Consider the following 72,089-nt stretch of genomic DNA (forward strand, 5'->3'; position numbering starts at 1 on the left):
AAAAGTTATGATCTTAGTGCTACTCTTCATGCACCAAACTTGTTTATTCTTTATATTCTAGTCAGTATTACTCCTAAAAATATAAAATAAAAAATTTTAATATTATTACTCATTTTACTCTTGTCCATGGAGAAAAGTTGGAGAGGATACAAAAAACAATGATTGGAATGCTCTCATTTAATGAACTTAGCTATAAGAAAGAGGAAGTTCAATGTTCTGTAGAAAGGACTTTCTTGATGCTTTATTTTGGAGAAAACCAGTACAAACATAATCTGATCGTGAATATACTGCATTTTAATACAAATGGGAAATCTAGTAACATTATAAAGCAACTTGGAAGGAAACTGTTTTGTCTAAAGAAATAACTAAAAAGGCAAGGAAATGTAGGAGACAGCCTCAAGAGAGACCTTCTCACCCCATGAGTCAAAGAACACACCAACTTTCTGGTTTTATTTCAGGAAAAGATGGCTACATATTTATTTCAAGGTGAGTAGTCATGCTAAATATTTTATAGTTGAGTTGCTCTGCATGAAATACTTTTGAACTTTCTTAAATTCAGAGAATAATGTTGCAGTATACACATGCAAACATACTTATACAAATATTCACAAAAAATACTAAATGGAGGAATAGGTAGGGGATAGAGGTAGACAAAATTAATCTTGTTGAAAACCAGTGTATTTGAGATATATTTTAATATTATTTATTTTTATTCTATTTAATACATTGAATACAAAGTTTGCTAAAATATATTTCCTTGCTTTTTTTTTTTCTTTTTTGGTTTTGCTGGAGATTGCACCCAGGCTTTGCACAAGACAAGCAGGCTGGTATTGTATCACTGACTACGCTCCCATGCATCACTCTTTTTCACTTATTTGCTGTTTATACTACATCCTATAGGCAATTCTCATTTACCTGCAAAATAACGTAAAATTTCTTTTTTTTTAAAATTTTTCTTTAGTTGTAGATGGACACAATGATTTTATTTATATTTATATTTATATTTATATTTATTTATTTATATTTTTATGTAGTGCTGAGGATTGAACCCAGTGCCTTACATGTGCTAGGCAAGCACTGTACCACTGAGCCAATGTAATATGACCTTTATAGTTCATATTAGTTGTACCTTATGCAAGATTCCTCTAGACACATCTTACTGCTTCTGTTCTTATGCTTGCCATAGATTTAACTCTCCACCTCATCCTTTCTACCCATGGACTTTCAGTTCATCAAGATTGAACAAAAGTCTCTTCCTGCAAGAAACATTCTAAAGTACTTCCAATTATAAATGAATAATTTTATTTTTCCATAATAATAATTTATTTTTTTCTGCCTTATGTGATCGTGGGGTGAAATATGTTTGTGTGCCATGGTCAAAGGACACTGCTATAACTATCCCAGCTAAAGCTACTGTTTTAATTATCTTTTTCATTTCTGTGACCAAAAGACCCAACAAGAATAATATAAAGGAGGAAAAGTTTATTTTACTTACCGCTTTAGAGGTTCAGTCCATGGTCAGTCAACTCCACAAATCTGGGCCCCAGATGAGGCAGAACAACATGGTGGAAAGCCATGGTGTAAGAATGCAACTCGGGACATGGCAACTGGTAAGCAGAGAGCCCTGCCTACTAAGGACAAAATGCAAACTCTAAAGTCATGTTCCCCTGTGACCTACTTCTTCCAGCCATAACCTATGTGCCTACTGTTACCCGCTATTAATGCATATTAATGGATTGATCCACTGATGAGGTTCAGACTCTCATGACCTAATCATTTTACCATGAATATTCAATATTCTTGTATTATCTCACAAGTGTTTAGGGAACACCATATATCTAAACAATAACAACTACCACATTTTTTTCTGGGGTTACTGATCTTTTACTCTGTTTTAGTCAGCTATTTTGCTTCTGTGACTAAAGGATCCAACCAGAACAATTATAGAAGAGGGGAAGTTTTTTGAGGGCTCACAGTTTCAGAGGTCTTAGTCCATAGAAGGCTATCTCCATTCCGCAGGGCTAGAGGTAATGCAGAACATCATGGCAGAGAGTGTGGAAGAAACAAGCAGCTCACATGGTGGTCAGATAGCAGAGAAAGACTCCACTTGCCAAATATAAATATATACCCCAAACCCATGCCCTAATTCCCACCTCCTCCAGTCATAACCTACCACTTCAGTTCCCGCTCAATTAATGCCTATCATAGGATTAATTCACTGATTGGGGCAAGACACTTATAACACAATCATTTCTCCTCTGAAACTTTTTACATTTTCTCACACATGAACTTTTGGGGGACACCTCACTCACATCCAACCCATAATATATTCCGAACTGGCTATTTTTTTATTTGTAGATGGACACAATACCTTTATTTTATTATCTTTATGTGGTGCTGAGGATCGAACCTAGTGCCTCACACCTGCTAGGCAAGCATTCTACCACTGAGCCAAAACCCAGTCCCCAAAACTGGCTTTTCTGAAGGGAATCTTCACTCAGCCAAAAATCCATTTCTTTCCCAGTGGTTCTTTAATGTTATTATGCAGCATAGAACATAATTCAAACTACCCATAGCTTTGTTGCCAGATTTTAATGATGGGGTGAACTTCATTTTAACTAGAGATTTATATATGTGCTATTAAAAGAGCTTGACAGGTTGCTGAAGAAGGTAGGTCACAAAATAACAAAAGAAAGTGAACAAAAAACTGGGTTGTAATTTATTGGTTTCAAGACATAATATATTGTAGAATTTATACCAGAGAAAAATCTAGTGTGTATGAAAATATGTAAACAGTCTGCCTTTGTGAGCAGGAGGGCAAAGTATATTCAACAGTGACAAGAGTTGAAGGCCAGCCAATAAATCAAATTGAGTCAACTGATGCTTTAATAGACACTGTAAATCATTGTTATACCACTGCATTGTCAACATCATAATTGTCACTGAATTGCTTGCTTTAGTTTTCAGACATATTGCTTTCATACATGCATCTAATATTTCTAATATACATTTATAATCCCTTATCTGCAATTCTGAAATCAAAATATTCTGACAACCAAACATTTGATCTTAATTCATTTAGTGACAAATCTGGTTTGAACTGATCAGTCCCATTTCAGGAGAAAATTTGTACATTTTGATGAAGATAATTTTACATATTTGATTGTTGGAAGGTTACTACAGACCCTTTTTGGGCTTTTATGCAACATCCAGTGTATTTACTCTGTTAATGTTTCTAGAAATCTGACATATTATGAATTCTAAATCCTATCTGCTCCCAAGAGTTTTAAATAAGAGACTGTAGTTCTGTTTTTAAAATATCTCCCAAGGTAAATGTTCAGAATGGCTGATATTCAATGAATTTTTCCAAAATCAATGAAGTTTTCCAAAAGGCAGATCTGACTCTAGTTCTGTGCTTTTTTTATACTCTTCTTCATTTTTTTCTCAAGATTCAAGTTTCTCAACTAAGCTCACATGACCTGTGATGCTTTTACCTTTACACCCACCTGCAATCCTCTGCTCCTGCCTCTGGCATACTGGTGTTCACAGGATTTGCCCCTGCTCATCTTTAACCTACTGATTTATCACATGTCTGTTTCTCAGTCCACAATATTTTTTTTTCTTCCTGAATATTACCTAGCCTCTACTAGGTTTTATGTATCACTTAATTTTACTTATCACTCACACTTTTCTACTAGGTTTTATGTATCACTTAATTTTACTTATCACTCACACTTGGCTTGTCCCTTTCTTGGTCTTCCAGGGTGTTTTCTCCAACTGTAGCATTTATTTTATGCTATTCTGTTTTCCCATTGCCTTTATTCTACCTACACCCAATTTGTTACATCTTTAAGAGCTGAGACTCTCTAAGTCTTATTATGTTCTCAATTTTTAGCAGAGTCGACAAAGTAAATATTTGCTTAATAAATGCATTCATGAATGAACAAAGCATAGTAATCTTTAGTTGAATGTAGTTCCAGTGGGAGGTAAAACTTGTTGATATTTGATGTTCTATATTGGGATATATGTACAGCTTTTAGAATATGGAATAATCAATAAGCAGATTTTTTTTCAAATAAACTTTATTTTTAAAGCAGTTTTAGATTCAAAGAAAAATTAATTAGACTATAGAGATTTCCTATCTACTTCCTAACCCATACATGCATAAGCCTCCCAAATTATTAACAATCCTCACCAAGTTGTACATGTTTTTAGTTTCTTAAATAACAAGCAAGCAAACACAAAAACCTGTCTTCCAAAGTGCCTATACCATTTTGCACTCCCATTAGCATTGAGTCAAAATTCTTGCTCCACATCCTTACTAGCACTTGGTATTTTCAGGGTTGTGAATTTTGGCCATTTTAATAGGTGTAGAATTTAGGATGTTTTAGCTATTCTTCTCAAATTTCAAAAATCCCAGTCTTGTTTTTAATGAATGTATTACAAATACTCCTACCTTAAAATCACTGATGACCTACTGAAATAAAAACATCATATGTTGTCAATGGACAAAAACATTTATGTGTTCTATTAATGTGTAACGGAGGTGATGTTGACATTTAAATAGGAAAATCAGTATCTGACAATTTTTCTATATTCATAATAAAAATGTTTCACATTTTTACTCAATCATTTTTATATTTATTTTATTGGTTCTTTTTAGTTTTACATGACAGTAGAATCCCTTTTCGCATAATTATAAAACCATAGAATACATTTTGTTCTAATTCACACCCCAGGCATATTTTGATCAAAGGGGAATGCTTTAAAAATTATTACTCATTGGTCATTGTCAGTTTACTAGTAACTTCCATGTTTTTTAGAGGAATATGGTATAAAGAAAGAAAAGGAGTCTCCACTAGAGAACACTTGGGCAGAGTTAGACAGTGTCTAATCATCACTTGGAAGAATTTAACAGGAAGGCAGCATTGACTGGAAACCCCTTAAACTTGAATCCCCTAAACGTAAAGGGTATGATGTGTGAAAAAGACACATTTTAGAAATGCAAATAATTTTTGAGTAATATTTAATTTGACATAATTTTAAACTTAGAATTTGCAAGGATAGTAAACAAAAAGAATGCCATTATATTTTCAAGAACTTGCTTTTATAAAACTGTAATTCAGTCAACAAAATCAGAAATTTTGATTTAATGCAGTAGGATTTGTCTAGTCCATAGTTTACTTTTAGTGTTAAGAATTACCCTGATAATGTTCTGTACCTATTTTTTCAAGTCCAGGGTTAATCTGAGGACAATGCACAGGTCTTTGTTGTCATATCTATTTTAGTCTCTTTTACTTGGCTTTTTCTTCTCTTTAGATCCTGACATTTGTAAAAAGGAAAAGCCATTTATTTTAGAGAAAAGCCCCCAGTTGAAGTTTGTCTGATGTTTCCTTGGGATTAGATGTATGTTATGCAATTTGTCAGGAATATCAAAGAAGCAATGTTATTATACCCATCTCAGTGAATTATATCTGGTAGCACAAGACCCTGGTTGTGAGAATATTGATAGGCCTTAATTATTAGTGTTATCTGAATCTGGTAGCCATCATATACCCATCAAGTTCCAGGTACTTCCTATCATATTTAACATAGGTATGATGAATATATTTGAATTCATCATTTGGTCTAATCAGATTTCAAAAGTGATTGTAAATAATTCAGAGTAAAAGAAGAAATGGACACTTATAAGGAGTTTCATACATCAATAAAGAGATGCAAAGATAACAAAGCAAATTGTTTGAACACAATATAACAACTATCAAGTCCAGCTTTTTAAAAGTGTTCCTAATTATTCTATTGGGAGAGTTTTCTACTTTCTCTGGCCATGCACAATAACATAAAACCACAGGAGTCTATCTAATTTGGTTCTGAAGTTTGGGTCTTAGTTTGTATACTCTAACTTGTTAGAAATGATGAGAACTGCAAATGCACATGCTCTCTTCCTATCTGTTAAATAAAGATAATAACAGGGTCCTTACTAAGTAGTGCTTACTGGTAGATTAAAGAAAAACATATGTGAGACATTTGGTAATATGTAAATTCCACCAGAGATCAGATGGTATTATTTATTTTGGTAAATATAATAAAAAAGCCACAGAATTTGCAGTCAGTAGTCAAACAAAAGGGAGAGAAAACTGCTACATACCTCACAGGGCAAATTCCAGAATCAAAGCTCAAAATATTGTGAAAGTATGTTTAAACTGATACAGACACTGGCACACAAGCATGCTTATGATAATTTTGTTGATTGTCAATATAAAACTTCACTTAGTTCTATTTTTTGACATCTCTACCTCTTTCATTTTAAAAAGGAAGTCATGTCATTTTTCTTTATATTTTTCGGTCCCCTTTTCAGTGTATTGTTCTGAGTAACTTTGATGTTGGTTGAATGTTCAAAATACTGTGAGCTATGGTTGTCATTGTGAGCATTAAATGTCATACTAAAAATGCCTTTTAAATATATTTAGTACTCAAATGATGACATAGTTCAATATTCTCATTAATATCTTTAGTGCAAAAATGGTTGTTTGCATGGAAGTAGAGAGTCAATGAATGGCTTCTTAGTGGTCAAGGCTATGCAGAAGTCACCTGTTCTCTCTAGACCCAGACTTTCCTTTCCTTTACATTGTATATTATATGTTGACTCAGAACAAATTTTCAAATGCTTCTGTTTTCTAAATTTGTACCTGTGCCTCAAATGAATTAAAGAAAAGGAACATCTTTAAGATGTTTAAAATGTAGGAGATTAATTCAGAAAATCAGAAATGAACAAGTGAAAGCAAGTAAGCAAGTACAAAACTCTAGTCATTTGGCAAACTCATAAGCAATAACAAAAATGAAAGATTTACATTTTGTAACCTATTTGCATTACTCATTCATTTCCGTTCCTTTTTGGTCTCTCAAATAACAGTGGCCCATGGAAAGATCTGATATGTTCATAAATGATTGTAAATGGCCTTTGCTAACTGTGACCACATTCAATTTAGTCTCGAGTAAGAGCATTTTAACCTTGGCACACACTGAACACCATTTTCTGTCAGCTTCAAAGAGCACACTTAAACCCAATTCCTTCAGATACTTTGCTCGGCTTTCTTGGCTTCTGAAGAGAGTACAATTTATTGATGTCTCTGCCCATCACCAGACATCCAGTGGCTGGGTTCTCAAAGACAACATTTTAGCTTCCTGAGTGTTTGGTAATCATACTTAATAGTCTTGTATAAATAACTTCTCAATGGCATTAAAGCACAGTCCAACTGATCTATATCCTTTATTATGACTAATTTCTTAAGACAGTCCTCTCTAGGCCAGTAGTGCAAGGCAAGTGTTATTAAACTGCCATTAATAAGACCATAAGATATATGGCAAAGGGGTCAATAAGATAAAAGACAAATAATGTCATGTCCAGGGAACAGTGAAGGGGTAGGGTACAATAAAATGAAGAAAAAAAGTCATTTATTCTGAGTACATCTTATCCAGAGCTATAGGAATAAATGGCTTGAGATGTATATGCCTTACTGAATATAAGTCTATATTTAACATGAAAGACATGCTAACAAATTAAACACACACACACACACACAAACACATATATGTGCACACAAGTAGAAACACAAAAAAACAAATGAAACCAACAAGTATTCAGTTAACCAGTCAGAACTACTATGCTGTGCTAACTAAAGTATGTGTGAAAACATAAGGATGAATTTTCCTTAGAATTCTATGGCATAGGGCTGGGGATGTGGCTCAAGCCATAGCGCGCTCGCCTGGCATGCATGCGGCCCAGGTTCGATCCTCAATACCACGTACAAACAAAGATGTTGTGATAACTAAAAAATAAAAAATATTAAAAAATTCTCTCTCTCTCTCTCTAAAAAAAAAAAAAAGAATTCTATGGCATAGTAAGAGACTGTGTAGTTAGAAGAAAATCATGTGACTTTTCAGTAAGAATTGGAATACAAGTTATAGCTCCCCTACAGATCTGTGAAATCTTTTACTGAACTTTCAGACCTCAATGATCTCACCTGTGAAATGGGTTATTATAAAATTAAATTAAAATATACATGAGCTTTCCAAGTTCAATGTCTAGGACATAGGCCTTCAGGGACACTATTTATGTTTATTTTGTTACAGCATATTCGTTGGAAGGTTCACTGAATGGTACATGCAATTACTGGGAAAAATGAATACTTGCATTTTTTCTTATGTGCATTCCTTTGTTGTTGCTGCTGTAGTTGTTTTGATTTAATGAATAGTTAGCAGAATCACTGCTAACTCTAGGAGACAAAGAAATTGGAAAAACATGCATAATCCACTTCATATTGTAGTAATAGCTCTATCAAATAATTCATTATTGAGCAGTTTCAAATCAAAGACTACAAAGAGATCTAAAACTATACTCTTTCCTTCACTCTTTGGGGAATTATGGATAATACCTCACTTGTAATAATGCTATTTACTTTTCTTTTTTCCACAAATAGTGAATACTAAGTGATAAGACTTTAGGTAGTTGGTAGTGAAGACAAGTAACTAACAAAATCTAAGTAAAAAAGCAAAAAAGCTGACACTTGAAAGTTCACATAGAAAATGCACCCTATCAAAACAAAAAACATCCAATATCAAAATAAAATAAGTAAATAAATCAATAAATCAGTAAAGAAAGCAAAATATAATTTAAAAAGTCATCTCTCTGATGTGGTGTATCCACAATTCCGATCTAATTGTCATTTTCTTTCAGGTTTGTCAGAAATTTTGTAGGTAAAGGAATATATCAGCAGTAAATTGACACATTTCAATGCTCCAGAAAAAAAAAAATAGTTGAACAGGTAATCCTCCATACAAAGCTACATTTCATGTTGCCATCTGCAGTTGACTATTTGATATGGCTATCTGGGAAAAGATCAGGGAGAAATGTGCCCCCTTCTAAATTCCAACAAGATGAAAAGAAATCCAATAGGATTTCTATGTGCTCACATTCCTAACTTCTGTAAAGAAATGAAGAGTCCAAATAACCCATTTTTGCTTGAGCCCTCTTCAAGATGAGCCAACAAATAAACCTATAAATATATTTCTGGCACCAGCTCCTACCATCACTTCTTTTCAACTCAGGGGTGGAGGAATTATAGCCCTAGGATTATTATCTTGGCCTGAGAAATATCCCCAACTTGGGGCAAAAAGCTGCTAACAATGCAGCTAATACCATGATATTCTCTGGGTTGCCTAATCAATAGAGAAAAGAACTTGTGAAATATTGGATCAATTTCTCATCAGGATATCCTGAACTTTAGCTGTAATTGTGATTATGAGAGCTGGGATCATCTATCCCAGAAAAAGGAGCTACCTCCAAATTTGGCAGATACTGAAACAGGGAACCAGTCTGATTATTGAGCATTAATTCAATAATTTAAATTAAAAAATAATAGACTACCTAGAAAGGGAAATGATGTATAAATTGAGAAAGCAATGAAACATATGACTAAGAAAAATACAAAGATTTTCACTAAGGAAAGCAAGTTATTTAGCAACTTGTTAACTGTGACCATGCACATAAGTGCTTTCACAGCAGTTCCCTCATCCAGTATGTGAGGATGGAAATGAGAAGTCCCACTTCATTCTTTCTGTGATGATTAAGCTAGGGGTCCACATTATAGCTTTGAGTAAAGGCTGGAAAACAGGAAAAATAGTTCTAAGTGTTATTGTTATTATTATTATTATTATTATTATTATTATTACACAGACATTAAAATAAACTGGAATAAAACATTAATAAAGAGTGTTTGATGACATAGAAAAATCATTACGTTACAGTATCCATAGAGAAGCAACATGATAGGAAAATGTACATTCAGTAAGACTTCAATTTTAGGGTGGAACAAAAACACAACAAAATATTATCAATGATTATTTTTGAACAATAAAGATACTTGCTTTTTTCTCCATACTGTATCAGATTTTTCCAAGAATTTTCAGCTAAAGTATACTTCTTTCTTAATTAGGGGAAAAAAAAACTAGAACAGTAATAAATTAGTATCTGGGTTTTTGTAGGTAAGAAACTGTGTTCCAAGGTCAGAACATACAATTGAAATACAGCAGTTATTGTTTGGATGTGAAGTGTCCCCCCAAATCTCACGTGGGACAATGCAAGAAATGATTGGGTTACAAGAGCCTTAACCCAAGCAGCGAATACCTGATGGGATTAATTGAATGGCAACTGAAGACAGGTGGTGTGAGGCTCCAGGGGGTGGGGCATTGGGGGCGTGGCTTTGGAGTATATATTTGTATCTGGTGAGAGGAGTTGCTCTCTCTGCTTTCTGATCCCTCTGCCATACTCTTCCTCCGTGATGTTCAGCCTCACTTGGAGCCCCTAGGGAATGAAGTTGGCTGTATATGGATTGAGACCTCTGAAACCGTGAGTCCTCAAACTTTTCTTCCCTGAAATTCTTCTGGTCAGATCTTTGAGTCACAGCTCAAAAAAAAAAAAAACAAAACAACAACAACAAAAAAAAACCCAGCTACCTAAAACAACAGCTAACATGTTCAATTTCCTCTAGATCTCTTGTACAAAGAAAGGAAACTAAGTGCAGAGAAAGGTTGGAAAAAATGCTAATTTTTTGTATTTTTGGTAAAGATATTCCAGAGCACAATGAAGAACGATCAGATGATTATTTGGAATATATTTATCCTTCTTTTAAAAACAAGAAATGCAAGTCTATTATGTGATTAAGAAATGATAGTCAATACCACGAATGAACAATTGTTATGTACCTGGATGTATTAGGTATTGTGAATTTTTGCTCCTTCTTTCAAGGGCCATACAATGGGTAAACAGGACCACTTCTACATAAAAACAGTTTTGTACATGTGTGCTTTTTCCATTCATTTCTTGAGTCATTCCTTCAAAATACATTGTTGATAGTTATTAAGTTCAAGGCATTATTTTAAAAGCTAGAGATAGATAAATGACCAAAGCATCATCTCCATCCTCAAAATGCTCAAGTAAGCAATCTGCCTAAAGACTGTTACAGGTTTCAGTGAAGAGGCCACACTCAGAGGAATGCACTACAGGGAACTATCACAGAGGAGGGCATATTTCAAAAGCTCTCTTGAATTACAATTCACCAAGAGAGAAATGTCATCTTAATTCATGGTATCCAATCCAAGATGTTTAAAGATGCTTTAAAACCATAACTATGGCCTAAGATATGTAAGTTCTATGATGTGCCCCATGGAAGGAATTCTTTCACTTAAGTGTGTTTATAGGCCAGTCACATGTAATATTCTGTCTCCTTATCTATAATCTGAACTTTCAAACCGTAAGATCCACGACAGCCAGTTTATCAATATATCAGTTATGATACAGTCAACTCAAAGTATTAGAAAATCTGAATAAAACTAACTTAAACATTAAAGGGAATTTGAGACTCACAAAAATCAAAAAGCACAGACTTCAGGCAAGGTTTGGTCAAGTTTCTAGTTCTATTTCTCATGAATTTCTAATCCTTTTTGGTATATGTTAGTTTCAAAAGGCATTTTTCATGACAATGAGAAGGCTACCAATAGCATCTACTTGTAATTGCTTTTTGTTTTCATGCATATCCAGAAAGACAGAGGGAGAGAGGGAGAGAGAAAGTGTATGCTCTCCTGAAACCATCTCTCTCTCTCTCTCTCTCTCTCTCTCTCTCTCTCTCTCTCTCTCTCTCTCTCTCTCACACACACACACACACACACACACACACACACACACAGGGTTGTTTTTTCTTTTTCTGATTAAGTCATTTCTGAACAATTCTTGCAGCTAGAGGAATACCACATGCTAACTGGCTGAGGCTCTGATTAACTGAACCAATCACTGTAGCAATAGGGAATTACTCTGATTGGATTAAATCTACCAGAGACTGTCCCTGGACCTGGCAGTGGGAATGCTATGGAAGAGGAAGGCATAAGTGTGAGTCAGAGACATACTATGACATGAATGCTAAGGAGACAGAGTATGTACTGTTTTGCTTTCATATCACATCACAGAAAATTACCAAATAATTTGAATTAGCAGTTATTTTCTTTAATTTGAAATAGATTTCAGGAAACAAAACAAAAAAATATCACCTTCATAAATCTAGGAAATTCTAGTGCTGACTCCATTTTTTAATTTATTTTTTATCGATGCATCATAATTATGCATAATAGTGGAATTCATTTTGGCATATTTTATATGTATACAATATACCAATACAATTTAGTCATTTTCATTCTCCAGTACCTTTCCTTTAATTCCCCTTTTTCCTCCCCTCATCTTTTCCATTTTTGATGAAATTGACACTAAATCAGAGGCAAAGAATATTTCCCAGAGCCTGGTTGGGCTTGAATTTCACAGTGGGTTCTGGACCTGAAGGCAGGTCCACTGACTGCCAGCATGGGCCTCTGTCAGCATCAGGTATTTCTCAGGAATGGACAGAATTTTCAAAATGATATGCTAATTCTACTAAGAAGAAAGGAAAAAAAACAAATTCAGCACTGAAGTTACACAGACACTTTTATTCTAAGAACTGTTCAGTAGAATGACTCTGTATAATACTTTGAAATATTCTGTGGATGAAAATTTCCAAAAGTTCCTTTCAACTTAAGTATATAATAAGAAACCATGGAGCAACATAAGACTCTGGGGTGGTTCTGATGCTTTATGGTGTTTCCTTCTTTTATTATAGTTGTAAGGATATTTTTTACTTATTTCACTACTTACAAGGTAGGCCGCAAACTTTTTCATGACTTAGCAGAGGATGACATAGAATAATACAGCATTATCTGGGCATGACAGATCTGTCCACTGTGATATGGGAACACAGAAATCGCATGAGTCATAAATTTATTCTTAATTCCTGAATGAATCTCAGTTCCCCATACTTCATGAGTTATAAAAATTGATGAGAATGTCTGTGAATATATACAATAGGGCTTCCCTTCTCTCCTCCCTCTTTTCCTTTCTTCCTCCCCACTCCTGCTCAGTACCTCCTTTTCCCAAGCCCCATCATTTCCCCTCCCTTGCTTTGCTTTCTCTTCCTTTCCTTTCCCATCTGTTCCCACAATTAAAACTCGAATCTTTAAATTTAATGCAACTGTACAAAATGCTTGCATTAGAATTAAACTATTGTTGACACAATATTAACTACAGGGGTAAAATATTTCAGAAAATACCTTCTGCCATTGGTGGGCAAAACGTGGTTCACCCATGATCTTTGACCATTGATGTTAATACCCTGATTATGCTATATTAAGTGGCAAAAAGGACTTTCAAGATGGTTTTAAATTTTCTAATCCATTGACTTTAATTTAGGTAGATTATCCTGGGTTATCATTTTCAGAACCCTGTAATCATAGAAGAAGAAGAATGAGAAGAGTCAGTTAGAGGGACGAAGCTTGAAAAAGACTCATCCTTCACTCAGTGATTTACAGATAAGGAGACTCTAATACTAAGGGACACAGGTGACCTTTAAAGGCTGAGTTCCAAAACAGGAGGGTGGACCAATGGTACAGAATAGAGGACACAGAGACCAATCCACAAAGTTACAACTATCTTATATTTGATAAAGGGGCTAAAAGCATGCAATGGAGGAAGGATAGCATCTTCAGCAAATGGTGTTGGGAAAACTGGAAATCCATATGCAACAAAATGAAACTGAATCCCTTTCTCTCGCCATGCACAAAAGTTAACTCAAAATGGATCAAGGAGCTTGATATCAAATCAGAGACTCTGCGTCTGACAGAAGAAAAAGTTGGCTCTGATCTACATATTGTGGGGTCGGGCTCCAAATTCCTTAATAGGACGCCCATAGCAGAAGAATTAATAACTAGAATCAACAAATGGGACTTAACTCAAACTAAAAAGTTTTTCTCAGCAAGAGAAACAATAAGAGAGGTAAATAGGGAGCCTACATCATGGGAACAAATTTTTACTCCTCATACTTCAGATAGAGCCCTGATATCCAGAGTATACAAAGAACTCAAAAAATTAGACAATAAGATAACAACCCAATCAACAAATGGGCCAAGGACCTGAACAGACACTTCTCAGAGGAGGACATACAATCAATCAACAAGTACATGAAAAAATGCTCACCATCTCTAGCAGTCAGAGAAATGCAAATCAAAACCACCCTAAGATACCTTCTCACTCCAGTAAGATTGGCAGCCATTATGAAATCAAACAACAACAAGTGCTGGCAAGGATGTGGGGAAAAGGGTACTCTTGTACATTGCTGGTGGGACTGCAAATTGGTGCGGCCAATTTGGAAAGTAGTATGGAGATTCCTGGGAAAGCTGGGAATGGAACCACCATTTGACCCAGCTATTGCCCTTCTCGGACTATTCCCTGAAGACCTTAAAAGAGCATACTACAGGGATACTGCCACATCGATGTTCATAGCAGCACAATTCACAATAGCTAGACTGTGGAACCAACCCAGATGCCATTCCATAGATGAATGGATAAAAAAATGTGGCATTTATACACCATGGAGTATTATGCAGCACTAAAAAATGATAAAATCATGGAATTTGCAGGGAAATGGATGGCACTAGAGCAGATTATGCTTAGTGAAGTTAGCCAATCCCTAAAAAACAAATACCAAATGTCTTCTTTGATATAATGAAGAGCAACTAAGAACAGAGCAGGGAGGAAGAGCAGGAAGAAAAGATTAACATTAAACAGAGACATGAGGTGGGAGGGAAAGGGAGAGAAAAGGGAAATTGCATGGAAATGGAGGGAGACCCTCATTGTTATACAAAATTACATATAAGAGGTTGTGAGGGGAATGGGAAAATAAACAAGGAGAGAAATGAATTACAGTAGATGGGGTAGAGAGAGAAGATGGGAGGGGAGGGGAGGGGGGATAGTAGAGGATAGGAAAGGTAGCAGAATACAACAGTTACTAATATGGCATTATGTAAAAATGTGGATGTGTAACCGATGTGATTCTGCAATCTGTATTTGGGGTAAAAATGGGAGTTCATAACCCACTTGAATCTAATGTATGAAATATGATATGTCAAGAGCTTTGTAATGTTTTGAACAACCAATAAAAAAAATTTTTAAAAAGCTGAGTTCCTCAGCTGACAGCTACCAAAGAAACCAGGAAGTTAGTTCTATAACCATGAGGAATTAAATTTTGCCAATACCTGAATAAGCAAAACAAAAAAGATTCTTCCTGGAGATTCCAGAAAGGAATGTAGCCCTGGTGATAATTTAATTTTAGCCTGCTTAGACTCATGTTTGACTTCTACCCTATAGAACAGAAGATTTAAAAAAAAAAAGTTTTCCTATTGTTTTGAGCCACAATATTTGTGATGATGTAACATAGGAAAATACTAAATAAACCCCTGAGCTTCACTTGCTCTTTAGGTGATGTAAAAATCACTAATTTTAGAGGTCACACAGTGAGCCAATGCATTATTAGTCTCACTTATTCTTGCTACTGATAACACCTCTGGCATCTGAATTAAAATAGCAGTTGTCTAGGCTACTTTTCAGAGACTAAAAGCTGTTTTTGTTGAAAACAATGACTGTTCACTTGGACCTGCAGACTTCTTTTGGGTAGTTGGAATGAAATGAAAATACATGGCATCTCTGTTCTCATATTGTGTCTATGTCTTTTGCTGTTTTAACCTTTGAATCAGATTCTACTCAGCTATGCATGTAGACATGTTGATCATTAGACAAACATTTTGTCCAGAATTATAATGTAGAGGTAATTTGACAAAGACTTGCTTAATCTCTTTCTTTCCACTCCAGGGATAAATATATCTACCAGGTATCCTGACTGGAAACATCAGACCATAAAAAGAGTGAAAAGAGATGGCATTTGAGTTCCTGAAAGATCTCTCTCTTTTTGCAGATTAGACATAAATATTCCTTCTCTTTGTTAGCGCATTTCCCTCTCATTATTCCTATCTGTCTATAACCCCTCAACTCTCTGGAATGAAAAAGCTGGTTTTCAAGCAAAGTTCCCAGTTTTTCAGTCTTTGACCACTGGTAAAGTTGTCTCTTCTACCTTTAGTTTGTGTCTTGAGTCATTGTCCTTACTGAGCAGCAGCAGAATTGGATTTTTTTTCCAATTACTAAAATTTCTTATGGCAGCAATAGGTAAGTAATATAATATCATAACTATAAAAAATGATTGCACAATGCACACCAGGCTCTTAAAAAAAAGATGGGTGGGAGAGGGAGATAAAAACCTATTCATTAAATGTAATGGATGGGAAAGAAGTTTGGGCACATGCCCTCATGGACTCCTAGACTAAGCTAAAGCTGTCCAAAAAGTACTGGTCTACTAAATATTATGGAAAATGGGTCGCAAAGTGTTAATTGAACAAGCAAAACATAAATTCAAATTCTGTCCAAAAGTACTGATCTACTGAATATTATGGAAAATGGGTTGCAAAGTGTTAATTGAATAAGCAAAACATAAACTGCCCAGCTCTCTAGAAGGTCTCCGTCCTCTAGTCAATTCCTCTCCTTGTCCACTGTCTCATAAGCAGAATCTGAAGTTGCTCCATGATGTTGGGGGCTGCAATCAAGTCAAGATGGTGCCTGGCAGTTTGCCAGGAGGAGTGGTTTGTGAGGCAACTCCACCAAGCCATTAAGATGGTGGGGATTCCTTATTGGCTGACTACTGTATCTGGATGATGCTGATTGAGTCAAGCTGTGTGTAATCAGTTGAGTATATAGACCTCTGCTGTTCCACAATAAAGCAGTTCCCGCTTCAACCTTCAAGTTGCTTGTCACCTCCCAGTTATTTTGCTCAGCCGGACTGTGGCACCATGAGACTGTTCCCAGGGTAAATGCATCAGGAATAGCAGCTGCCTGCTCACTAGTATGTTTTCTCTTAGAACCCATAAGCACTACTTCAATTACTACTGGCTCAAATACTGTAGTTTGCTTAGGAAAACATATTAATTACTACCCAGAATTTAAAGAGTCAAAAAAAATGCTTATGGTATATTGGACAGTGACTAGCATAACATGCTTATTTGGCTTTTCATAAGCAGATAACAATTCATAAACAGGCCGATACTTGCTAACTTTTCCTCATATTCTAAAGCTATATTGCAAATGATACTTTAAGAAATGACCTTTATGTTCATGGAAATTCAACAATTCAGGTAAATTCAACAAATGCTTCTTGAATATGTATTACTAAAAATAGCATTTAATATACTATTATAACAATAACCATCACTTATTGGGACTAGGTACTGTGTTAATAGCTTTATATTTAAAACTTCACAATAATCTCATGAAATAGAGACAGTCACTAGTCCTATTCAATCTTACGGAAAGGCAAGGCTTATGTTATGATGATAAATATACTGATAGGTTTAAAATGAGTGTAGCCCTTCTTCTTTTTTTTTTTTTTAAAAAAAACAAGATCCAACTCTTTATTGCTTGTAAAAACACAACTTACTGCAAAGGCATCCACAAGTTTAAAGTGAGGATGGAAAGTGATATTCTATGCAAATGGAATCTACATGCAAGGAGTAGATAAGACTCATATTCAAAAAAGGCATAATTCAAACCAAAATTAGTCAGAAGAGACAAAGGTCACAACATATTAATAAAGGTAATAATCCACCAAGAACATATAAAAGTTGTAAATATATATGGCCTGAACTTTCGTGTACCTAATTTTATAAAATGAACCCTACTCAACATATGGGGACAGAGAGGCCTCAATACAATTATAGTGAGTGACTTCAATATCCAGTTGTTCTTAATAGACAGGTCAACCAGACAGGGACCATAATCCAAATAAACAACACAGAAGCAACATAGTTAAAGTACACTTTAGATCAAATGAACTTAACAGACGTCTATAGAATATTCCATCCAACATTAGAACACACAATATTTTTAGCAACTCATGCAACTTTCTCCAAGATAGTTCATATTTTAGTACAAAGCAAGTCTTAGAAAATACAAAAATGTTAAAATAATTTTCTGCATCTTATCAGATCAGAATTTCATGAAATTAGAAATTGATAGCAAGAGAAACCTCAGAAACAAAACAAACACATGAAGATTTGCCATGATCAGCATGGCTGTTAATTCAAAAACCCGAGGGGTGATGGGGGATAAAGAAAAGACAAACAGTCACACATAGAGAAAAAGCTGGGGCCAGTGGTTCAGCCAATCCCTGATGGGGGAAGAGCTAGCTCAGCACATTTATTGTATAGGATCTGTCATCAAAAGGTTATTTGCAAGAAACTTTTAGCAAAATAGGCAATCTGAAAGATTCATCAAAACCTGTGAGACCTTAAGGTCATCTTGCTGTGCACAGAATTCACTATCCCTGGGTGTTGGTGTCTGAGTCCAAGGTTCCAATTGATAAAGCTGGTGCTTTTGCACATAGTCTCCTCTGGCCAGCATCACCATAGCAGCTGTGCCATCTCAACCTGTGCTTTTGCACAGGAAGTTCCCAGCTCAACACAGCCAGGAAGGAATCAGGGACCATAATTCAAGACAACTCCTCACATCCCCCTTCCTTTTTTATTTTTTAAGTGTAAATGATGAGCTATTATATGGAGTTGTTGGACTACCTTTCAGAAGATGAGGCATCCTATTGTTATAACACAAAAGAGTATTAGTAGCAAACACATTATTCCAAAAATGTGAGTGTAGCCCTTCTTCTAAGTTCTAGAAACCTATAGTTCCAGAGACAGATCTAGTCAATAATACAGTAGTAATAAGACAATTATAATAATGCAGTCCAAAGTCAGAATTAAGGTAATTTAGGTTTCATGAATGCATAGAGGTGATACCTACGTAAAGGATTAAGCATGGCTTCATGAACTGGTTGGTACCAAGATGATTCTGGAAGGATGACATTATTTGGCCTATTATTGAACAATTAACATACACCAGACTTTCCATATGCCTGATCTCCAATCACTATAGTTGTACTGATATGAAGACTCCTATTTTATAGATAGAGAAATCTATTCAGATAGCTTAAGGGAGTGTTTCTCAAATTTGAGAGTGTTTCATTTTTACATAGAGTGCTTAAAAGATATTTTTGAGATCTACTTCCGAAGATTTTGATTTAGCAGATCTGGGAGGAGACTGAAGATTTTGTGTTTCAGTCACATTCTGTGGTGTCATTGCTGTTGCTAGTCTTGAGGCTGAACTTTGAAAGACACTGGATTAGTGATTTGCTCAGTCTCACATAGTCAGTATGCAGCAGGATTAATACTTGAAAAATAGGTCTGTCTGCCTGAGTCAAAACTACATATATTTGGTAGGGGAGGAGAGAGGGAGAACTGGGGATTGAGCCTAGGGGTACACCATCACTGTTATTCCGAGTTCTTTTTTTCTTTCGATTTTGCAATTAGGGTCTCACTGAATCACTGAAGTTGGCCTCAAACTTGAAATTCTGCCTCAGCCTCTCAAGTCATTACACCTGGCTTAAAAAGTACATGTATTCTTGCTCTTGAACCTTTATGTATCCTATTTATTTAGTAATTGAATGTGCTTAGTAGGTCTGTTCAATTTGTTTGTCATTCTTCTTCTCTCCTCTCTCAGTTTTTGCTACCTGTTTTCTTCTGTAGCTTAAGGAAATCATTTGTTTGCTTTACAATGATACATTTTCATTGTATCAGGAGAGACACTTGGATGAACACACCATATCAAAGAGTCACATTAAGAAAGGACCTCAGATGAGAATTAAGGATTAGTATGGAAATTATAAATTCATCATCAAAAACATTTATATATCAAGAATAAACATTCATTTAAGTACTGCTATATACTCTAGATAGGTACATTACTTTTGGCTTTCAAACCCTCATAACTTTGTACTTATTTCTTTGGTCCTCACAGCAGTTCTGTGTATATTGTCAGCACAAGTTTTACATCACTGTCACAGAGAGCACAGGATCCGAGAGTGAAGGGACTTCTTCAAGATCCTTCAGCTGGCATATTCAGGACTTACTGGTTTTCTGAATTTTCATGTTGCACATATTCTCACTGGTGGAAAAAATCATTAAAATGCATCTTTATGCAGGACGTAAATAAGATTTTAGTTTGTACAAGTCTAAGATTTTAGTTTGTACATAAAATATGATTATCATTAATTATTGAATCATTCTCTAATCTGGAATTAAAAACTAGAGTTTTCATTAGTAGAAGCAGATGCAACCAAATTTTCAGTTATAATCTGATTGCTAATATTAATACAGAAGGTTAAATGTGCTTATACAATAAAGACAAAGAAAGGCAAAAAGGATCTTTAGTATTAATTCCATTTCTCAGTATGCCATACATCCCTAATAATTCCACTTATATGGTTAGAAATTTATTGTGCTACTACCCCAGAGTGATACAGAGTGCCTTTTCATAAAAATATCTAGAACACAAGAATTTTAAAGAATATTCTGGCTAGATATGGTGTCACATCTCTATAATCCCAATAGCTAAGGAGGCTGAGCCAGGAGGATTACAAGTTGAAGCCAGCCTCAGCAACTTAGTGAGGCTCTTGTCTCAAAATAAAAAATAAAATCATGCTTGAGATGCATAGCATTTTTTCATGTACATCATTAGCATGAAGGGGAGTAGAACTGGTAAAGTGATAATTCTTTCTTTACACAGTGATTGAAGAAATTTCTGATATTGTGCTTTCCTAGACTTAACTGGGTGACCCTAGGGCAGTTAGGAAAAGAAGTCCCTCATGCAGCAAGAGATCCTAAAAGTAGAACAAAAATTTCCTAGTCTTTTATACCAAGAGGGACCTCTGTTTTGTGCCTGAGGTCCATTCAAATCTAAATCCACACAGCCCCATATTTTACACTTTTAAAAACCAAACCTTTTGAACATACTTTACTTCTCAAATTTGCCTCTAAGGAACTATCACAAAATGAACCGACTGTTTAACATGGCAAATTATGTTACTTATGTAACAAGATTTCTGAAAACCTGCAGCTCTGGGTATTGAAGAAAATCACAGAGAAAAAGAAGAAATTATGGTAGAATCACAGGTTTTCTAGCCAGAGCTTTGGGGAAGCAAGAATAGTAGTATATCTAGTCCTGACTGCTTTGTAGCAAAGCTAAGTTAACTCAGCGTAGGAAAAGGGGTCAAGCTTTTTCTGTTGCAAACAGACAAAGTTGAAAGCAACAAAGTCCTTGCAAGTGGTGGTCCCAAGCACTAACCAAAGAACAGGGCTCTGTGTAGTCTGTGGAGAGGTCTGAGGTCACACGTTGGCTCTTTTAGCAACCTCTTGCATGGAGGAAAGAGCATGGTCACAGACTTCATCTTCAAATGCAGGGCTGGTGACACACATTGCCAGGGTCCTGCTCCTCACACCTGAACAGATGACAGGATTTACATTCCTCTGTTCACCAAGTTGTTGATCTCTTATGAGTAGCACAGTTAGAGGCATCTGCTTGTTCTGTACTGGGAAAAATACAAAACTGTATTTGAGCTAAGATCATCCTAAAGATGAAAGCGCATTCCAAAGCTGAATTTCAACTTACTTTTGTATCTGGAAATCAGTCACAAACACAAGCTTGAACCATTATTCATTCTACTGATGCTCAATGAGACTTTAATGACAACAATTTCACTTATCAATAGGTGCAGTTATACAACATAGAAACTTAGTATTTTATTTTCTCTCTATTAGCCTTTCCAAAAGATACTGAATATCCAGAACAATTATTTTAGGTTTAAATAATTATCCTCAGTCCAAAAAGTGATAGTACCCTGTGTTTCATCACTTAGAATGATAAGTCCTGAAAGAGACTTTGAGTATGCATGTTTTGTTTTGTTTTCCCCCTTACTGTACACTCTAGAACTTAGAGTTCATAAAATAAACTGCATGTAATATGACTAAGGCAAAGTGTCAAGTTTAGATGATGAATTTATATATTTTTTATTTAAAACTATGATTAATGTGATGAAGTGACAGTTTATTTTTGCTTTACCCTTTCTTTAAACATTTCTTACATGTCACCTGTATTAGGCACTGTTGGGGACATAAGTGTGGTCCCTGACATGAGGAAATTTCCTCAATACTTAGAAATACTAGCAATAAATGTTCTAGTACAGAGACTGCTCAGAAAAATACCTGGCATATTTTAAAATCTCAATAAGGCAATAATGAAGGAATTAATATTAAAAATTAGCTCAAATATAAAAAAAGAATACATGAATAATTCACCAGTGATTGCTCCAGTAATACACTAGAGGTGTTGTAGGTGCAAAATAGAGGAGAGAGCAACGTGAATCCAGTTAGAGAAGGCCCCTATGAGCCTTAGTATTATAACATTCCTGTTTATATCAGCTTGAAAGGATAAATGAAATTAATTGAGATCTGCCTGTGAAAACATTTTTTAAGTCACAGATATGTGCTGAATACCAGGGAATTGTATTTCATGAGGGAAAAATGACCTCAAATGATGGACATGATTTGGCCAGTCAGGGATGCAGGGAATTACATTTCTGTGGCTGAAGAAAAGATCATGCCTAAGGGACACGGGAGGACCAATATACCTGAGTTTGCATGTTGGACATAGGAGTGGAATTAGAAAGGCAATTGGAGTTAGAAGGGGCAGGAACATGACATTTTATCTGATAGGAAATAGAGGCTCAGTGAAGATTTTCAAAGTGGCAAATGGCATGATGAACATGCTGTTTTTTACTGAGCCATTTCAAGAGTGATAAATAGGTAAAATTGCAAATAAATGGAGTTTAAAGTCTAGAAAGGTGCCAGTGATGTATTCTATTTGAGATGACATTCACTTGGTCCATGTAAGAAAGGACATGAACTGTGAAGAAGTAAGCCCTAATGGGGATCAATACATGCAGCATAATGTATCATAATAGGCAGAAGAGGAAAAAAGTTCATTGCAATCAGTGTTTATTAACATTTAAAAATGCTTTTTTGCCTTTTGTATAAGCATGCAATTTTTAAGACACTCTCACTTTTCTTCAGATAGGCACTCCATGTGGCTTTTACTCTCCTGCCATTAACATTGATCTAAATGAACATATCTCAACATAAAAATTTATTTTCAATTACTTAAAGGGGAATGTTTGACAATGATTGATTCATACATCTCTGGTCAACTGGGAATCAGGAATGATTTAAGAAAAAAATGGCAAACAAACTCTTTCCTGAGTTGCTTCTGGAAATGTTTTATACAGCTATTCTAAAGAAGTTTTCAATAAAATGTTAGATATGGAAATAACCTGCATATAGCCAGCTTCTTGGCATGCAAATTCCCCTAGGTGATAAGTGAAATATCTGTAATTAACAATAGGAAATGATTTTTTTCTAACAACCTATAAATTTTCCTTCTACTTTTTATTCAGGAGTATTAATCAGATGCAAATTCAGTTATCAACATTTTCTGTATGACGGAAAAAATCCTTGAAAATGTGACCTCTATCAGATCTTTGTCATATTGTTACTTCTTAGAACCTACAAGAATAATATAAAGTGATACATATGAAAGATTTGTGAGAGTGTCTGACTAAACCTAATCATAGAAAAGCACATGATTTTAAATGCTCTCAGGCATCTTTGAGAATTATATGCTATAGTCTTTTCAGGAATGGAATTTGCAATTTCTTTAAAGAAAAATAATCCAAAACCAGAGAATGGATATATGATTAAAAACAAATATACTAGAATAATATGCTAGAGAAATTGTTGGATAATATACTAGGTTTATAGTACAAATAAATAGTCACAAATGTGAATACGGATGACTTTTCTCTAATGCTGATTATAAAATGGGAAAGGTATAAATACATACAAATTATAAGGATTAGGGGAGCAGTGGGCTGCAAACTTAGACATCTGCTGGAATATTAGTTTTGCTAAAAGTAGAGAACAGATGATATTCATCAATTGTCTTCTGACATTTTTTTTCTCTTTCAAATGTTTTAGGCAGCATGAGAACAACATCCTGATTTAATTCTTTCAAAGGGAAGGCATTTATTGATGATTAAAGCTGTCAAAATATTTTTTAAAAATAATAACAATATTTTAGAATTTAATGAGCTATAGAAAAAGTACTGTGTAGGTGTTATCAGCTGCTGACTATTGGAAAGTCCTATTTGTTACACAGTGAATTCTCTACTTGGCTGGTAGATGTTTATTCCCTGAGTTTCCATTTTGTGTTGCTGTAACAGAACACCTGGTTCTGGGTAATGTATAAAGAAAAGAAGATTATTTGGTTCATGATTCTGATGTCTGGAATGTTCAACAGCATGGTACTGGTATTTGTTGAGGGCCTCCTGGATGCTTCACAACATGACAGAGGGCTTCATGGCAGGATTGTATGAGAGTGGAAAACTGGCCTGCCTATGTGGAGCGGAGATTCAGGGGAGGTGACAGGCTCACTTATAATAATCTGTTTCTTAGACTACTGATTTTGTACCCTGGGAGCAAAAATGTACTCCCATGAGAAAAGTATTAATCTTTCTTAAAGACTAATAATTTATCTTAAACTTTCCATCACCTCAATGCCATTAAATGGGGAATTACATCTTGGTTTGAGTTTGGTAGGGGAAAACCACATTCAAACCATAACAGTATCTTATCTCGAAGATGGGAATGATAAGAGTTATTACTGTAAAATTTCTTCATTACTCCTTTAGAGTGGAGTCCCTACACTTTGGAGTTCCTTTCTTAAAATTTTCTAGCGTTTCTTTAGTGTCTGGGAACAGCCCACAGTGCTACCCAAGGAGGGTTCTCTGAGCCCAGTCCCAGTACCATGTGGGTTGAGTTCATAGGGGCTACCATCCTCAAATTTTTCCAAGTTATCCTCTGGTACCTGGGATATATGAGAAATAGTAATGATGGAGTGTACTGCACCACTTTGACCCTACCCCTTTTTCTCTTCTCCTCCACCATCCTCCACCAGCAAAGTAAAGTTGATCAGATGCCTCTTGAAGTTCTAAGACTCTTGCCTGTGATTGTGGGGACAGTTGCATGGAGTACTGCATACATGGCATATGTGGCAGGCCACTCCCCTTGTGCTAGTTGTGTTAGCAGCAGACACTTACTGGTAGGCACAGCCCTGGGCATGAGGCCATGTGTTGTAGTCCCAGCACTTGTTCCATGGGCCGCTACTCCATTGGTTGCTGCAAGGACAGTTAGCAAGAAATTGTATTGGTGGCTGCCTACAATCTGCCTAGATACTAACTGATGGTAACTGCACAATAAACGATGAGCAACTCTCCAACCACACTCTGCTCTGTTCCGTGGACTTCCTCATTGGACAAGAGAGAGCCTGTGATATCTTTGAGCCCTATATTTTGATCCTAGTTCCCACAAGGCATTCTAGTAAACACATTACATCTAGAGGCCAATAAAATATTTTATTCATGGACCCATTTTAAATTGGGTTCTCAATTTTGAACATGCACACTGATTTGGATTATTCAAATTATTTATATAAGCAGAGTTTAAAAAAAAAAAAAACCACAGCCCCAAGGTTCACAATTAGCCTTGTTATTGTTGTTCAGAGATAGAAGGTTAAAACCATATAATTTAAAAATCATTTGCAGTAATGGTCTCATGGATATTTTTGTTATAGTAATCAAGTGTAAAGATCAGGAATATAGTAACAAATATTAAGCAAATAAGTATAATTTTCTGAAAAAAAATTTGAAAAGTGACATTTTAATGCTATATTATATAATAACTATGATTTCACAAGAAAGTCACTTATCTTTATGTTAAATGTATTTTGCTACATCAGAAACTCAATGTTTTGTTCTGCCTCCACCCCCTAGAGTTCACCATAAACTGGTAAAATCTGTCATGGTCTGAAATATCTGTTCTGATTATAGCTGAGAAGAAAATTTTCTCAACTGAACTTAGAGTAGTTCATATTTGCCAAGGATAAAATGAGTAGGAATGAATATACTAGTTTCAATGTAATTATTTTAATAATAAAAAGAGCAAGGTGTCTTCATGGAAGGTTCTGACATTCATAAATCCAAACTAAGTTATGATAATTACTAAATTTCAGATTGTTCAGTATTCTTATTATGGTAGTTGTCAGTGGTTACTTAAGAACAAATTTTATTTTTCTGTTTTTTTTCATGAGAGTTCCACTTACCCCAAAGAAAGATTGCTGAAAAGGAAAGATTACTTAGTACCTAATATATGAACTAGGCAGATCAAAGTGAGTTGCCACTGATGAATCAGTTTTGCAATGCTATTTTGCCAGACAGCTTTTCATTGCTATTATGTTTCAGACATAAAGTATCACCCAAAAGCTTTTGTGTGAGGCAATGCAACAAAGTTTAGAGATGAAGTGATTGGGTTATGAGAGCCTTAACCTAGATGGTGCATTAATCCCCTCATAGGGATTAACTGGATGGTAACTGGAAGTGCATAGTGTGTGGCTGGACGTGCCTTTGGGATTTATATTTACTTATGGTGAAGAGAGCTGTCTCTCTCTCTCTGCTTCCTGGTGCCATGTTCCCAGATGCTTTCCTTCACCAGACATGACATTATGTCTTACCTCAAGCCCTGAGAAAGGAGCAGCCTTCTATGGACTGAGACCTCTGAAACCGTAAGCCCCCAATACACTTTCCTCCTCTAATTGTTCTTGTCAGGTCCTTTGGTCATAGCAGCAAAGAGCATAACAAAACAAAACAAAACAAAACAAAAAAACCAAACAACAATAAAACCTGACTAAAATAATTGCTGTGACCAAAACATCTGACAAAAATAACTTAAAGGAGAAAGGTTTATTTTGACTCATGGTTTCAGAAGTTTCAGTTCATGGTTGGCTGACCACAGGCAGAAATATGGTGGACAGGTTTGGTGGAGAACAGCTTCACAGTTCATAGAAGCCAGGAAGCAGAGAGAGAGAGAGAGAGACAGGAAGGGGCTAGGGAACAGATACAGTCCCCAAGGGCACTCCCCAGGCACCTATTTTCTTCATCTGTGCCCACCCGCCCTACAGTTTCCACCTCCCAGTAGTCCATTCAGCTATGGGTGGATTAGTCCACTGATGGGGTCATACCCTTCATGGTCCATTCACTTCCCAAATGTCTCACCACTAGACATTACTCCACTAAGGACCAAGCCTTCAACACATGAGTTTTTGAGGGACATCCAGATCCAAACTGTAACAGCAAACAATGAAAGGAAAATTTCACACAAGATTGGAAAAACTAGGAAAATCTTTAGATTGATAGAAAGTTGAGAAGGAAAAGTAGAGAGGTCTATATTTTAAATAGTGCCAGTAGAGAACTCTGGAGATAGAAAAAATAAACCAGAAACATGATATCAGATAACCTATAAATCTGCCTGCTACCAATGTCATAATTTATAGGATGAAGAGATTAAAATAAATGATCCCTTGGAACTTTTCCAGCTGCAATATTTTATGCCATATATCTTAATTTTTGTCATTTCATCAGGTTATATTTGATAATATAATACCATTATTGTGGAAAAAAATAAATTTGTGGAGAAAAAAATTGTAATTATATTTGTGTGCCAGCTTAGTAAACAAAATTTGTGACTATTAAGAGTACACTTATTAAGAAGGATGTACAAAACAGCTTTGAGGCATAAAGGTTTCTTTCCACAATGCTTTACTTAATTTCCCATAGACTAAAAATTTAAAAAAAAACACATTGTATCATATATATCTTTATATCTACACACACACACACACACACACACACACACACACAGAGTTTAACAACCTCATTCAATTTGTTAAAATTTGAAATAATGTATTTACTACTGCTTCAAAATGCAAAAATGTAAACTAAGAGGGAAAACACTATTTTTTAAAGGAACAAATATACCTAATAGAATTGATTAAGTCATGGAGAGAAAAATGTTATGGGGGAGTAAACAAACATTGAGTGAAAAATCAATGGGATAGAATACTTGATGCCACTGATACTATATCGAAAGGAGCTGAATTAGAGATAATGTAATTTAAAATTCCACAGAGTTTATTGGATGCTTTCCAAATTGCACAGGTGTGATCTTTTGGACTCAGAGAGATACTATGTTGGCAATGCAGAGAAACAGGTGGAAAAAATAACCCATCTTAGGATAATGTGTGAAGACTAGAAATATTGACGGCACATTGATATGATTAATAGGTTGTAGGATTATTAGAAGGCAAACAAAATTGGCAGCATTAGTATTTGAAATAGGAACAGCTGAAAGAACTGTTGAAGGAGCAGTTGGTGAGAAGAGAGAGAGAATAGATACTGTCTCAGAAACCTGGGTTGGAAAGGGTCCATTGGAAAATAAGGAAATCTACTATTTCAGAGGTTACTAAGAAAAGAATGATTTCTGTTGTTATAGTTGACAAGATATATTTCCGAAACATATTTATTAATCTTTAAATTTTATTTAATAACTGTTAATGTTATCTCCATTTTTAAGGTGGGTGAGGATGTGAACACATAAAACCATTAAGGGGCTTTGTGGATTGCTACAAGTTATTGTGAGATTGAGATGAGAAAGCAGATAATCTCCTTTCATGTTTGGTTCAATGTCATTAGATTTAGGCAAGGAGTAGGAAAATCAAAAAGAAAGTTATTATGTAGTACCTTTATTTATAACATATACACATAGAAGGATATTTAAGAGAATTAGAAAAAGCAATCAATGGAAAGAATATGAAGGGAAAGTAAATTAATGAAAATATTTTAGGGTAGAAGAAATCTATATGTGAAAAACATTGGATGTATAGGAAAAAAATTTAAAGATCTATCCAAATATGTTTTAAATGATAAAAGGAAATCAATGTCAGGAGCAGTCTAGTTGTTCAAAAATTTTAGTAACTTCTGGAAACTTTGAGACCTGTCTCCCCTTGATTCCTCCTACTTACCTTTATAAATTTGAAAAAATGCTCCTTCTTCCAGTTTCCTCCTATTTTCTTTACACTGAATGATTCTTTGCAGAGCCTTATCACAGCCAAATGCCATTCATCCATTCTAAGACCACATTTTGCAAACAATCTCCATGAAGTCTTTTCTTCCTTCTCAGATTTTCACACTTGTACAAATCTTTAACAGATCACCCTAAGAAATTAAATTTAACTTGTGAATAATTCTGTGTTTTTTAAACAGCAAGAGACTTAATTTTTAAGGTTAGATTTTAGTATCTATAACTTAGCATTGTGTCATGATTTGTGTTGAATATGTGTTGTCAAATGAATAAATAAAGTTCTTACTCTATATGCTATGGAATATTTGAGGGTTGGACACTTGTTTTGGAAAACATTTGAAACACACATTTGATATAAACATATTGTATCAAATTTTTCTTTTTAAAAGGGGCAAGGTGTCAAGGTCCAGGGGATGTCAGTTCCACGTCTATCCATATCCAGTCTCTTTCTCTCATGTTCTAACTTAAAACAACAACAGAAGTTAGTAGAACTCGGATATGTACTTAAAAGGTTCATCTGGGTGTGTTGGAGAAAGAAAAGGCTTCATTTCCCAAGATACTAGCTAATAGCTGATACAAAATATTTTCATCTATAGAAACAATTGCTAATCAATGTTAATATGAAGTAAAAACATCATTTATAACTCCTGACAGAGAGGTAGAGAATGTAAATGAATGAAAGGAATTTTAATGAATCCAGAAAATAAGAATTAAACAAAAGCTAAATAAATACAAGTCTATATAGTAATTATATATAAAATTATATATTTTATATATAATTATATTAAATTATATATTTTATATATATAATTATATGTAAAATAAAAGAAAAATATACTTGATAAATCAGGATAACTTCTAATAGATGAAATTCCACAACAGAAAAACAGATAAAAGTAAGAGGGTAGAAAACGAAAATCCAGCTATACTGTATAAACAGGAAGGCCATTAGAACAAACTGAGATGTTCAAAATAAGGGTTGGAAAAGTTATGTCTGACATACAAAATAAGATAGTAGAAGTGGCAACATTTAAACTAATATGGAGGGCTGGTCATGTAGCTCAGAGTTGGAGTGCTTACTAGCATGCAAGAGCTCCTAAATTTAGTCTTCCATAACACACACACCCGGAAGGAAGGAAGGAAGGAAGGAAGGAAGGAAGGAGGAAGGAAGGAAGGAAGGAAGGAAGGAAGGAAGACAGAGGCATAACTCAATAACAGATCTACAGAGGATACAGTTATATTTATAGTATAATTCATGATCTTAAGTTCTCATAATCAGAAGAAAGAATACTATTTTCTAAGACTGCAATCAACTTAAAATGTACAGAGTAAGTAAATTCAGAGTAAAACAAAGGGAGAGGGTGAGAATGCATGTCTTTTTTTAAAATTGATTTTATTTTTTAAATACATGAGACTGGAATGCATTCCAATTCTTATTACACATACAGAGCACAATTTTTCATATCTCTGTTTGTATATAAAGTATGTTCACACCATTCATGTCTTTATACATGTACTTTGGATAATGATGTCCATCATCTTCCACCATCAAGCCCCAGGCCAACATCATTCTAAATGGAGAAAAACTGAAGGCATTCCCTCTAAAAACTGGAACAAGACAGGGATGCCCTGTCTCACCACTTCTATTTAACATAGTCCTTGAAACACTGGCCAGAGCAATTAGATGAAAGAAATTAAAGGGATACTTATAGGAAAAGAAGAACTTAAATTAGCACTATTTGCTGATATACCTAGAAGACCCAAGAAGCTCCATCAGAAAACTTCTAGAGCTAGTAAATGAATTCATCAAAGTAGCAGGATATAAAATCAACACCCATAAATCAAAGGCATTTCTGTATTTCAGTGACAAAGCCTCAGAAAGGGAAATGAGGAAAACTACCCAATTTACAATAGCCTCAAAAAAAATACTTGGGAATCAAGTTAATGAAAGAGGTGAAAGATCTATACAATAAAAACTACAGAACCCTAAAGAAAAAAATCAAAGAAGACCTTATAAGATGGAAAGATCTACCTTTCTCTTGGATAGGCAGAATTAATATCATCAAAATGACCATACTACCAGAAGCACTATACAGATTTAATGCAATTCCAATCAAAGTCCCAATGGCATTCCTCATAGAAATAGAAATAGCAATCATGACATTCATCTGGAAAAATAAGAGACCCAAGATAGCTAAAGCAATCCTTAGCAGGAAGAGTGAAGCAGGTGGCATCACTATACTACAGAGCAATAAAACATGGTATTGGCATCAAAACAGACTGATAGACCAATGGTACAGAATAGAGGTCATAGAGACTAACCCACAAAACTACAATTATCTTATATTAAACAAAGGTGCCAAAAACATGCATTGGAGGAAAGATAGCCTCTTCAACAAACGCTGCTGGGAAAACTGAAGAATGCATGTCTTGAGTACCAAAAATATGGTCAATGAGAAAAGGGTTATGCATAAAAAACAACAGCAGCATCATTATATAGAAATCTGTAACTTTCAAAAAGAGACTACTATGCATTGTTCTTATGACCTAAAAAACTTCTAAAAACACCTCCTGTAATGAGTCAAAAGATTACCAAAGTAGAAATATTTGTATCGCAAAATTATTAGTCTTGAATTTTACAGTTCAATAAATGAATGAAATATTTTAAATAGCAAGAGAATAATAAAAATCATAAATAATATATTCTAAATAACATCTGGATCAAAGGCAAAGTATAAAATTAAACTGGAATTTATTTAAAATTAAAGAAGAAAAATTACTGAGAGAAATGTGAAGTTGTGTTTATAGTATAATTCATGCTCTTAAATACTCATAATCAGAAGAAAGAATACTATTTTATAAGAGTGCAATTAACTTAAAATATACCAAGTAAGTAAATACAGAATAAAACAAAAAAGAGAGAAGGCAAGAATGCATAAAGCTGAAATTCTGAAATAGAAAAAAATTAGGAAGAAAAATCAAAATCAAACCAGGATTTATAAAACTGAGAAATGTTTGTGAATTTGATTAAAGAAAAGCCAATGTAAAGAAAATTGTAATGCTTAAAAATGATAAAAGACATACAACCATTAATCTAGAAAAATTAAAGTTTGATATATAATTTTCCATTATTAATATTAATATCTGTTGAACAGATATATAAGCTGTAATATGTAAGCAATATAAGAACTAGTGAAATTGACATTGAAACTGCAATAATTTGAGAGGAGTTGGAAAAGTAACTAAAACTTAGTACTAAAGATAACTCCCATTCTCACATGGTTTGATCAAAAAAGGCATTTAATATTTAAAGGGAAAATAATAGCTTTATATAAATTATGTTCTTTTATATGCTATTTTAAAACTATTCATTTGTTTTATGAAGTTGTCATCCCTCCATGTAAAAGCTTGAAAATGTAGTAAGAAAAATTAACTTATGGGTTAAATAATATTATAAAAGCTAGAATTCTCAATTGTGTAATAAGCTGAATATAGTAACATTAAAAATAATAAACAAATAAGATATTCAAAAACATCAAAAACAGAATTCATAACCCAACAAAAAATCTTAAATAGCATTTAAAAAATTATCAAAAATTCCAACTAAATTTCTGTAAAGTAAATATAGTTGGAAAGTAATATGTTAAAACCCATTTCAACCAGGAAACTGAAGAGTGAAAATAATCAGGCTATTTTAAGGAAATCTGGTGTACCTTGTCAGTATTATCATTTAACACCATTTGGGAAAGCTAACTAATGAAATAAGACAAGAACATGAAGTGATCCATGGATATACTGAAAGTGAAGAAATTAAAATACTTAAGATTTTTAAGAATAAGCTTAACTACATAGGAGGCATGAGGAATTTGAGAAAAATGAGATAAAATTACTTATATCATGAATTAATTGAGTGTAAAGGTAAAAATTAAATGATATTCTCAAAATAAAAATGGAACAAAATTTTTAGTATAATAGGGAAAATACCTTTAAAAAACGAAAAATGATGGTCATTATCTGAAATAGAATTGAACCATTTTAATGCATATAAGCATTTGTTAATGAACACGATTTTATTTCTCATCTTTGGTGATACTGAGTAATTCCCTATCTCGAACTACCAATTACATTCTGATAATTCCAGATCTATATCACCATTCTGAGCTTTATTCTGAAGCTGTGAACTAATCTCTAATCTCTACTCCTATCTCTACTTTAATGTTTCAGAAAAGATTCGATTTCAACATGCTCATTGTTGAACTCATGGGAGTAGGGTGGGTACTATAAAGTGTTATAGGCTAGGATTGAACTTCTGATATTTATTATGTGATTTTGAGTTTCAGAAAATTTATTTAACCTTTTTTGTTAGGTTTTGTTGTTGTTTATTACAAAATGAAGGTGTCAGTAACTATCTCATAGAAGAATGAATTACATTTTTGTGTATGGAAAGCTCTGGCTAAACCTACCTGAAGAGAAGAGAAAATTCTTGACACTTCTCCATGTGACAATACTTCATATTTCTAAGAATAGATTCTTTCTAGTTCAATCAGAGAACATTTTTTTCTGCAAAACAAATAAAACAAAGGTGTTCCATTCTCATACCTTTACCCTTTAAAAAGTGTGGGGAGGAAAAGCAACAGATCTCATAATTTTTGTAGCATCCACCATGTTGCAAGAATCCTTGTGTGGTTGAAGCTCTGTGTTTTACCTCTGTAAGAAGCAAAGAATGACCTAATATAAAGTGTTCTAACTGACAAAACGTAACTTGAAATTGAATAAATATAGCTATCAATCTTCTCTCGCTTTACCAACTAAAGAGGACAGGCCACATGGAAGCAGCAATTGACATAGGTGGATGTGGCTCTGGCCAATCCTTCTAAGACATGTGTGGATAGTGAAGTTGGAAGGACTGTCGATGTGGGGGATCTTCTATTCTGTCTGGGCCTTTAAAACAATTGTAAAAATGACAGTGTGTAATATTTATCTTTTTTTAAAAAACCAAGGGACTTCATTGAAGAGCATTTCTGATGTCCCTTTTTCAGAATTTTGAAATTTTAGCCCACTTTATAAAGAGTGACTATAAAGAGTGATTATTAATTTGGGGGGACTTGCTAAAGAAAAGGGACTGTGTTTGAATTTTGTCTACAGAGATTGTTTTTTATTTAGCATGTTTTTGGGTACAAAATAAAGGCTCAGTAAATTGTAGCTATCATTGTATTCAGAAAAAATTCAGTCTGCCAAGGTATATGCAGTCTCATTGCATGTTTTTATCTTGGTGACAAATATTTGTACATGTTCTTTCTTAAGTTGGAAGCATGAAAAAATCATCTGATAATCCTCTTTGTATCACCATCTCCACAAAATCCTACAGATTTTAACTCCTGGTTGACACTTATTTTGAATCTCCTACTTGTTCACCACAGCTGCTTTAACCAGAGATTTCATGACTTTCCTTCTGGATATTGGAATATATGTACCATTTATTCCCTGTACTTCTAGTTAATTTTAACACTTAGATAAATTAGATAAAATGACAATTTTCCAGTGCATCTTTGCAGATTGAATTTGTTCACTGGATCTTAAAAGCTTTCAAAATGAATTATCATTTGTCCAGGTAAGTTCCCAAGATACACTGTACTTAGAATTTCTTTTACTTCACCAACTATTCCACCACCATTCATCAAAAAGCACTCCTTGTTCCATTTCTTTTGACTGTAATTCTCTAACCATGTTGTATCATTTTATGCCACCACGAAGTCTTGGAAGCTCCATCCAGAACAAAATAGACACTTACCAAAATAAATAAAACTAGTCCATCAGAGATTATGGTGTCATCCTTGACCTGGCTGTAGAAAGATCAAAGTCAAAGAAAGCACCAGGAAAAAAAGAAACAGAAGCTAGTTTATTTTGTAATTTTAAAGAACCTTCAATACTTGTGTATTCTTGTAAATTTTTTCTTCCTGGTGCTTTGATATACTTTATGTATTTATTTAAAATATATCAAGTATTTAATAGTATTATCTAAATAATTAAACAAAAATCCCAGTATTATTACCTGAAATAAATCCTGAAAGAAATATACTGTGACTCTGCACTGAAATTGCAATCATTAATCTGAAGTGCTAAGTAGTAGGATACTGGGCATAAAATTCAGCATGTAGCAGAGCAGCATGACCCAACAAGGTCAGCAATGAGGATGAATATGTCAGTAGTTTGGTGAGTAGAGTTCAAGAGAAGAGAGATTGCCTCATTCACCACTGCATTGTTGAGAATTCAAGTAAGAGATTTATCAGTAGGAAGTAAATAAACCTACTTTTTGTTGGAAGGGATGAGTTGATGAGGGAAGCAAATCAAAACTTGACCTTGGATTTTGGTTTAGGGAAAGTGAAGATCTTGTTATATAAAAGATAACATTCGAATAGCTGTTGAGAGATTTCCTGGTAGAAGATATGGATTTGTGTATTTGTGTCACTGAATTTGGTGTGCATTTATAAAGTAAAATAAAAATACTTAAGAGATTTTAAAACTTTTGGAGGCAATAATTTTAAAAAGTTCTGATTTTTTTTCTGTGCCAGATGATAAGAGGAGTTATTGAGTGCAGCCAGTCTTCTGTTAATGAAGAATATAATAATTGTGTCTCTAACTTTATCCCCCCTTGGGAGGAAGAAATCACATATAGCCAATATGTATGAGGAAGAAACCCAGAGGTATTTATCTAAAATGTGGAATTTTTGCCGCTGTCAATCCATTCAAAATAGGACCTTGCAGGCCCTGAAGGGTTAACATTCCTCCCAAAGCATCTTACAGCCAGAAAACTTGATACAGGGGGGAATAGAGCTCAATTTCTAATATGATTCAGTCTAAAGATAATTAGAAGGCTTAGTTCAGTCCCTAAAACATTTCCAGAATTCACGTGGATTTGCTAGAGTGCTAATGGACTTTGCCTCATCATAAATTCCAGCTTGAACTTGCTTATTCTGAATTATTTCTGTATTCACAAGTAGTGTAAAATTTTACTGCTTGGTTTTCTTCTCGGGAACATCAAGTGACTGATGATCTCCTCAGTGATTCTCTCCCTAGTTAGCCACTCTGGGGTTGGTCCCCACAGACCACACCAAAGAGCAGCGAAGAACTAATGAGAATAAGGTTTGAAAATAGGATGAGAAAAAACATTAAAGGAAACCCACTCACACATTAATAGATTAATCACTTTTTGTAAAAAGCTGAAGGATAAATAACTGAGCAAAAAACCATATCCTTTCCTTAACTTAGTAAAATATTGGCATTTGTTTTATTTGGCTCCCTCTCTACTTTTACAATGGGAGATTTTAAAAAATTAAGTGCAAAGAAAACCAAGCACCAGAAAGTACCAAAAGTATAAACTAAATTTCTTGACTTTCCTACTTGTTTTCTTTTTGCTTTTTTGTCACTTTGTTGAGCAAAAGTCACTAGTTAGCATGATATTCTATTCCATTTGGCCCTCTCAACTTTACTGATGCATATATGCTGTTACTTCTGGAAGCTACTTTTTTAAAGAATCTCAATTTTCTCATAACTAAAATGAGCATAAGAATTAACCTTGCTTATAGACCAAGATTATTATGACATTTAAAAAAGATATATGAAAGTACCTGTAGTTGCTTTCAATTATTATTTTTGTTATAATACTCAATTGTTCATACTATATATATATTTTAAATTTTAGGGTATAGGTTGAAAACTGAAACAACCATGGTTAAATTTTCTTGCTTCCAGGATTAACCTCATCATTTTCATATGATTGTAATAAAGAGAAAGGGAATGACTAGATTAATCTTCTTCTGTGTGAGAATGTTGGGTTGATATGAGCACTACAATAACTGGGCAGAGTGTGATTGCCCAAATTTTATTTTTTCTTTTCATCATATTCTTTCATGAGCATGTAGTGTAATTTTTCCAGAGTCAATGTAACCTGATATTACACGTGATTGAACAGAGAATCAGATTTGAGAAACTACCCTGCTTTCCATTTACCTAGCATTAGACAACTTTTGGAAATGTATAGCAATACCATTATTTTAAAAATGTTATGAGGCATGGGGAAAAAGTCAAAATAATGTGTTCTTTAAGTTAGCATATGATGGACACAGTTTTTAAAAACTAAGTTAACAAATAAGTGATTTTGAAATTTATGTTTCAATTTGAAAATCTAGTAAATTTTTATAAACATAGTCATTCCTTGATATCCATGGAAGACTGGGTCAAGATCCATCAGAAAGCCAAAATCAAGGAATGCCCAAGTTTTTTTTTTATATAAAATGATACACTATTTGCATACAACCTATGCACATCCTCCCATATACTCTTACTTATCTCTAAATTATTTAAAATATATAATATGAGGTAAAGGCTAAGGGAACAGTTGTTAAATATATATATATATATATATGAAATATTTCAATAAAAATGTTCATACATGTTCAGTGAGGATTTTTCCCCCTAATAGTTTCTATCTGCAGTTGATTTTGTTGAATCCATGAACACAGAAGTCATGGATGTGGAGGGTCAATTATAAATAATCAACAAAAAAATTATTAGGTATTTACACTAATTCTTAGTACATAGAAGTGGATAGATCAACAAATTTTTAGAACCACTGACTTAGATGTTATCAGAGGGTCCAGGTAGATGAGTATATTGTGAAGATACACTAATTAATTACTAATATTAATAAATACAATGTCTGAGCATCTTAATGTTTACAAAGTGCTTCTTAACTGTCCCATTGACTTGAATCCGTGATTGCTTACGGTATTAGATAGCAGTTTTCCTATCACTTCTCTATTCCTCTCATGGTCTCAGTACACCTGTGGGCTATGTCGAAGGCTGTTTTTTAGCAAGTGTTCTCTCTTCTGCCAAGTTCATAACTTCACAGGGATGGAAGATAAAGTCCAATTCTGAAAATGAGAATCAAGAGAAATGTGAATAATGGGTCTTTAATACAAGTGCAATTGCCTTTTATGAGCCACAGGAAGCTCCTTCAAGGAGAAACTTGGAGGGTTCAGGTTCCATTAGGTCAATTGGCTTTCCCACATGCTCCTCCATGAGGACTACAGCCTATTCTTTTCTCTGAAGGTCAATCATAGTATTTTCCTGACTGTTCAAGCCCTTTATTTCCCTGGTGATTCATTTCTTTAGTTTATGTCATCATTTGAGACCCTTTTAAATCGCTTTTCTAGACCTGCACCTACCCTATAACCTACATGTCCCGTTCTCCTGGGTTGTGAATAGTCCTGTCCCATCTGGGTTATACTTAACTTTATTTTTACTGGTTGGAGATGTGGAGTGTTTTATATTTACATAAAGGAAGGGAAGGGTAAGAAGGAGAGAAAAAAATCTTACCGTTTTATCTTGGTATGTACTCAGATCTCAAAGGGCAGAAACGAGCATGTGCCACATGGTGGGGTAAAGACAAGCAGAGAATGCCACTCAAGAGAAGGAAGTTCAGATGGTAGAAACCTAGATGTGAATTTTCTATTGCTTATCCAGCCAAACTTGAACTCTAAATCCACATGAAAAGTTGCTGTTTGAAATGACATGTTTTAGAAAGCTGAAAAACCTTCAGAAATCGTTCTAAGAGTTTTAAGCTGATTTTGCAATTAGAGGACTTCTTGCTTATAAAACTCTTACCTGTAGGATGTTCACAGTGCTGGTAAGAGTAAAAGACTACCAAAGCCTAGAAAGATAAAGAAACAAAGGCAAGAAAATGGAAAAAAAAGAAGGAGGAAGAGGAGGAGGAGAGAGCAGGCATATGTAAGGATCATTGTAAGTAGCTGAAAAATTGGGAAAGGGAAAAATAAACAAATGTTTACATATGGAACAGAGTATAGAAATATATATGGAACAAAATAAGAATTTTTCTAGGAAGCTGGTGGGATAACGGCTTACTCCTTCTTTCAACATTTCTATTGATTTTTAGTTGTTACATTATCTTTTAAAGAGCATTTTAAAACCTGGTCCTTGGAAACCGATGATTAAATAAATGATTAATTCACCAGTCTGTAAAAGAGATTTTAAAAGTGCTAACAATCTTGAGAAAGAAAATAGCTGGCAGTTAAATAAACAATTAGGTTGCAAATTGAAGTGTCAGCACAGGCACTAATTAGTCTGCTGAGGTCACTTTTCATGGAAATAGATGTCCTTTAGTATGAAATAGATGTCCTTTAGTATGTACATGTCCATTCCAAAGGAAAAAAGGTGTCATTTCTATTCTCCAGTTCGAAAACATTTCTCCAGAGAACTGGCTAGTCCAGCCAACTTTGCCCCTTCTTAATTCTGGAAATACCCACAATTACTTTTGCTTTATGGTTAGACAAAATGAAACAAAACAAAATAGAATATACAATTTATCTAAAGAGATTATTTGAAAAGACCATCGTTCTAGAAAAGACAAATGGTTTCAGTTTTCTCTTGTGTGTAAAGAAAATTTGGTTCTGTTAAATTATTATTTTGAGGAAGAACACGTTATAAATGTAAGAAGAATGTGATAACTTTGGTAGGATTCAGTGTTTTCGATTGGGGAAGGGGCCAGAATGGCATAGCCATATGCTTGTTTATTTATGGAAAGGCAGATATGATAGACCCTTGAAATGAATACAGAGGAAATGCCTGGAAATAATATACATATCAAAAGAAAAATGAAAACAAACCCAAGTAAATGAAAATCCCTTTAATTTTGGTCTATCTCTTGCCTTAATTTTCTAACATTCAGAAAACAGTGGCAGGGTTTTTAGTATTCCATGTTTGCACTTATTTTATGATACTGAGCCATATTCTATACAATCACTATTTATACACTAATTATAATTCACTTTTCCAAAAGCAGGTAGATAAATTTGCTGAATAAATGGGTCAAAGATACTATGATAATACAAGTTCTCATTTGTGTTTGTGTTTACATTCTTGCCAGACAAGAAAATATTAGACACATATCTTTCATTCAACACTATTTTGTACCTGTCATGCCAAAGCAAGCGTGTTCCAGATACTGGGGATGTAAAAATGAGCAAGAGATAATAAAGATTTTCTTTAAAATTAATTGATGATTCCATTGCCATGTTCCCTATGAAAGGACCTGAATGTATACAGTTGGTTGATGATTGTACAGATGTACCAGTTGAGAAATATGAGAATGTTCAAATGACACTTCAGTCTGTAGCTGAAATGTTACAGTTGGAATCTGGAATGTCCATAAAAGTTCATGTGTTAAAGGTGTGGTCCCCAGCTGGTGGCACTACTGGGAGATGGTAGACAATTGGAGAGGTGGGGCCTCATTGTAAGAGGTGTGCCACTGGAAGCATCTTTGAAGGATAGATTTTTTTATCTGGACCCCTGTCCACCACCATCTGTACGTCCCAGCCCATCTCTCTTTACTTACTGCTCACCATAAAGTGAGTAATTTTGCTCTACCACACACTGCAAACTGTGATGTTCTCTCTTGACAGAGGCCCATAGTGATGGGGCACACAACTGTAGTCTGCAGGCTGTGAAACCAGAAGCCAAAATAAATCTTTCATTCCTTAAACTGATTTTATCATATACTTTGTTATAGCAACAGAAACCTCACTAACACAGAAAATTGGTCCAAGGTGTGTGGGGGGGTGTCATTCCTGTGACTATTCCTGTTTATGTGGTTCAGAAACTGGTTTATGGATGAACTTGAAAATGTTAAAAGAAAGAGGCTACAAAAGCTTATAATATTGACAATAGAGTTTAATAGGTGATGCTGGTGTGAGCTCTGAAGACCAGAATGCTGACAGGAATGTGTAAAGACTGCTTGTGAGGCTCCCAACGGGAAGGAGAACTCTAATGGGAATTGGAGAGAAGCTATTTTTGTTACATTATTTCAAAGAACTTGTCTACCTTTTGCTATGTCTTAAGAATTGTGCTTTAATGGTTAGACAAAATGAGTTTAAAAGTGATAGAGGAATCTGGCAGAGGAAATTTCAAGGCTGCACAACATTCAGTTGTACTATGGGTATTGCTGGCTGCTTTTAGCCAAATTTATAGTGAAAATTAGGAGCAAAGAGTGAATGTAAAGATTTGAAAAACTTGCAGTTTGGCCAGTAAAGAAGCACATGCAAGTTTGGGATCAAGAAAAGTGTGGTTTCTGAAGAGATCAGCACCATGAGCAAGAAGGCAAGTGCTTTGCAATGACAATAAAAAAGATGCCTTAAGGGAATCCCAGGAATTGGACAGGGCCCATCCATTCCAGGCTCAAGTGGGTTAAAGTGAAAACTCATTTGAAAGACTTTGCTTTGAGAAGAGGACACAGGGCACCATGCTCACATGGGCTAAATTCCTAGGGCTGCCTAGGAATTGGTTTTCCTAGGATTATTTTCATTGTCCTTTTCACTTTCCTTTCAAGGCGCTCAGAGGCTGCTCCAGCCATGGTCCATGTGGGCCTGGTTATTGTTCAAGCCTGCAGGAGACTTTGGCATCATCCAGGAATGCAGAATGAAAAGAGTTGAGGATCACAGAAGATTTAACCCAGGTATCAAAGGAAGGCCTAGAAGGCCGGCCAGTGTGTGGCAGAGTCAGGATGCCTCCAGGCAGCCTCTGTGAGGGTGATATCTGACCCTATTAGAGTGAAACCCAGGCGGCAATGGAGACCCCAAGGAGTTAGAAATGCCAGGAATACGGAACCTCTTCTGAAAGAAGCTGCAGATGGTGAATAGAACCAGCCCCAAAGAGTGGTCATGTGGGCTGTAGCTGGCAAGGCCATAGGGGTAGGGCTGCCCAAGCAGTTTGGGAACCACCTTGTGCCACCGTAGGTAGACACTTGATGCTGAACATGCAACTACAGTATTTTAACTTTTGCCCTGCTGGGTTTAAATTTTATTTTGGTTCCATCCTCCTTTACATTGTCCACATTTCTTTCTTTTAGGGAGTGTTTACCCTGTGCCTGTTTCCCTATTGTGTGTTGGTTGAATATAACTTTACATTTTCATTTACACGGTGCCTCACCTTTGAGTTGCCAGTAGACTCAGAACATACTTCGGATTTCAACTTTTGGGCCATGCTGGGACTCTTAAAACCATGGAGATTCTTGGGTGGACAAAATATATTTTGCATTCTGAGATGTATGTGAGCATTTGAGGGCAAAGACCTGAAATAACCCCCAGAAGCTCATGTGTTGAAGGTTTTATTCCCAATGCATCAATGTTCAGAGAAGATTCTTTGGGGGAAGTGATTAGACCATGAGGGCTTTGATCTGATTGATGCAGGAATTACTGATGGGTCCATAATTGAGTGGTGGAAACCATAGGATGTGAGGACTAGTTAGAGGAAAGAGGTTACTGGGACATATTTTGTTCCTGACCCTTTCCTCAACCCCACCCCCTCTCTGATTCTTGGTTATACCATGAGGTGAGCAACTTTGTTCCCAATTACTGTCCTCTGCAGTGGTGCTGTACCTTCCTTAAAGCCCAAAGAAATGGAACAAGTCAACCTTAGACTAAAATATATGCAACTGTGACATAAAATAAATCTTTTCTACTTTATTTTTCTCAGGTATTTTGTCACAGAAAATAAAGCTGACTACAAGTAAGTCAGTGTATAATGGCATATTTTTTTAATTGAGCAGAATATGAGAATTAGCATTAACCCAAACAAATATTTCTTTTCTATTTCATATAGTTTTATATAGAGCGACTAACATAGTAGCTGCCACCTGATAGGTACTCAAAAATCTATTTGGGACTTGAACACTATGATGAGTATAAGTTTAGAAGAGAACATGGAGGTCACTGTATCTTTAATTTACTAAAAAAAGAAAGAAAAAATGGAAAGCCCAGAGAGTCGTAAACTCCTTTCCCTACAAATACATAACTAATTTTTGGTGAAATTAAATCTGCAGCCCATTTACCTTAACTTCCAGGAGAGTTTTGAGTCATTGCGGTGTCACTTCTTAACTTGTATTCTGAACAAATGAAAAGTTAAGGAAGACAGTGGTGCATTTTTATTTTTATAATTGTCTTCAATACTTAGAAAATATAAGCTATAGATTAGCTAAGACTTATTAAGTCTTTTTATAGATATTTATGCTCTATGAAATAATTATTACCTTTACAAACTTAAATTGTTTAGCTAAATCAAAGTCAACCACTCTTTAGTTGTTTACTTAGTCACCTGATATGTTGCTAAATACTTTTATGAAGGGTTTGAAATCTAAACTGAGGTCATAATGTTTTGCTTAAAGGGAAACTTATGCTAAGAACTAACGCTTTCTATTTATGATCCAATTTCTATTTTAATTATTTATTAATATAAAACATTTTGTTCCCATTTTGAAGCAAGTCTCTTTTCCTGTTAGAAATTCTTAATATAATCATAATAATAATCAAGATCTATTAATTATTTCAAGCTACATAACACACTATATTTTATGAGATATTATTATATTATAGGATACCATTGCTTGATTTTTAAATAATTCTTTTCTTACTTAGTGTCCATTAATAATTTGTACTTGATTGAGTACAAATTTTCAATAAAGATATCAGGCATAATTGCCTTTTATGAACAGTATGGAAATAATGTTGATTGATAAAATAGCAGGAAAAAAATAGAATCTTTACCTTGTGATATCTATGATAACAGTCCCTGAATTATTTTAGGACTGGTGTTTTCTTTCTCTCAGATGCAAGGTCATTGAACACTCTCCAAAACTTGTGGGCAGATTTTTTATTATGACAAGGAATTTTGTTCCCATTGAGATTTCATTCTCTTAGTAAGATAAAGTTGAAATTATGCAATTTTATCACAGTAGTATTTATTACAATAGAGAAAACTTGGAAATAGCTTAAATGTCTTATTAGGAGAGTGGCAAACTCAATATAATAATTAAAAAAAATAATGAAATAGTCAAATATCTCTATATTAACATCTCTACACTCAGGATGGTTTGAAAGAAAATGTGTCTTATTTGTAACATGTTATTATGAAAAATTCATGTTTTATGCATGTAATTTCAAATTATTTAAAAAGTAAATGAAGAGGAGACTCTTTGTTTCTGCTTTGATATGTAAAGAACTTGGAAATTATCATTCCTAACAATAAGAGAAAAACAACTAAAAAGAAAATTAAAACCAACAACTCTTCTTAGATCCATCAGAGAAATAAAGTTATAGGGCAAACAACAAGCCTGAAAAATAAAACAAAACAAAACAAAACCAGGTATATATGGAGGTTCAAAAGTTTCAGCTTACCTGGAAGAGATTCCTCTGGAACCAATAACTGGTAAGAATGTTTAAGCAGAAATTGCTAAATGCCTGAAGCCTGAATATATGTGGACTTTTTTTTCAGATTTATTTTTTTGTTTATTTTTTTATTATTAGTTGTTCAAAACCTTACAAAGCTCTTGACATATCATATTTCATACATTAGATTCAAGTGGGTTATGAACTCCCATTTTTGCCCCAAATACAGATTGCAGAATCACATCGGTTACACATCCATATTTTTACATAATGCCCTATTAGTAACTGTTGTATTCTGCTACCTTTCCTATCCTCTACTATCCCCCCTCCCCTCCCCTCACATCTTCTCTCTCTACTCCATCTACTGTAATTCATTTCTCTCCTTGTTTTTTTTTTCCCATTCCCCTCACAACCTCCTATATGTAATTTTGTATAACAATGAGGGTCTCCTTCCATTTCCATGTGTTGAGAGCCACAGCCAAAGGGGCCCCAGCAAACTTCCAGCTGCCAGCTGATGATTGGCTCACAGCGGCCCCAGCAACATCTAGCTGATTGGCTCCTCTGCGGTGATGTTCATTGGGCTGTTTCCCTGCCCTTCTGACTGCCAGCTGATGATTGGCTCACAGCGGCCCCAGCAACATCTAGCTGATTGGCTTCTCCACAGAGCTGCTCATTGGGGTGTTTCCCTGCCCTTTCAGACCACGGAGCTGCTCATTGGGGGACTTCTTTGGCTCCGCCCACGCGACCCAGCCAATTGGCCTCAAGAGCAGGAGGATTGTGGGAGGTGGAGAGGTTTGTGTGGGTGAGAGGCTTGTGGAAGCCAGTGGTGGCAGTTGGGCTCTGAAGGTTTTTTTTTTTTTTTTTTTCCTGAGGAGCTGTTTTGCTTGGCGTTTGTAGTTCTAAAAATAAAGTTAGTTTCTTTTGACAAGTGGCTCCTGAATTGTGCCCAGCCAGACTGCGGCATCCGTGCAATTTCCCTTTTCTCTCCCTTTCCCTCCCACCTCAAATCTGTGTTTAATGTTAATCTTTTCCTCCTGCTCTTCCTCCCTGCTCTGTTCTTAGTTGCTCTTATTATATCAAAGAAGACATTTGGCATTTGTTTTTTAGGGATTGGCTAACTTCACTTAGCATAATCTGCTCTAATGACATTCATTTCCCTGCAAATTCCATGATTTTGTCATTTTTTAGTGCTGCATAATACTCCATGGTGTATAAATGCCACATTTTTTAATCCATTCATCTATGGAATGGCATCTGGGTTGGTTCCACAGTCTAGCTATTGTGAATTGTGCTGCTATGAACATCGATGTGGCAGTATACCTGTAGTATGCTCTTTTAAGGTCTTCAGGGAATAGTCCAAGAAGGGCAATAGCTGGGTCAAATGGTGGTTCCATTCCCAGCTTTCCCAGGAATCTCCATACTGCTTTCCAAATTGGCCACACCAAATTGTAGTCCCACCAGCAATGTACACGAGTACCCTTTTCCCCACACCCTCGCCAGCACTTGTTGTTGTTTGATTTCATAATGGCTGCCAATCTTATTGGAGTGAGATGGTATCTTAGGGTGGTTTTGATTTGCATTTCTCTGACTGCTAGAGATGGTGAGCATTTGTTCATGTACTTGTTGATTGATTGTATGTCCTCCTCTGAGAAGTGTCTGTTCAGGTCCTTGGCCCATTTGTTGATTGGGTTGTTATCTTATTGTCTAATTTTTTGAGTTCTTTGTATACTCTGGATATTAGGGCTCTATTGAAGTGTGAGGAGTAAAAATTTGTTCCCATGATGTAGGCTCCCTATTTACCTCTCTTATTGTTTCTCTTGCTGAGAAAAAACTTTTTAGTTTAAGTAAGTACCATTCGTTGATTCTAGTTATTAACTCTTGTGCTATGGGTGTCCTATTCTGGAATTTGGAGCCTGACCCCACAATATGCAGATTGGAGCCAACTTTTTCTTCTATCAGACGCAGAGTCTCTGATTTGATATCAAGCTCCTTGATCCATTTTGAGTTAACTTTTGTGCATGGTGAGAGGAGGGGATTCAGTTTCATTTTGTTGCATATGGATTTCCAGTTTTCCCAGCACCATTTGTTGAAGATGCTATCCTTCCTCCATTGCATGCTTTTAGCCACTTTATCAAATATAAGATAGTTGTAACTTTGTGGATTAGTCTCTGTGTCCTCTATTCTGTACCATTGGTCCACCCGCCTGTTTTGGTACCAGTACCATGCTGTTTTTGTTACTATTGCTCTGTAGTATAGTTTGAAATCTGGTATCGCTATGCCGCCTGATTCACACTTTCTGCTTAGAGTTGCTTTTGCTATTCTGGGTTTTATTTTTACATATGAATTTCATGATTGCTTTATCTATTTCTACAAGAAATGCCTTTGGGATTTTGATTGCCATTGCATTAAACCTATAGAGAACTTTTGGTAATGTCGTCATTTTGATGTTAGTTCTGCCTATCCATGAACATGGTATATTTTTCCATCTTCTAAGATCTTCTTCTATTTCTCTCTTTAGGGTTCTGTAGTTCTCATTGTCTAAATGTTTCACCTCTTTTGTTAGGTTGATTCCCAAGTATTTTATTTTTTTTGAGGATATTGTGAATGGGTGTTTTTCCTCATTTCTGTTTCAGAAGTTTTGTTGCTGATATACAGAAATGCCTTTGATTTATGCGTGTTGATTTTATATCCTGCCACTTTGCTGAATTCATTTATTAGTTCTAGTAGTTTCTTTGTAGACCCTTTTGGGTCTTCCTGGTATAGAATCATGTTGTCCGCAAATAGTGGTAATTTAAGTTCTTCTTTTCCTATTTTCATGCCTTTAGTTTCTTTCATCTGTCTAATTGCCCTGGCCAGTGTTTCGAGAACTATATTGAATAGAAGTGGTGATAGAGGGCATCCCTGTCTTGTTCCAGATTTTAGAGGGAATGCCTTCAGTTTTTCTCCATTCAGAATAATGCTAGCCTGAGGCTTAGCATATACAGCTTTTAGGATGTTGAGGTGAGATCCTGTTATCACTAGTTTTTCTAGTGTTTTGAAGATAAAGGGATGCTGTACTTTGTAGAATGCTTTTTCTGCATCTATCGAGATGACCATGTGGTTCTTATCTTTAAGTCTACTGATGTGGTGAATAACATTTATTGATTTCCGTATATTGAACCAGCCTTGCATCCCAGGGATGAATTCTACTTGATCATGGTGCACATTTTTTTTTGATGTGTTTTGTAGCTGATTCGCCAGAATTTTATTGAGGATTTTTGCATCTACGTTCATTAGAGATATTGGTCTGTAGTTTTCTTTCTTTGAGGTGTCTTTGTCTGGTTTCGGAATCAGGGTGATGTTGGCCTCATAGAATAAATCTGGAAGAGCTCCCTCTTTTTCTATTTCCTGAAATAACTTGTAAACTATTGGTATTAATTCTTCTTTAAAGGTTTTGTAAAACTCCACTGTATACCCATCCGGTCCAGGGCTTTTCTTGGTTGGTAATCTTTTGATTGCTTCTTCTATTTCATCCATTGATATTGGTCTGTTCAAATTGTGTGTATCCTCCTGACTCAGTCTGGGCAAATCATATGACTTAAGAAATTTATTGATGTCTTCACTATCTTCTATTTTATTGGAATATAGGTTTCCAAAATAATGCCTAATTATCTTCTGTATTTCTGTAGCATCTGTTGTAATATTACCTTTTTCATCCCGTATGTTAGTAATTTGAGCTCTCTCTCTTCTTCTCTCCATTAGCATGGCTAAGGGTCTGTTGATCTTATTTATTTTTTAGAAAAACCAACTTTTAGTTTTGTCAATTTTTTCAATAGTTTCTTTTGTTTCAATTTCATTGATTTCCACTCTGATTTTAATTATTTCTTGCCTTCTGCTACATTTGCTCTTGTTTTGCTCTTCCTTTTCTAGGGCTTTGAGATGAAGTGTGAGCTCATTTATTTGTTGTTTTTTTCTTTTTTTGAAGAATGACCTCCAGGCGATGAATTTCCCTCTTAAAACTGCTTTCATTGTGTCCCATAGATTCCGATATGTTGTGTCTGTATTTTCATTTATCTCTAAGAATTTCTTTATTTCCTCATTTATGTCTTCTGTAACCCACTGATCATTCAGTAACATATTGTTCATTTTCCATGTGATGTAGGATTTTTCCTTCCTTTTTTTTATCATTGATTTCCAGTTTCATTCCATTATGATCAGATAAAATGCATGGTATTATCTCCACCCCTTTATATTTACTGAGGGTTACCCTATGGCATAATATATGGTCTATTTTTGAGAAGGATCCATGTGCTGCTGAGAAAAAGTATATCCACTTGATGATGGTTGATATATTCTATATATGTCAGTTAAGTCTAGGTTATTGATTGTGATATTGAGTTCTATAGTTTCTTTATTCAACTTTTGTTTGGAGGATCTCTCCAATGGTGAAAAAGGTGTGTTGAAGTCACCCATAATTATTGTGTTGTGGTCTATTTGATTCTTGAGGAGAATTTGTTTTATGAATGTCACAGCACCATTATTTGGTGCATAAATATTGATAATTATTATGTCTTGTTGGTGAATAGTTCCTTTTAACAGTATATAATGTCCTTCCTTATCCCTTTTGATTAACTTAGTCTTTAAGTCGATTTTATTCGATATGAAGATGGCCTCCCCTGCTTGCTTACGAGGACCATGTGTGTGCTATATTTTTTCGAAACCTTTCACCTTCAGCCTGTGTATGTCTTTTCTAATCAGATGTGTCTCCTGGAGGCAGCATATTGTTGGATTTGTTTTTTTAATCCATGTTACCAGCCTATGTCGCTCTATTGGTGAGTTTAAGCCTTTAACGTTTAGAGTTACTATTGATATATGGTTTGTACTTCCAGCCATGTTTGATTATTTATCTTTTTTTTTTAAATTTGGTTTGTTTCTCCGTGATTAGCTTTCCCCCCACCCTCTGTCTTTACTGAGGTACTTCCCACTGTTGGTTTTGGTTATTGTTTTTCATTTCTTCCTCGTGTAGTGTTTTGCTCAAGATGCTTTGCAATGCTGGTTTTCTGGCTGCAAATTCTTTTAACTTTTGTTTATCATGAAAGATTTTTATTTCGTTGTCGTACCTGAAGCCTAATTTTGCTGGATACAAAATTCTTGGTTGGCATCCATTGTATTTCCATGTTTGAAATATGTTTTTCCAGGATCTTCTCGCTTTCAGCGTCTGTGATGAAATATCCGTTGTTAACCTTATTTGTTTACCCCTGAATATAATCTGCCTCCTTTTTCTTGTAGCTTTTAATATTTTCTCTTTGTTCTGTATATTGGATATCTTCATAACAATGTGTCTTGGCATTGGTCTACTGTGATTTTGTATGCATCTACAATTTGTACATCCGTTTCCTTTTTTATTTCTGGAAAGTTTTCTATAATTATTTCATTCAGCAGTTTGCTCATTCCCTTGGTTTGAACCTCTATACCTTCCTCTATCCCAATGACTCTTAAGTTTGTTTTTTTTTTTTTTTATGTTATACCATATCTCTTGCTCCACTCTGTTAGTGATACTCTCATTTGAGTTTTTAATTTGGTTTATAGTTTCCTTCATTTCTAGAATTATTATTTGATTTTATTTTATATCTCTATCTCCTGATAAAGATGCTTATATGCTTCTTTTATCTGTTTATGTAATTCATTTTCAATGTGTTCTTTCACTGTTTGAATTTGCTGTGTCATATCCTCTTTAAGGTTCCATTGCATCTGTCTAAGGTATTCCTTGAGTTCTTTATTTGACCATTTGTCTGATGCCTCTAGGTCCTCCTGCAGCATGAAAAAGGCTGTCCTGCATTGTTTGTACTCCTTTTCTTCCTTGCTTTTTCATGCTGCTCATGTTATTTCTTGTTCTGTTTGACTGCTGAGTTATTGTTTACTCCTGTTGCTGCAGGTTTCAATGAAGTTATCTCCTCCGCCGCATTCTGGTGACGTCAGTTCTCTGCCATGGTGGTATCCCATGCAAATGGTGACAGTTCGTTCTCTTTGCCGGGTGACCAATGCAACGGATGGGTCCTGACTGGCTCTCCCAAGCCCCGTCTCAATCCTGTGGCCACTGCCTATGAAGGCTTGGTTGGTATTAACCTCCGCAGGTTCAGATGGGCCGACCAGTTGTTTCAGTGGGATCCTTTAGTGCTGAGTCACAGCAGTTCCTCTGCAAGACGCAGGCGAACGGGAGCTTGAATAGCCGATCTGGGCTCAGTGTGTGTTCTGAGAGGCCCAGATTGTTCACCCCAGATCCACATCTGCTCAGCATTGCCTAGTGAACCTGAGCAAACAACATTTAGATGGTTTATGACCTCCTATGCCCATGCAGCTGAAGAGGTCAGAGACTTGATCTCTCCTCGCCCGCTGCCATGTTGGATCTCTATATGTGGACTTTAATGTTAAAGAAGCTGGAATCCCAATTAGGGCTTTCACTCTTTCATGGGTTTTACTTCCTGGTATCTTACTAGGCACTTACAATGAAAATCTTAAGAAAAATCTTAATGTCCCCTGAGTGGGGGAGGGAAAATGGTAACTATGTTTTCCAGTATAAAGTAAACATTTTGAAATAAGTCCATAATTTTCTATTATTCATTTCAAAACCTTGCTCTTGCAAGTACCTACATCAGTAAATCCTCATCTTACCTAGTCTGTTTCCTTGGGGGATGGGCAATTAACCATCTTCTGTCTACTTCAAGTCTTGTTCTCTTACTCAAGAGGGAAAAGAAGGCCAAGAAATTCACCTGAAATTTATACATAGATACTAGATTCCCCCCAAAGTACAAAGAAATGTGATCATAAGATTAAAGAACATATCCCCAACCCGATACCTCAATTCCACATTATGAAAGGTCCACCTTAGAATCCCTAGGTTACAACTCATAAAGGTACAAGAGAAAGAATTAATTGTAGGCGTTTTCAGGAAAACCACAAAAGAGAAGACAAACATAAAGAAAAAGCAGGAAACTAAAATCTTAAAATCTGTGACACCTAGAACTATTGCAAGTATTAAAGACAGCCTAACTGCTAGCCATTCAACATAAATTCCCAGAATACTGTTTGTTTTGTTTTCTTCAGTTCCTTTTATCTGGTACATCATGTCCAGCTTTCAGCAAAGATTACAGGAAATGCTAAAGTGAAAAGAATAAAACCCACAAAACAAACAACAAACAAACAAGCATAAATAGAGTCTGGAAAAGCAAATCAAACAGGCATCAAAATCAGTCTCATATGGTAAATATTTCAAAATAATCACAGCAAGAATTTAAACTAATTATGATTAATGTGGTGGGGCTTTAATGGAAAAGCAGACAACATTCAAGATCATAGGAGAGGGTAGCAGACAAATGGAAGCTCTAGGAAAGAATTAAAGAAAATGCTAGAAATCAAAAAACTACAGCAGGAATAATGTTCCTAATGGATCAAAGTAAATGGAATATGAGTTGGAAAAGAAATAATGAGCTTGAAGATACGTCAGCTGAAACTTCCCATAGTGAAAAACAAAGAGAAAAAAGGACTCTAAAAGATGGAACATGATATTCAGTAAATGTGGGACAACAAAAATTTATGTACAAGTAATGGAAACACCAGAGGAGAAGAAAGGGGTGAGACTTTGACAATCCTCTGTCACTGATATGTAAAACAAGTAGAAAATCTGTTCAGATGAACTATACCAAACTGTGAATCAACTTGATCTAATTTAGACTTATGAAATAGCACATCCATTAATAGCTGAATAAGCCTTCTTTTCATTAAATTATTTATTCTAATTTGTTACACATCATGGCAGAATGCAATTCATTTCATATTATACATATAGAGCATGATTTTTCAAGTCACTGATTATACACAAAGTATTTTCACACAATTCGTGTCTTCATACATGTACTTAGGGTAATGATGTCTGACTCATTCTATCTTTATTTCTACCCCCTTCCCCCTCCATTCTCCTCCCTCCCCTTTGTCCTATCTAAACTTCCTCCATTCATCCCATGTTTCCCCCCACCCATTTCATTATGAATAAGCATCCTCATATCAAAGAAAACATTCTACCTTTAATTTTGGGGGGGTTGGCTTGTTTCACTTAGCATAATATTCTCCAACTTCATCCATTTACCTGCAAATGCCATATTGTTAGTCCTTTTTAATGCTGAGTACTGTTCCATTGTGTGTATATATGTGTGTGTATATATATATAATATATATATCAAAGTTTCCTATTCATCTACTGAAGGGAATCTAGGTTGGCTTCATAATTTAGCTATTGTGAGTTGTGCTATAAACATTGATATGGCTGTGTCCCTGTAGTATGCTATTTTTAAGTCCTTTGGGTATAAACTGAGGAGTGGGATAGCTGGGTCAAATGGTGATTCCATTCCAAAGAATGTCCATACTGCTTTCTAGATTGTTAGCACCAGTTTATAGTCCCACCAGAAATGTATGTGAGTACCTTTTTCCCCAGATCCTTGCCAATAATTATTGTTGTTTGTGTTCTTGATAGCTGCCATTTTGACTGGAGTACAATGAAATCTTAGAGTAGTTTTGATTTGCATTTCTCTAATTGCTAAAGATTGAACATTTTTTTCATATGTATGTTGATTGATTGTATATCCTTTTCTGAGAAGTGTCTTTTCAGTTCCTTGGCTCATTTATTGATTGGGTTATTTGTTTTTTTGGTATTAAGTTTTTTTGAGTGTTTTATATATCCTAGAGATTAGTGCCATATCTATGTGCTTGTGGTAAAGATTTGCTCCCATTCTGTAGTCTCTGTATTCACCTCACTGATTATTTATTTTGCTAAGAAGAAGCTTTTAAGTCTGAATCCATCCTACTTATTGATTCTTAGTTTTGATTCTTGTACTATAGGAGTCTTTTTAAGAAAGTTGGGGCCTAATCTGACATGATGAAGATCTGGGCCTACTTCTTTTTCTAATAGAGGCACTGTGTCTGGCTTAATTCCTAGGTCCTGATCCACTTTGAGTATAGTTTTGTGCATGGTAAGAGATAGGGGTTTAATTTCACTTTGTTACATGTGGATTTCCAGCTTTCCCAGCAACATTTGTTGAGGATGGTATCTTTTCTCCAATTTATGTTTTTAGTACCTTTGTCTAATATAAGATAACTGTAGTTATATAGTTGAATCTCTGTGTCCTCTATTCTGTAAGCCCCAGGCCAAATCATTCTAAATGGAGAAAAATTAAAAGCATTCCTTCTAAAAAACTAGAACAAGCCAGGGATGCCCTCTGTCACCACTTTTATTTAACATAGTTCTTAAACTCTAGCCAGAGCAATCAGCAGATGAAAAAAATTACAGGGATTCAGATAGGAAAAGAAGAACTCAAATTATCACTATTTGCAGGCAATATGATTCTATACCTAGAAGACCCAAAAATTTCCACCAAAAATCTCCTAGAACTAATATATGAATTCAGCAAAGTAGCTGGATATAAAATCAATGGCATTTCTGTACATTAGTGACAAATCCACTGAAAGATTAACTAGGAAACTACCCCATTTACAATAGCCTCAAAAAACCAAAACAAAACAAAACAAAACAAAACTTGGAAATAAACTTAATGAAAGTGGTGAAAGACCTCTACAATGAAAATTACAGCATGCTAAAGAAAGAAATTAAAGAATACCTTAGAAGATGGAAAGATCTGCCTTATTCTTGGATAAGCAGAATTAATATTGTCCAAATGACCATATTACCAAAGCACTATACAGATTCAGTGCAATCCCAATCAAAATCCCAATGACATTCCTTCTAGAAATAGAAAAAGAAATCATGAGATTCATCTGGAAAAATAAGAGACCCAGAATAGCCAAAGTAATCCTTAGCAAGAAGAGTGAAGTATTACTATTCCAGACCTTAAACTATACTACAGAGCAATAGTAACAAAAATGCATGGTATTACCACCAAAATAGACCTGAATAAGCCTTCTTTTCAAGCTCATAGGTAACATTCACCCAAAAAGAAACACATTATGAATCCAAAAACATATTTAACAATCTTAAAGTATAGAAATTACTCAAGTTATGATGCTGTCATATCATAATAGAATGGAATTAAAAATAACAGAAAGAATATTAAAAAATATTTGAAAATTACACAAAATCCTTCCAAATAACCCATTAGTGAAAAAGAACTCTCAAATGAAATTAAAGTTTTCTAACTAAATAAAATATAACTCATTAATATTAGAGAGATGCAGTTGAAGGCATGTTTAGAAGAAGATATTTAGCATTAAACATTATTAGAAAATTAGAAAAACCAAAAATGAATAACTTAAGCTTTCACCTTAGGAAATTAGACAAAGAAGAAAAATTAAGTTGCAAACAGCAAATCACACAGAAATCAACAAAACCAAAAGCTAGTTCTGTGGGTAGATCAATAAAATTGATAAACCTTTAGTCAATTTAACCAAGGAACAACAGAGAGGAGAAATAAATTATTGTTATGAGAAATAAAATAGAAATCATCACTAATAGTCTCTTGAAAATTAAAAGAACAATAAAGGAATATTTTAAGTAACTCCCACAAATTTGATGTATTTGATGAAATGGACCAATTCCTTTAAAAATACTAAGCTCCTAAACTCACACAAGAACAAAAAAATAATAACTTGAGAAGACCTCAAGTTATTATTAATAACTTTAATAATAATAATTAAATTATTAAATTTAATTATTTAACTTTATTAAAACTTTAAGTTATTTTAATAAATAAACTTCAAAAAATTTCACCAGGCCCAGGTGTCTTTACTGGTGAAGTTTTCCAAATACTCAATAATTAATTTTTAAAGTCTCCACAACCTATTCCAGAAGAATATGTAAAAGCAGAGAAAATTTTCCTAATTGCTTATATAAAGTCAGCATTATTCTAATACTAAAACCATATTGACACTAAAAAAGGAACACTACAGATCAAAGTAACTGATGGATATATAGGCAAAAGTCCTCAACAAAGAAATTAGAAAATCAAATCTAACAATATTAAAAATAAATTGTGCACCATAACAAGTAAATTTTATTCCAGTTTATGGTAGACAGTTTGACATTCGAAAATCAATCTGTGTAATCTACTACATCAGTAAGTTAAGGAGAAAAATAATATGATTATATAATTTTTTAAAAAAAGGAAGTACACATACTTTATAGGGATAAATTGGTTTTAATATTTGCTTTCTCCTTGATGGGAGGAACATAAACGCCATTTTCTCTTTGTTTTTATGCTTTTACTTAATAAATTTTAGTACAGTGAAAAATTCCTGTTTTGAAAACAAGCACCATACAATATAAACTGTATTTGTTGCCACTGAAATATTTTATTATTCATTCTGTTAAATATAATAGTTTTTATTTGATTAGATACAAAACACATTTTAACTGAATGTGTATAATTAGATACATAAAAATAGCCTTTCTTTTAAGTATCACTAACTGAAGAATATTCTACTTTTGAACAATCTGTATACTTTTTGATTAAGATAATATGCAGAGATGCTCTGAAATATAAAGAAATGAGAATTTTCATCATTTTGTATATTGGCAAAATTATATTCTGCATTTATCAGTCTTATTTTTATGTGATTTATTGCCCTGTATTCAAAATAGAAAGAATAATCTTCCAGAATAATATTTGTATTCCTTTATTTAACAATAGCTGCATATTATTTTCCCAGTTTTTTTGTAAAGTCTGTGAAAAAAAGTTTCCAGTTTATTTCCAATCATTTAATTAATGAATTAATCACGAATCATTTAACTAACCAGTTAATAAAGTTTCACCATAACATGCTTGCTTTTTAATGCAAAATGATGAGAAGTTATAAAATATTACCTGTTTCCTTTCATTCTTTTTTAAATTTGGAGGGAAGCTTGGAGACAAATTTGATTACCCTATTGTCAATTAATTTATCCGAGGTGTCTTTTAAGGGTATCCTTTCTGTTCCTTTCAAAGGGTCTCAGATTTTATCTGCAAAGACCTCTTTTATATTATATTTAATCCAGCAAACTTTCCACTTTTTTAGATATAATATAAATCTTAAATAAATATATATATGAGAAAATAAGAGCTCAAAATTCTCAAAAGTGTGTATTCTCTTAATTATGTATTTATGTACTATATGAGCTTTTACTTTATATTAAAAATGAGAAATATAATTCTCTATTTTTTGAAAAATCTGTCAGTTACTCTACTGTACTAATTAGACCCTAGGGTAGAAGCATAAGCAAAGTATAACTCATTTTTGTGTGAAAACTCAAGTTTATTTATATATATTTTAATCTCTGAGAAATATTCCTGAAAAACTAAAATTTTAAAAGTAGCAAATATAAAAAATGTTCAAAATTATAAATCAAAGAAAAATATTGTTTCAGTCTTCAGAGAAAAACTTAGCTTAGGTAAATATGCATTATAGATTCAAGTATTAAGAATGTTGTAGATGCATAACTTTGTGAAGAATAAAGCAAAAATAAAAGCAGGTGTTATGAAATAACCTGATGTAGTATTGTTTTGGGGGAAATTTAAGAGAAAGAACATGAGCATTTCACTTTTTAGCCTAATATATTGATTTACTACACACACATACACACACACACACACACACACACTCTTTCTATGTATGTATAGAGTATATATAGAGAGTATATATAGATAGAGTATATACGTAGAGAGAGAGTATATATTGTATATATACTATATATATAGTGTATACACACACACACACACAATTTGTTCATACTCTTTCTTTTTTTTATCTTTCCCATCCCATTTAATTAGTATTTGTCTAATATATCTGTTTTTATCTTTTAATTTCTAGTAATTTTATATATTTTTGTTTGTTTTGTATTATTTATAATTGAATATTATCTTAATTTTATTCCAGATTGAGAATCTATAACTTTTTAACTAGTTCCTTTAACACATTTATACTTATTGCAATTCATAATATTTTTCATTTTATGTGTATCATTTTATCTTGTGTTTTTATCCTCTCTCATCTTTCTTCCTAATTTCCTGTCATGAATTAATAAAGTTGTCTTTAGATATTCTTGTTTTTATTTTGCATGTTCACTATTCTTATTTCATAAGATTAGAACTCATACTTTTTCTATTCTTTCAATAATTATATTTTAAAGAAAATTTATATTGTTTTACTTACAGTTGTTACAGTCGATATAAAGCTCAGATTTATTTTATTTTCTTGAATTGATTATGTTTTCCTTTTCTGATAGCATTTTAAGATTATTTCTTTAGTATTGAAATGTCACAACAAAATACTCCAGAATATCTATGTTGTATTTGTTTTATTTATCCATTTCAGAAATTGTTTTTAACTGCCAATATTCAGACTGCTTGTCAGTTTCCTCTTCATTTCTGACACTTCAAAAAGTTTTAATATGCTTAACTATGTGTGTAAAAGGGAACTTTGTTATCTTTTCCTGTTATTTCTAGGTATTTACATGTACTGGGAGAACCTTGTCAAGCTATTTTAAACTACTGAATAGAATGAACAGGGAGGTGAATAAGTTGCTGCCTCACTTTGTTTGTATGTGAACAGATCCACTTTGCACTCATTCAGTCATCACAGGAAGGCACAGGATTTCCATATGACATGGTGAGTTGCTTTATGCAGCTGCCCTTGTTACAAAAAGTATTTATTCTACATAATAGATAATCTCTGGAAGATCTCAGAATTCAATAAATTTGCCTTCAATGTCTGGCTTTATCAGCACCACCCCCTGCTCAATGCCCCAATTTCATTTGCTGTGAACTACCGTCCTTTGTTGCCTTAATCATTCTGCTCCCTAGGTTTTTCTTGACCTCAAAATGTGCCTTTAGATCCTGAATATTTCTTTCTGATATATGTTATAATGTGGATGAACTCAAAATACTATGCTAAATGAAAGACAAAAGCAGTAGACTACGTGTTGTACAATTTTATTTCTTTGAAATGTCCAAAAAGGCAATCCTACAGATGTAGAACGTATTACATTAATAATTGTCTGGGACTGTGGTTGGTAATGGGGATTGATTGAAAAGAGCCATGATGCATCTTTCTGGGGTTTAAGAAATGTTATCATTTTATTATGGTCAGAATTACCCAATATTTCTAACAAATTCCCTAAGCATACCAAACTGTATAACAAAAATTGTTGAATTTCATGGCATGTAAATTATACCTCAGAAAAGATTCTTAAGAAAAACAAAGACTTTTAGAACTTTCCTTTCCTCTGCCCTAAAAATGCACATGTGAAACCTGGAAGTGCAGCATGTGGGTACAACTGTGAGAAGAAAAACTATGTACTAAGTGTGTGAGAGGGAGAAAGGAAGGAATCTGATCCATTGCCAGGACAGTGAGGCACAGAATTACGTTGTGCTGTGAACCCCGTCTGTCTTCATCTGGACTTTTTGATGTGAGAAAACAAGTAATATTTTTTTCACATCATTTAAAAATATGTATATTCATAGTTCTTGAAAAAATAAAAATTGAGTAGTGTTCCATTTCTTGGATGTACCACAGTTAGTTTATTCAACAGCTGAAGAACCTTTGGGTTGTTTCCTGTTTTGGCAATTATTAGTAAAACCATTATAAATATTTGTGTACAGATTTTGTCTGAATATGAATTTTAATTTACATTGGAGTGGGATTCTTGGGTTATTGATAAGTGTGTATTTAATTTTGTATGAAACTGTCAAACTGTTTTTTCCAAAGTGGCTTCATCATTATCCAATTATCCATCTCCCCAGCAGTGTATAAGAATTCTCCTTATTCTGCATCTTTTCCAGAACTTGGTATTTTTTAAGCCAGCCAATTAGATATATGATGGCATTTCAATGGGGACTTAATTTCAAATTTCCAAGTGATGAATAAAGTTGAGTGTCATTTTCCATCTTTATCTACTATCAATAACAAATTAGAACAAACAAACAAAAACAAAACTGTAATATTCAAAATATCTAACAATGCCAGGATGATGTGGGCACCAACAAATGAGGCTGTGTATCCTACCAACTAAAACAGATTGAGCTGTGAAAAACTGTTTGTTCATGACTACTTATATTGGTTAATATTAGCCCAGCAAATGTCATTTTACATGGATGCAGACATAATTATGGCAAAATTTATACATGTGTACTTGAGGGGGAAAATGATGACTGTATTTATATTTGGGGGACTTTTATTAAATTTCTCTTTAATTAATGTGTCAGTTAACATGGTGGCTACAGAGAAGACGGATTTCTCAAGTGTTTACTTACTGCCACAGTAAACTCAAACTTTCTGTTCTTGACATTTAGGTGAAAACTGGTCAGAAAAGTTTTAATTTGTGTCTATGTTACTGGAAGTGAATCTACCTTTTCAATGTGTAGAGTCATTTCTATTATCTGTCCTGTGGATTGTCAATTTGTATTGTCAGGAATTTTTCCTCCAGTGCAGTCATAGTATTTTTCTCATGAATTATAAAAATGTCTGTATAAAAATAGTTCATCACAATGTGATCTGTAAAATAATTGTTTATAGGCTTTGATTTGTCTTTTGACTTTGCTTACTTTCAGTTTTCACATTATAACTTTAAAAAAATGTGGTCATAGTATTCAGTCTTTTATGATCTCTGGATTTATATCACATTTAGAAAGGTTTTCCATATGCTAAGTTTAATTTTTACATTCCTCAATATACTTTTCATGTTATTGTGGTTTCTTTAATGTTATGTTTGATATTTAAATGCTTGATTCCTGCAAATTTATCCTGATATAAATATGGTGTATTTAATAAGCTGTTTTATCCATAGAGCTATTTATCTTTCCAAGTTCCATGGACTGAAACACCCCTCCCACTGCATTGAAATATCATTTTCATTATAAACATAATTACCACAAGCATTTAAGCAAATTGAACTTTTGATTCTGTTCCATTTCTCTATCATCTACACATATATCAATGGTGTACATTTTAATTATGGCTTAAAATATATTTTGGCCTGTAGGGAAAATTCTCTCCTTTCTCTCTTCTTGTTTTCTAGTTGTTCTTCTATGGCTTTTATCATCAACTTTACAGTTTTTAGATCTAAAAACAATCACCCTGGGCTTTATTAAGATCATATTAAATGTGTTGATTTTATTATGGAGAATTAATATCTTTATAATGTTTTGGTTTTCTGTTTAGGAACATGACATAATTTTTAATTTGTTCAAGGTTTCCTTTATCTCTTGGAAACAAGCCTTTCTGCCTTTCCCCTTCCTTCCTTCCTTCCTTCCTTCCTTCCTTCTTTCCATCCTTCTCTACCACTTTCTTTCTTTTCCTACTCATGCAGAATTTTTAAAAGTTCATTTTTCAAATTTTTATTTATGTTTGTAAGTCACAGAGATTGTAGTTACTTATAAATTATTCCTATGTGGCTGGTGCTTGTGTATATAGGAAGTTTCTTATTTTCTGTGCATTGGTATTTCATTCAAACATTTCATTAAACTACCTTTTTTATTTATGATAATTTTCAAGTTGGCTGCCTTGGGTTTCTTGGGTAACAGGACATTTTTCTGTAAGTAATTTTCTTTTCATTTACAGGACAAGTTTAATATCATACATTTTCAGCTTATTTTTTTCTCTAATTGCATTAGAGCACTCAGAATAAAACATTATTAAACAATAATGATTTAAGTGAAAATGCTTATGCTATTCTTGCATACAAGTGTATTTAATTCTAATGTTTTCCCACTTAAGAATAATGCTACCTTGGAATTGTAACAGAGGTTAATGATCTGTTTCCATTTTATTACAAATTTATTGTTTATAAAAGAAAGATGTGTATATATGAACTTTTGAACAAATTGGAACTGTATTGACATGTTTCATAAGTTACTTTTCCTTATTATATCTATTCACATTGTAATTTCCATTAATAGACATTCTAATTTAGAATCACATGTCATTTTTGGAATAGGTTCTTCCATTAGATTATGGTGAACTATTAGTATTGCAAGTGTTTCAGAATATTTTTACCAAATTTTTAATGTTTTAATTTTCATGAGTGATATCAGTTAGTGGTTCTAATATTAGAATTATTGCTGGTCTTTGATAGCAATATTACATTTAATTTGTGAGAGTGTTCTGGAAAAAATCCTTTTTCTACATTCTGAAATAGTTTAAAAGCATTATAATTTATTGTATGATTTAGTGAAAACTAACTATGAAAATATTTTAATCTTATGATTTACTATTTTAAAACTTTTTTTACTTCCTCCCCACTATTGCTATCCTTAAAATTTATTAGTGTGTTTAGATCTTCCACTATTTTTATTATTTATCCATTATTTTATGAAAGAAATTCAGCTAAGATTTTCAAAATTCATCCTTATACAGCTGACAATGTCTCTTACACTTCTTTTAATTTCATCATTTTCTATTGTGAGTTCTTATTTCATGTTTCTTATCTGTTCTTCCTCCCCTATACTTTCACATCATCTGTTTAATAAGGTTGTGCCATTGGAAATATCTTCTAAAAAAACAGATTTTAAGTTTGCTCAACTTTTTTTAATTCAGTAATTTTCTTGTGTTGATTTTTATCTCAGCATTTTTTTTCATTTTTATTAGGTGCTTATATCACTTATTTTTATTTTGATACTAAAATTATTGAACACTGTGAAGCATTGCTTTGTGTATAGCCCATGAATTTTAATTATAGTTATTTTTTGCCTCAGTTTAGGATTTTAAAAGAATTTCCTGATGAGAGTTTTTATTAAAAAAATTAATGTTTTTAATCTTTGGTATTTTGGATTGTGTTCATATGTTATTAGTATCCTTTTACAATTATTTTGTGGTCTAATAAATGCACAATTAATCTATATTTTCAGTGTATCTATTTACATCTCTCACATAAATATATTTTTCTAATTACATTGCAGTTTTAAATTTAGTTTAAAATATTTTTGGTTGGCTCCATCTCGGCATCTAGAGTATAATTGCATTTATCTGTCTTCACTTCATGCTTAGGAGAGAACAATGAAATAAATCATAAGCAAAATTAAGAAGTGTCATTTAATTGCTGTCATGAGTGTGCTAGTCCTGTCAATCACAATGATTGGCAATGTTAAAGACGATGACTGTCCTCCATCCTGGGTCCCTCAGTGAGTTTTCTGAGCCATGCCCCCTTCCATCTCTTGAAGGACATGTGGTGAGAGCAAGATTAATCATTTGTTTTTTTAAGCCAGTGGGATTGAAGGATTGTTTGTTATTGTAGCTGACCAAAGCAATATTGATTGAATTACTGTAGAAAAATCTTGCTTATTTTTGTTCACTTGACATGGCATGTGTCAGGAGAATTAGAGTCTTTGTCTACTGATGTATTTCTGTCAGTTTCTACTTGCATCACCTGTAGTTTTTGTTTTATGAAGATTGATGCTAAATTAACTGACTTCTAAGTCTTAACTAGTGCTATATCATCAGAATTAATTGCACTACGTAGCAGCCTTCTTCTGTTTTACTTAATATCTCTTTGAATGATTTTAAATATAAAAGAGTACCAAATGGATTTGTTTTTTATTTCATATCGTAGCAATTCTTTGGCCATGTTTTATTTTAAACATTTATAAGTCACAGTGTTTTATGTTTGTATCTTCAATAGCTTAGAATTTGGAGAGTTAAAAACTTTTTTTAATGTCCAAATATTATTTTTTATGTCCAAATGTCCAAATACTCTTTGTTTAGCATTATATTTTAAGAACTGGGTTTTTAAAAATAGACTTTTATATTTGTTCAATGTGAGATTACTTTATTTTTTCTTGATACTTAGTTTTAATTTTCTTTTTGTTTTAGCTTTGTTTCATTCTTAAGATGGCATGCATACACATATGCAATATACATGTATTTGCTTTTTTCTTTCCCAAGAACAATCGAGTTTATATATTTCCTTCTCACCTTTTTGTTACTTTCTTCCACTATCTTTTTCCTGTTGGTTATATTTTTATAATGTTTTTGTTGTTAAATGACACTCATATAAAATTATAATTCTATTAGACAATTTTTAAGTTTGTGAATTCTATTTTTACTTTTAGTAGCATAGTCTCTCCACTTTCATGTTTTTTCTTCATTTATCTGCCAAGTTTTCTTACTTTTAATATTTCTTACCATAATTCTCTTTTGTTTGTATCACACTTAAACAGGTGCTCAGGAACACTCATTTGGAATTGTTTTGAGTTATTTTGTAGTTGGCTCTGTTCAGTCCCTTCAAAAGAGTTCATGAAATATTGTTCCCTCAGTTCTTGCATGCATGTGTTCACAACTGTTTGTTTCTTTTGTATTTTAAGGAGAATTTGGCCAAGTAGAAGATTCTTTCCCCGCCCTCCCTTTGCTTCATTTATTCTCTGCTTTTGGTGTGGCAATGTGAGAGACCAGTCTAAGTTTTCCTACAAATGCCTTATTATTATTCACGTAGAGTTCTCAAAATATAAAGAATTGTTTTTAAAATATAGTAATTATGTTGAACAATACATTAATGCAATCATTTTGAATAAATTTTCCCAGTGTTCTCACAATCACTTTCAATATATTCAATTTCTCTTTTAAATACAATTTTCTTAAAATACTTTTAAAAATATTTACTTTTTTATTATTTCCAATTTTTTAGCATGGATTCTAATTACTCAATTGAAGAATCTCCTTTGATATATCCTATATCAATCATTTTCTTCAATTTCTTTTTTTTTCTTTTTTCTTTTTTTTTAGTTGGAGATGGACACATAGTATCTTTATTTATTTGTATGTGGTGCTGAGGATTGAACTCAGTGCCTTATACATGATAGGTAAGTGCGCTACCTCTGAGCCACAGCCCTAGCCCTTTCTTCCATTTCTAAACTCATGTTTCATTTTCAAAACCAGATTGATTTTCCTCCATGTTATTCACTGTATTCTTAACACTATCCTTTTTGCTTTTCCCAATTTAATCTTCAAATCTTAAATTTCATCTTTTCAGTTGTTTTCCCAAGGGTATCATAAAATTTTTTTTGAGCAGTTACATTATTCCCCATCTTTTAATTGCATTATTTTGACTCTGTCTTATGCTGTGCTCTCTGCTCTTGTTCCCTAGAGGCTATTACATTTTTTACTTTAATTCATAGTATATGTCTTCCATTTCATGGAAACTTTTTTCTGTAATAGTTCTTTATTAGGCATTTGCTTGCCCTCTCCTTTCTTTCTCTTGTCTCTCTCTCTCTTCCTTGTATTTTTTTTTCTTTTATGAATTCATGGTAAAGAAGATGAGCTTTTTCTAAACCACTCATCACATAGGAGGAAACTAGATCCAAATTTCAAGGTAACTACATTATTTTTTTTTAAGTACCTGAGTTTTAGTGTTATTTCCTTGAGTCATTCTTACCAAGCAATTAATTCCATTGTAGTGAGATGAGGAGATTGTATACACAGTGCTTTTAAACATTAATACACTTCATATTTTACAACATGTCTATGAGTATCATATGCTCTCTACCCGCTGTAATAGTAAGGTTCTCCAGGGAAACAAAACCCATAAACTATATACATACATTTTTATGTTATGCTGAGTTGGCTCATGTGATTATGATGGCAGTTAAATCCCACAACCTGCTCTCTGCAACCTGAAGGCCTAGAAACGTCAGTGCTATAGTGACAATCATAATTCACAAACAAGAGGATCAAAAGAGGCAGTGTGTGAATGTCCCAAAATTAAGAAAAGCAGTGTCTAAGGAGAGGAGAAAACTGGATGTCTCAGGCTAAGAAATGAGCAAATTTCTTCCTTATCTCTCTTTTCACTTTACTCAGATTCTCACTGAATTGGATGATGATCCTATCCACATTGGTGAGAGGGATCTTTTTAGGTCAGTCTACTGAACCAATGTTAATCTTTTCAGAAAACAGTCTCACAGACAAACTCAAAAATAATGTTCACCTGGTATCTGGGATTCCCATAGCCCATTAAAGTTGACACATAAGATTAGCCACAAACCACAATCTCACACATCATCCACTTGGCACCCATACACATCTCCTTAAACTCTGTTTAGTCTCCGAATAAAGACAGTGAAGAGGTCATAATGATCCCTACTGTGATAAAATTATGCCACATGCAAATAACAAATCAATAGTTCCTTCACTAGATGAAATGGTAAATTCTTTGATGTTTGTGCTTCTCCCCAAAATATCTCTTGTTGAGTAGAAGTTTGTATGGCGAAGGCCATGCATTACGTCTTGCTTGTCACTATTTCTATTTTGTTCATAAGGTCACTGAGTAAAGACTATTGACCATAGAATTCTCTGCTTATGAGTATTCACATGGGTGCAAATATCTTCATGTTTTTGTAAATGTAGAATTCTATTAATGTACCTCTCTCCCAAATTTTGATGTCATCAGTATTCTAGTTATGTTTTTGCCTGACCATCTGGCCAATTGACTGGCTACAAATTATGAATTTGTAGTTGAGAGGATTTTTCTTTACCACTGTCCTTCAGGAAGTTCCAGAGAATAGCTATAGTTATTCAGTTACCCACTTTGGGGGAGTCCTTGCATACCATGAAAAGCCATCTGGAAACCAGGGTAGACTTTTTTCCCCTCTGTTAACAAGAAGAAATACTAATTATAGAGCATCTTCAATGAACAAAAAGGGCTGGGGATGTAGTTCAGTGGTAGCATGTTCTTGGGTTCAATCTCTAGTACAAAAGAGCAACAATAATAAGGAGGAGGAGAAGAAGACAGTGAAGCTGAAGTGGGAATCACAAGCATTTGGGATCCTTCTTCATTTCACTTACTGGTACCTGTAGGACCTGTGTGAGTCTCATCAAGTTTTTACCACTTCCATTTAATGATGCATTATTGCTATGGAGACCAATAATATGATTTTTTGGATCAGATGACACCCTGTACATGGTGGACAGTTCAGGTTTCATGATAATTTTGCAGTGACTCATGGTAAAGCTTTCAGTATCTACTAGAGCCCATTAGGAGGTCAAGAGGTTTTTCTTAAAAAGAAAATCGTTATCTAAGGATGCTGGCAGAGACTTTCTTTAAAATTGTAAAGACCTGGGATTTTGAGTTAACTATAGTGCCCATAAAAACAATGTAATCCCAGCCGGTATTACAGCATAATTGGAATCACCTCCTGGTTAAGCTTACTATAATTTTTAGTTATTCTCCAAGTTCCGTCTCCCTTCTGCACAGAGCAAATAGGAGAGCAGAATGGCATGCTGTAGAAATCTCTACTTCTACATCTTTCAAGTCTTTGTTGATGGCAGTAATCTCTGTAATCCCTCCAGGAATGTGGTAGTGTTTTTGACTTATTATTTTTTTAAGAAGAGCAGTTTCTAATGGCTTCCACTTTGCCTTTTCTCCTTTAATCCCCTGCTGGTTGGGGAATAAATACAGAGCAGGGCTTCTCTCAGCAGCTAAAAGTGACTAATTCCAATTGTGCATTCTGACACTGTGGAAAGAACCACATGGTAATTTCAGGGACCCACTATGAGTTGGATATTATCTAAAAACTGAATTGATCATCTGACTTTCAGAAGTTCCTCCTCTGAATGATGGGCCATAGTGAAGTTTTGGGTCTTCTGAAATTAGTGTCAGTTCAGGGACAGTGTCCAGTAGTCCCTGAAAGTTCTCATTCTTTCCTTTTCTGCAATGCTGGTAAAAGTCTGAGAGGTCTCTGGGAAGGAGCCAAGGAAAAAGATTAATAGTATAAATATTTGTTAGTGTACCAGGTTTCTTCCTCAAGGGTTTTGGACTTAGTATTCTGGGTCCATTAACTGGCTTAAAACTGGAAATTGATTGAGGAGCCATGAATCTCTGCTTTTATGATTTGAGACTTCTTTTTTATTCGATCCAGAACTTTTCTGCTTATATAGGTTAAGACATAATTTAATAGGTCCTATAGTTTTGACCTTGATTATTTCCTAAGAGAACACATGTGTTAAAAGCTTGGTTCCCTGAGTGGCTCTTAGAAAAGTGGCAGAACCTTTAGAAATGGGGCCTAGGAACAGGTCCAATATCACGTTCTTGTAGAGTATGTGGGATTCTCTTCCTTTTCTTCTTTTGTTTCTTGGCCATAAAGTGAGTGGTTCTTCTCCACCATGTACTCTTGCCATGCTATGCTGCTTCACCACGGGGCCAAAGAACTGGGATCAATCAATATCATTCTGGAACTTTTAAAACTATAGCCAAATTTGCCCTCTTCTCTTTATAAATTGATCATCTCAGGGATTTTGTAATAAAGACTGATAGTAGACTTCATGTATGTTTTATGTAAGAACATCATAAAGTACTCACCAACACTCTAGGTCCATGTAAATTAGAGTACTCCAACTTCTGCTTTGTCGATAATGTCCATTAAGACAACTGTGCTCGCCTTTCCTTTAGGGTGGTGAAGTGCTGTCACTTGGTCCTTGCAATCTGGGATCTTAGTTAGATCTTACAGTTCAGTGACTGCTGATCCTATTGTGAGGTCCAGCTAATAGAATAATCACGGAACTCTTCAAAGATGCTGGGTTTCCCTTTGCAAATTTATTTCCCACAGAATCAGTGAAGCACATTTGACTTTAGGATGGTATGAGAGTGATACACATTCAGTAGACACCATTTCTCAAATTTAGAATTTAGATCTTTTCCCAAGCTAGTGATATGTGGCCCTATGCTCTGTCAGGATGCCGGTCATGAGCTGCCGCTCCCAGACAGCCACATGATCTGAGATGTACCATTTTGCATTCTCAGCTGCAATGCATGAGAATGTCTGATGCTTTACATCTTTGCTAGAATTTAGTGTTGTCAGTATACATGGTATTTTTTACAACAAATCTAGCTAATCTGTTTGGTTACTTCCTTTTTACCAATTTTTGTATTCACAGGATCCCAACAAGAGCCAGGATAATATTTAAAATAAGAGGGTATACTGCTGTCTGTATTATTCTCTACTATCCCCCCTCCCCTCCCCTCCCCTTTTCTCTCTCTACCCCTTCTACTGTAAATCACTTCTTCCATTTGAATTATCTTGTCTTACCCCTCCTTTCCTCTTATATGTCATTTTGTATAACCCTGAGGATCGCCTTCCATTTCCATGCGATTCCCCTTCTCGTTTCCTTTCCCTCCCACCTCTCAACCCTGTTAATGAAAATCTTCGTCTCAAGCTCTTCGTCCCTACCCTGTCCTTGTTTCCTCCCCTTATATCAGAGGAGTCATTTGGTATTTGTTTTTTAAAGATTGACTAGCTTCACTTAGACACTAGAAAGGCAATATGTCAATCAATGGAAGGGTAACTGATGTGATACAGCAATCTGTATACGGGATAAAATTGGGAGTTCATAACTCATTTGAATCAAACTGTGAAATATGATGTATGAGGAACTATGTAATGTTTTGAATGACCAACAATAAAAAAAAAAAAAAAATAAGAGGGTATAAATAAAACACTTAATACACACCCATTCCTTAAAAGATACACATTGTTAGCTCTTTCCTAAGTAAGTCATTATGTTTTTTTTTTCTACTTCCTTTTGTAGTTATGCCCATTTGGTACTACTGCTTTTAATTTTTCCTTACTGTTTATTGTTTGGTATGTTAGGCAGCCAAGGTTATTACTAAAAGTGGATTACATGTATTGTTTCCCAATCATCAAGTTTTTATTATAAATACATTAGAAATAGAAAGGGAAAATGTGAGTAGAGAATATGATCATCAATTTTTAAATTTGAACAGCCTACAATTTTCAATTAAATATGATTTTACTATAAATAAATTAATGTGTTTTTTAATAAAATGAACTTACTATTAAATAACAGTTGTGTTTTGCAAAGCTAAATATGAAATTAAATAAATATCAAGTCCACCATTATTACAGTTTCAAATATTGCTGCTCACTTTGCAGAATACTCTGTCACAGTTATACTTAAAGAAGTAATCCTTTGAAGAGTGAAACTCAATTATACACTTTGAGGATAGAACATGGATATTTTAAAGCACATTATAGCCAAGCATGGAAAATATAAAATTGCAAGACTTGCATAATCTCACTGTAAAATTTCAAGTTTGATTACAAAGAATAAAACCAATTAAAATGTATTGCAAGCTGTAGAGCAAGTATATATTATTTCAATAATAATAATAATAATAATAATAAAATATCTTATATTTGGTACTGTTTTCTTGAAACACTCAAAAAGTTATATTTTTGACCCCACTGGTCAATCTGTGGGTAGAACAGATTTTAAAATTGAAAAACAGAGATACAAACACTGAGTTCTATTTCAAGGGTAAATTTGTTTACAGAGATTTAGCATTTCATAATATTAGTATTAATTAGTCTTTTCCATTGGACAATTACTTCAACATTTTTTACATTTCTCATCTAAAACAAGTGGACCAACTAACCACTAAAAAAGTGAAGTTCAGAGATGGTGAAACTACAAATGATTATGGTAAATTTGAGGAGTACTTTAGTAAAAAGTGGGTAGACAGAATTCAGGGAGCCTTATCTTCAGAAAGCTTAATTCTATTCATTTGGAATGGTAATCATGGGATTTGCATTTTTAACTATCTTCTAAGAAGTGCAGATGCTGTGAATGACCATACTTTGTGAAACACAGGCAGAGAAACTCTAGAATTGTTTTTCTCAAAGCTGGACACACATCTACCTGGAGAGCTTAAACTGAAAACCCAGGCTGCATACCCAAAGATATGACTTAGTTGTGATGGACAAAGGGAATCTATACATCCCTCAGATGGTTATCATGAATACTATGTTTGAAAACTGCTAGAAAGGAGAGAACCCTGGGAGGATAACACAGCCAATGAAAATGAGGGCGATTCAGTTAGAGTAATGATTAATGTGGAGGGCTGGCAAGCAGTCACTACCATCATTTCAGCTGGTCATTTCTATGAGGGTAGGCAGACCCCTTTCTGATATTCACACTTTCTTGAAAGAAAATAGGGACTCAACATTTTGAGAAATCTCTGATATGGAAATATTGACAAGATTTTTAAAGATTTTTAAATAAATTTTATAATGCTTTGTGGATACAAGATAGAATGTTTAGGGCCAAATATAGTATAGTGCATAAGACACAGTTTGTACACTTTTGCTTCAGAGAATTTCCAATCAAATGGTCTATTCGTTCTAATTAGTGTCCAACGATCTGCTTTTTTTCATGCAGTATGGCACAGAATATGGAAATAAATTTTAGAGATACAAACTAGGTTGGGAGAGTGACCTTTTCTATAATTCCAATGGAAGACAATAACCCAGATGAAAATGGCTTGAAGACATTAAATAGCTACCAAACAAGGGGATTATTATTGTTTTGAAACAATAAGATGTAACACTTGAAAAGCAACATTCTCTAAAATAAAAATTATTATTGTAAATGATTTGGGTTCTAACAATTTTGTCTCACCAATAGAGATTTAGCTTCATTAGATAGGATTATTCAAGAATTAACCTGCCTCTCCCTCCATCTGGAATTTTATATTGTGTTCTTAACTGTAGGAAATTTTCTGTCCCACAGCTAATCAGTGCATGGATAACTATGCACTGAAACACTATACATTTTATTACTATAAAAATTTCATGCTGTGTGTGTTCAAAACTAAATTTGCAGTGCTATAAATGATGATAACTCAACTAAAATATTATTAAGATTAAATATGTAAAGTTAAACAGAACTCTAAACAAAACATTTTGTTTATACTGTTAGAGCATCTGTTAGTCTAACAGACCCTTCTGTGTAATTATTGATGAGGTCTACATAACAGTTCTCTCACCACTAAATTAACTTAATTTAAAAAATACAGCAAATCTGTAATTAAAATATGTTTCAGAACTTTCACACACATGTGATACAAAATGAATGTATCATTCAAATGTACAGCATAAAAATGAGGAAAATCCAGGAGTCATTCCATACCATAATAAATGCATCAAAAAATATCTTCTCTCTTTTTACCTAGAATCACATAATGATTCCAATATTACAGACGATATAAAGATTCAAGTGTTTCCACGGTGGAAGAGCTATGATATGATTTTATGTAACATTAACTTTCACTTCATGCTGAGTTTCTTCCTACAGATCCCTTGGTTTTAATAGGGATCTTCTAACAGGGACTCAGTTCTTCTATCAGCAGTCATATGACCCCGATGGCTTGTTCCTCACACTTATTTCTATATTCTCAAAATGCAACTCGGAGAAAAAGGAAAGCGACAGCTGCCAAAAATGACTTATAGCAGGGGTCAGAAAGTCAATTACCTACAGGGTACAGGCAGGTGACAAAAATGAGGGAAGTGGGACAGAAAATATATGTCCAGACTACAGGTAGAACCACCCTTCAGATAGAGCTGAGAGATGACAAGCAGGATTTTAGGTCCTGTACTGAATATACCATTGTTCAAAAGAAGCCACAAATCTGGATTTTCATGTAAACTATTCTTAGTTTTAAGTGCCTTCAACCTATTGAAATGCTTTTACTATGTAGTTTAATTCAAACATATTATATATGTGTAATATCAACCTCTAGCAGAAAGAGGCAGAGACGACAACTAAGGAAGCAGAAATAAACTTCTTAGAGGCTATCTTACAGAAAATGCATTTTATAAAATTATTATACAAATACCTCTATGCACAAAAGCAAGTTCCTCACTGAAAAGAGTCCCAGTGTTCATTCATCAGTACTCATAGGGACTGAAAATAAAACATTCCATCCATTTGCTTGTTCATTTAGTGAATATTTACTGAGCCATTTTCTAGGTGCTGAAAATAGATATTTTTATTAAAAGTCCTCTTTTCCATGGACTTTTCACTCCAATAAGAAGACAGCTATACAGATAGGCATATAATGTGCTTTAAAACCCAACCATAATGCAATGAATATAAAAAATACTCAATTATATAAATAGCAGATTTTTT

This window comes from Urocitellus parryii, chromosome 4 (assembly GCF_045843805.1).
Source record: "Urocitellus parryii isolate mUroPar1 chromosome 4, mUroPar1.hap1, whole genome shotgun sequence".
Classification (NCBI taxonomy): domain Eukaryota; kingdom Metazoa; phylum Chordata; class Mammalia; order Rodentia; family Sciuridae; genus Urocitellus; species Urocitellus parryii.